A 72,089-nucleotide genomic window follows, 5' to 3' on the forward strand; every position below is an offset into this window, starting at 1 on the left:
TGCAGTGTCTCTGGAAAATCCCACTGTTTCACCAGTCTGGATGTGTATCTATCCTTAATGAATATGTATACACCACCTGCATTACCTTGCACATTGTCAGTTTGAGGTCTGAACATGTGGAAGGATGTGTAGTCTGAAATGGATGTGGTGCTGTCCACAGCCTTGAACCAGATGTCTTTGACTGCACAAATGTCTGCATATTCCAAGGTGGGGACACCTTCCACAGAGTGTGGTTTAGTGTTTCCATCCCCAGCATATAGCAGCATAACTGTGATGTTGTATGAAGATGGTGTTCTCATTGGAAAAGTTTTCCTTTGAGACAATGCCTATAAGATGCACTGTGGGGATGTCAGCAGTCTTGGCCAGTACTCAACATCCCAGAGGTGACAGATGAAGACCATATCTGGGAAAGCATTGAGGTCTGTTGAGCAAGTCATCCCTGGTGGACATGTAGTGGATCCCCTTACAATGACACCACATGCTAAGGTAATTATTGGCGTCCATCATTTTCCATGTGTATTGAGTCATCATCCTAGATGAGGGTCAAATGCAGCTGAAAGCTATGCATATACCTGCAAGAGACACTGACTGTCTAAGCTCAGTCATATGTCTACATACAGTCTGGTGACATGCGTCCCTAGTTGTATACACCTGCAGGAACTATTATGTCATCATTACATTACTTGATATTCATTGACTTGCGTCAATATGTGGTATGGTGTATTGTATCAACCCACAAACAGCTGTGACCTTTCCCATATGTAGCTTGGTGACATGGACATCAATGTGTCTCATGATGTAATCACGTATGAATAATAGGTTTGATTTTGTGGTTTGCCTCAGGTGTTTGACCGGTGAGACAGTGGTGCATGAGGTATTATGTGTACTGTAGTCTCTAGAGGTATGATTATGTGTACTGAGCTTGCATATGGTTTTCTGAGGTGTTTGTTGTTTTGGAATGACTCTGGTAAGGCTCCACACATGCAGGTGTGTGGGATGTTGGTGTGGGTGGAATGTGAACTGTGCATGTTGGCAAAATGCTCATTGTCATATGTATGACTGGTGTGTGAGACAGCATGGGATCAAGGTTTGCAATACAGTCACATCTCTCACACATTGTGTTTGTGTGGCATAGGAGTAGAGGGGTGGGAACACTTTCCACATCTCATAAGCAGTCATTGATAATGCCATTAGCAATACAGTCATGCTTGTGTGTACATCACAGCAGGCCATCATTAGACAGTGTCATGACATATACTGAAATCTAACATGTCGTCACCTTTATGTATGTTCCCTGAGGTAACATAGCACCTGACAGTGTGCCATAACATGGTTGTATGATTACAATAATTTGCCAGGCATTTGACCCTTGGATTAACCATAATCCTGTTATTAGGCTTGGTTGCAATACCGTACCTACAAATGTGACACTGTGTAAGTCCAGCAAAGTTAGGGTCATGCTGCTATACCCTTGGGGTTGACAACCTGAAACACAGTGTTTGCTGTCACTCCTTGCAGTGAACATGTGAATGCCTGTGCATGCACAGAGGACTTGTTCAACGTTGCAGACATTACTTTGGCCTTGCAAGTCTACAATGCCTGTCAAGCAACCAGACAGCAAACTGGATGTTGTGTGACATGATATTGGAACACAGACATGTGCTCCGGGTACATAAATGTACAGTGGGAGATACCTAGGAGATGTGGCAGGTGGGCACACTTTGGCCAAAGGTGGCCACTCCTCTGCAGTAGGCCTCAGAGCAATGTCATGCAGATATCCACCATTAAGCTGTTAAAGGGTGGGATGCATGAATTGTGGTGAAATTGTCACATAACATGGATAACCACTGCTGTGATGCTTGTTTGAGCAACCTTGGACATCCATGTCAGCAGACATTGCACATTATATTATGATGCTGCATCTGGTCAGTATCCTAGTAAAAAATCACCAACCCTGGAGCAGAAAACATAATACATGCAAAAGTCATCTGATTGCTCAGGTTGCTAATCAAGGCATCTACATGGAAAAGGGTATGTAAAGCCTACACAGCCTTGCATGATATGGGACAATTATATGGATGAACAAACAGGTTGTGTCCTGATTCTCATCATGAGCTTCACAGTAATGTTTTGTTTCTGCTGAGAGGAAAAAATATCAGAAGCTTCATAGTAATGTTTTGTTTCTGCTGAGAGGAAAAAATATCAGACCATGGCGTCCCAGGAAAGAGTGGTTGTGGTGAGACCAGCATTAGTAGTAGCCAGGCACCAGCAATTCAGGGAACTCCCCTGCTTTCTGCATTCTTCACAAGGTATTTGTGTCTTTTCAGTGCACCCTACTTAAGTAGTGTCCAACTGTAGAATGACTGTGTAAAATTTCCAGCCTTACCTTCATAAGGTGTACATATTAACTTCCCCCTCCATTGTTTGTTCTCTGAACAGACACAGACACCTTGGATGACTATTTTCTTGGAAAACATGATGGAAGTACCTGCAATACGTAGTTGCACATAGGACAACTAGCATGCAGTGCCTAGCATTGTCCTCAGATCTCTCAGTCATCTGATATTTAAAGCTATGAAATGAGTTATCATGGAAATAGTCAGTAACAATGTTGTACACCTGCAGACACTGGACCACAGTTTGTTTTGATCAAAGGCAGGTCATGCCTACCTTAACTGGTGGATCTCATTGAGTGTTAAACTATGCAATGAATGAGAGGAATATGACTCACTCCACCTATCATGGCCAGCAGGGCATCTGATGATATTAGGGTATCATGCATTGCTGAAAAACTGCATAAGCTATTTACAAAGTAGTATGTTAGCTGGTGGGTAGCCAAGTGTCTGATAGTTATTATCCAGGAAGATACCATTGGGTAGTCCACCTCTACAATGAGGCCAGTCACCAGTGGACTTCCCTCAGAAATCATTCATGGAGTACCCTTTCTAGCTATTCCTTTTTCTGTAGTCATGGCCACTGTCACTGACCGCTGACTGACAACATTTGCAAGATGATTGCAAATTAGGAGATGGCACTGAAAACCCCACAGAACCAACAGTTAGCCAGGGTGGGCTAATACACACATTTTGCTGTCAGGGCCACTGACAAATAGTAAATGCCAAGGAATGCACAATACTATCCTTTAGAAAGTCATCCACCCCTGAAAAATATAGTATTGTCCACTCACCACACACAGCTGAGCCATTACTCAAGGATGTATGGACACAGAGAGTGATCTAGCCTTTATCTTTCACTGTTTGTTAAGATGTAGGGATTCATTCAAATTTGTACAACCTATAGAGAAAGGAATGGCATGTGAATCCCAATCTGTCCTTGTTATACTGTATTTGGCACTCATCATTCCTATCATTGAGTGTAATGGCACATTTACTATGTCACTACATAGGCATATCTGACAACTGTAACAGCCACAGAGGTTCCATGGTAAAGCAATACATAGTGTTGATAACATGTCCTATGCAGACAGTGTCAAGGGTGTAAATGTGTAGACTGTCTCCTGCATGCTTTGGAGAGGAGGTGTATGGCTGCCATACAGCATGTGTCAGATCCCACTGTGTACCTCCTGCATATCCAAGACAGGACTAATACATGCCTTACCTGCTCTACACACCTGCACCTTCACTGTGGTATAAATAGTACATGCTGCAGAGACAGGTAAGTAACCCAGACACTACACCCTATATGTAACAGGCTCCCCATGCATGTGAAGCACACTTCCACTGTAATGCACATCATATGCAAGTTACATAATGGGATGCAGAACAAGACAATCACAACTGGTGTAGACAAATGTCTGTAATGGACACAGGAAAACTGTAGATGGTTCAACTCCACTGACACAACTTTAGATGGGTTAGCTCCCGAAACCATGCTGACACTTATCCAGGGTATAAGACCTTTTCAGAGATTAGGGATGCATGAGTAGGCTGAATGAAGCCATTGTCCTTGTTAGCCTGTTATACACATATGATCCTATGGAGCCAGGCATCAATAGTGCAGTACCTTTATGAAGACATTTTTCATCTGTGATGACATTTCATCCTGTGCTGTGATGTTTATGGGTTTATTGCCGCTGTTTAACCATAGGTGTTTCCCACAGAATCCTGAAACTGAAACATAAACAGGTTCATGAGGCACCTTTTATTGTGTAAGTATACAGCCATTACAACATCATACAATATAAGGTACATAAAATGATGTGGTTTACTCATTACAAATGTCAGCATACAGTATCAGTCAGGCAACAATGGATTACACAAATACATAGTAATTTATATAGTCACCCTGTGCATTAAACACATAGCTTCATTTCCCTGTATCGATGCTGAGGATGACAGTGATGTGGCACAAATATCATCACTTGCACAGGGTGTTGTTTGGAAGGCTAAGTTAATTGATACCATTTACAGTTGAAAATGTGTTGTAGGAAACTGAATCTTGCTTTGTTTTTTTCTGTTAATAATTTGAACTCTAATACCGGACAGTTGTCTAGACCTAGTTTGTTCATACCCCTGTTCTTCCAATGGTACAGATTTTTGAATCCCTTTATGAGTTAGAAATTATGAAAACTCTGACAACGGGTAAACAGTTGGCACCCTCTAATTTGTCCGAGGCTGAAACACTTCTGTTGAAGGATATTTTAGACAGAGGTGATATAACACTTATGAAACTGGACATAGGAGGGGGACCGGTTGTGATGGACAAGGAGGTGTATAATGGGAAAATTTTCACTATGCTCTTTAGCTCCATCTATACTGAAGTATCTAAGAATGAGTTAAACTTGGCTTACAGGAACATAGACTTGACCTAAGAAGAACTACTTTTAAATGGTCAGATTAGTTTGGATCTTTTTGATTTTTTGAGTTTTAAACATCCTAAAATTCCAACTATTTTTGGAATCCCAAAGGTCCACAAATCTATTGTGGACCCCCCCCCCCCCCCGTTGCACCCAATTGTTGATGCTAAAGCATCAAAGACTCTTTGCTTAGCAACATATACTGACAGCAAAGTTAAACATGCATTAGATGATAGGCAATGGGTGATAAAAGATTCTTGGGATTTTTGGGAAAAAAATCAAGCCTGAGATATATTCTGGCAATTTGATTATGGTCACAATTGACATCTGTGACCTTTTTTCTGTAATTCCACAGAAAGTTGGTATTGAGTGGTTCTATGACTATCTTTGTTTCAATTCTAGTATGGACCTTAATACTATTTTAACACTCTGTACCTGTATGGAACAATAATTTTGAAGGCCATATTTTTAAACAAACCCAAGGTGTGGCTATGGGGGCTTGTTGTGCCCTGGTTTTCACCAACATTGTTCTTGCTCATTGGGAAGACTTGTACATTCTAGACTCAGAATTTAAAAGTATGTGGGCACTGTATGGGCGGTATTTGGATGATGTGGTTCTTTTTTGGACAGGTAGTGAAGTTGATTTGGATAGTTTTTTTACATATATTAACAGTACTACACATTTCTTGAAATTTACTATGGTTAAAGATGTGTATCAGTTAAACTACTTGGACATTACCATTAAGAAAGACCTTGATAGGAATATTTTTACTTCCCATTTATTTAGGAAGCCCACATATTCAAACTCTGTTACATTTTCAGAGTTGGCATCCATCTCAACAAAGTCCCTTGTTAAAGGGCAATATGTAAGACTTGCAAGGATGATTTCTGAGGAATCTGATTTTTTGGCTGAATGTAATATACTGCAATATACATGTTGGAAAAAGGGGTTATCCTGCTGTCTTTGTTAATATTATTTATAGTGAAGTATTGGAAAAAAGATAGCAAGGTACTTACAAAGTTTTGCTTTTTTCTGGTCTTCCTGAAAAGGTAGAGAATGTTGGTGATAACAGATTTGGTAGGGCTTTGATTCTTACCTATACTTTGGATTTCTTTGATATAAAACAAATCATTGGAAAACTATGGTGCATTTTCAAATTAGACAATGACACTTTGTGTAAGGTTGGTACACAACCCCTTATTGTTTACAAAAGGGATATGTCCTTGAAGGGACTAATTGAGGGGAAGAAAATGGAAATTTTGGACACAGCTGGTAATATCAAATGTGGTAGATGCAATCAGTGTTCTCATATCATGGAAGGATCTAAACTAGTAGATAAAGGTTATGGGACCATTTGGCTTAAGAAAAAATATTATTGTTTTTTCTAAAGGTGTAGTGTATCTTGCAGTCTGTGATTCCTGTGAAAGTTTCTACATAGGAAAAACTATTAGAGCTCTAAAACAGAGAAACTACCAACATCTTTACAATATAAAACAGATAAATGAGGGCAATGCCCTTTATAAACATATTAAGAAGTTTCCCACTCATTCATTTAAATTTGGGGTCATTGACCATGTAGACCTGGGTTCTAGAGGGGGACCTTCAGATGTATATCTTGAGTTTCTTGAACTCAAATGGCAGGTCAGAACAAGCGCTTGTATTGCACCTGGCCTAAATGATAGATTGTCGCTTGGCTCTTTGTTAAGGTTACAATCAATATATTTTATTTAATAATATTAATCAGTGGGTGACCTATGTAAATGTCACTACTTTTATTTGAATTCATGGTCTTTTATTCATACAATATTTTTTCAGGGACATTGTATTTATGTACACTGGGTATTTTGAACTTGAAGTAGTGTCAACAGGTTTTTGTAAATGTTTATGTGTTAGGGGAAATGATGTCAAGTCATGTGGGATTTATTCAACCTATGAAATGCTGAATGTGTTTTTAAAAAAGGAAATTTTATTGAGTTATCTGTTATTCTGAAGAAGTCTTTTGACAAAAGCGTGCTCAATAAATTTCTTATTTATTTTATTAAGTACGTGGTGTGCGGTTCTGTTGTTGCCTTTCTTTGCATATTTTTCTCATCCTGTGCTATGATGTTTATGGGTTTATTGTCGCTGTTTAACCATAGGTGTCTCCCACAGAATCCTGAAACTTAAACATAAACAGGTTCATGAGGCACCTTTTATTGTGTAAGTATACAGCCATTACAACATCATACAACATAAGTTACACAAAATTATATGGTTTACTCATTACAAATGTCAGCATATAGTATCGGTCAGTGACCAGTACAAGTGACATGTCAAAGGCAACAATGGATTGCACAAATATATAGTTATTTATATAGTCACCCTGTGCATAAAACACATAGCTTCATTTCCCTGTATCAATGCTGAGGATGACAGTGATGTGGTACAGGTATCATCACTTGCATAGGGTGTTGTTCGGAGGTGCAGGAGTCCGAGGCTGATCCAATAGGTTGAAACCATGTATGTGAGTCAGGAAGACAAGCAGGCAAGATGGACCATGGAAATGTGCTGTGGTTGTCCGTAGGTGACCCGATTGTGAAAGTGGTGTGAGAGTGTACATGTGAACACAGTCAAGCACAGTGCTACCCCTACATATGTGTATGTTGGACAGCTTTGAACCATGCATGGTAAAGCTGGCAGTTCACTGTCTTAGCCCCTATACACATGAATTGGCTCTGCCAGGAGTTGCACTGACACCTCCATGTCCAAGGTCAGAAGTCATGCTAATACCTGATGATGACTGCTGTCTACTGGGACCATGTCTTCCATGGGAATGCCCAGGACCATCAGCCCATGGCCTGCCACATCTTGCTGTGGACAGCACACTCCCCTCTGGAGTGCTGAATGTACTGCCACTACGGGAGCATGATTGTGTATAGTCATGTGGACTGTCAGCAGATGTAGTTGCTGACCTACATCCATGAGTCTGATGCTCAACTCCAACCAGACATTCCATCACAGACAATGTGCATTCCAAGACAGTCTGCGATCTATCTCAGACCAATGTCTTTCCACTGTATCAGTGAACTGATCCAGGGTATCAGCAATGCAGTGGAGGCAGTCACTGATGTCAGACTGCTGCATCCATAACCCTGAGCATTCATCTGGAGTTCCTTTCAGAATGTGCCTGTGCCTCCATGGTGGGCCAAAACATACGCCGAGTGACCCGTGATGAGACAACTGCAACAGGTGGTGGAAGGACAGCAGGCCTCCGATGAACACTCCTATTAATCTGCCTGTGTGCAACCTTGCCAGCTCTTTGGCTATGCAAGTATCAACACTCACTGCAGTCATATTTGCCACTCTTTCCTGTTCAATGTCTGTGGTCTCCAGGGACTGGGTATGTGTAGGCATACTGACTCTGTACAGTGATAATGAGGGCAGTGGAGGGATGTAAACCTCTGAGACAGATTCATCCCCTGCAACCCCCACTTGTGCCTCACTTTGGCCACTATCATCATCAGAGTCTGAAGAGACACTGACATCAGGTTGTGAAGGGGACAGAGACCAACCCACTTAGTCACCTGTGTGAAAAAAGGGAAATGCAGTACATTAATACCTGCACTATTATGCTCTGCAGTACTATGTTGCAATATTTGTTAAGCTGTATGCACTGTTGTCAGTATTACAGACCTGTTTAAATCCCAACCTCATATAGTAGGACATGAGGACATTATTTTCTAACAAACATTTGAAGTTACTTGTAAATAAAAGCTCTTTAAATAACAATCTCATCAGCAACAATGAGGTACACTGTTGACATTTGTCAAAACTCTGTACAGTTGACACATATGGCAATCTGTAATTTCCTGACAATACTGTCACATCTATCAGGGTGGTCACAACTACAAGGCATGGGTATGACTCTACAGTGTGTACAGTCCGAGTATATCTGTGCAGTTGGCAATCATGCCTAAAGTACATCAATCCAGCGAGCAGGCCTGGGATGATGCTTTAGAGAATACATTGCAATAAATCTACATCTCTAACAAAACAGTGTTGTGCTTATCAGGAGCAGGAGCACAGCCTTGCCCAATTCCTGACAGTCCTGTTAAAATTTGAGAAAGAGGTAATGTAAACACCACTGAATATTGCACTATAACAGGGTAATACAGCCATATATCTCACATTTACAGTAGCTAGTATGCTAATTATGTTGGTCGAAATCTGAGTATGAGATTCAAACTGCAGTTACCCCCTCCCAAAAAACCCATGTAAAATTATGCACACCATGACACAGTAAATGCTACAGTGTTCCAATGCTGATCAAACTAAACTTATCCTGGACACTCCTCTGGCATGGAAACTGTGGCACCCACATCCATGACATTCAGTGTGGTGGATGCCTGGGAGCTGTCATGTGTTCCTAGGTTCATCAAGAATTACTCAGTGGTTGACAGTGGTTGTTCCAGTGTGGGCCCTCCACTGGTAACACTGTGATGCTAGGCTATGTCTGCTGCTCTTCTGTGTGTGGCATTTAGCATGTCAGATGCATGGTGTCGCACTTGCTCATATGTCCTGCTCTGGTGACCGACAGCATTAACATCACAGACCAGGTCAGCCCACAGTGCTGCCTGCTGTTCCCTGTTTTGCATCCCCCTGGACAACAGGAGTTCATGGTGTTGACGCAGGCCTTCCAGGATGATATCATTCTCAGCATCCATACAATGGCCCCGACATCTTGCATACATTTTTCCTGAAAGAGATCAAAATGGGAACACTTATCAGGATCACATACATGGCAGTACACTATGTAGAGACACAGCAAGAACAGAATGGCTGTCAGTATCCACTGCTTGATCACACATGCCATATTCCACTTTCTGTAAACATACTAAGGTGTAGATACAACTAGGATACTAGCAATAGTCAGCTATTCCTGTTTGTGCCATGACAGATACTGAATGTATGATCACACACCCAACACAGGAGTCCATTGTAGTATGCCCCCTATGAGTAACTCCCTTGATAATATGCAAAAACAACAGTGCCAAACAAAGAGCAGTTTGCTATTGCAACCACTATAAAGGGACATTCCCAGGAAAGCAGTGTGTCGCATTAACAAAAAACATTCCAACCTTGATGTACTGTATTTCCTCTGTAGATGTAACAAATCTGGAGATCAATGAAATGTCATCATTACAGATCTAAGAAAGTCTTAATGCTGTAAAGCCAGTTCTCCCTAAGTATAGTCACACATATGCATCCTGTTGTAGACAAAAGGGTTACATACCTGATGGAGTACAATACTCCTCTGTTGATATGTGCATATATATAAAGGTTGTGCCAATGAGTTTACACTCTGAAGAATCTCTCATACACAATGGTTCCCCTAGCTAGCTGTTTGCCTTTTTAACATGGTTCTCATTACCAGGTGATTGGTTCATAATCAGTCTGCGCTTCTAAAAATGCTAATTGTAGCCAACACAGCTGATTTGTAGTATAATCAGTCAATGCCATGCAACCACTGAACAAGATATAAGGCCTCCATGTAGATTAGAACCCCTTTCTCATATGTTGTGCTGGAAATTACTGGGGTAAAGATACTATGTTGTTGCAGAGAGTATCCCCTGTAGCAGCTACTTTTTACATACAGATGTGTGTGCTACAGGCTGAAACTGATGCTGCAGGCAATAGGCATAGGCAGGAAGTATGAACACTTTGGAGGACAACAATCTGTAAGAGAAAGCGTGGGACCTGTGGCAGCCCTGTTGTAGAGGCAGAGCCAGATTGAGGGTATACATCCCACTGGAAATTAAGGCATGTGTTTAAGGTAAGTATGTTAGCCAACAGTATCAGTACCACAATCAAAGGCAAAATGGTTGGTGTGTCCTAGAGAAAGGTAAGGAAGTAGATTAACCATTACGTCATGCAGTCTGACAGGTGCAGAGTCATGTGGGCTGCAGTGTCATATTACTGGGCCACAATTTCAGTACATACTTTAAAATGCTGTGGGAATTCAGGCTAATGCATGACCAGGTATTCTCTGCACTTTCTACTGTTATACTAGGAGTAATTAAGAGTGGCCCTAACTGTAGGCCTTTGTGTTCTATTACTTAGATTCAGACATTCCATTTGTGCTGCTTTGGGTGGATAAATAGGTGATAAGGCAGACATACACATCACAATTTATAATGTTGATGTCCACATACATGTATTTTCATTGGTAGAGGCAGCTGTAGTTCAACCCAGGACCATGTGTACCAAAAAGTATTACTTTCAATGCATTTTACAGACTGAGCTACAGTGTCACTGACAAAACATTTATTTTTACATGTTGTAGATATCATTCCACAGTTATCTGCTGCTACAGACTGCACTTAATACCTATCAACTGTACAGATTTTCACAGAATGTCCAGATGTTGCCCTCATATTTTCTGCCTGCTTGTCATAAAAGTATAGTTTTCTGGCAAATTGGTTTTAAACATTAAAGAGTGAAGTCATAAAATGACAGACATTTGAATTTCAGACTTCATATCCTTCAGAACATTCATGTTAAATCAATTCCTGTTAATCTATCAATTTTCTAAGTTTGTAACAGCAATATTTAAAAATCATCCCTGTTTTGGGGCCTTTGTCCCACTTGTATTTATGGATTTGTCCAGATTTTTTGCTCTAAGAGGTTGAGAGGTATGCTTATGTATTATTATGTGTATGTCTTTAGAGCACTATATTTCCCTAATAGAGCCCCAGTTAAAATCATATTTTTACATTAATGTTTTAGCAAGTATATTTTTACATGTTGTACATATAATTGCAGGGTTACCTGCTATCAGATACTTCACTTATGTTCATTGTTATGTGTATGGCTTTATAGTGATGTATTTCCCCTGTAGAGTACTACTTACAGTAATAATTTTCTATATTTCTTTCAGCTGGTTTTCGTGGTGTAGTGTGATGGGCAACATTGCTTAAACATGCTTAATGATAAAACCTTGAGCATTACTATGTTTTCATTAAAACACCTGTGTTAATTAGTAACTGTTTGGCTTGGTGGGTTGAGCCTCTATTCTGCAGGTGTGATGGTCCTGGGCTCAAAATAGGGCGCAGGTGTACTTTTGAACGTGATTAGTATTTTTACAAAAGTATCAGTGTAAATCCATTTAGCATAGTTAAGCAATGTGGTTCTCTGCACCAAGTCATGCAAAAGTCTTTAAAGAAAAGAAAAATGGGGGAGACAGGACAGTTGTGAAAAGGGGTGCAAGCAGGGGGGAAACAAAGTGAAAGGCAGATAGGGATGTGCAGAATGGGTGTAGGAAAGAACCATAGCTACCCATTTCTTCATCAGCAACAACTGTGCACTGTGACAGACTTTTTAGCTGAATTTGGACTGTCACCCTCAGAGAGGGGTGATGGCAAGCTAACTGCATTATCAAGTCAGTTGGAGAAAATTAAGTGTGTCCAGTGGACATGTGTGCGAAAGAGAGTGCTATGTATGGGATGATATTTTTTTTTTTAAGGACAGGATCCCATTTTTTTTTTTTAAGATGAGAGTGGAATGTTGGGGAACGGACATAGGTATGTGTGGGGGAGGTAAGTTGTGAAGGTGTAGAAGCTTTTGCAGACAAGACAGACAAGACAGCAGACAGGGTTGGTGTGTGACACACGTTGGGGTTGAACACCTTGGACAGGAGGGTATTGTGGAATCCCAGCCCCATAAGCATCCACATGGTAGCAGTGTGACTCATGTCCTCAGCCATGGGGCTGTCAGCACTGCTCCTTCACTGCCACTGTGGCAGCAGTGGTAGAGGCTGGTGTCTAGGGTGAGGCTGCCCCATCAGGATGGGTAGCAGGCTCTCCATCTGGCACAGGCATGCAACAAAACTTTGGTGAACCACCCTGTGCACCATATCTGGCAGATCTTGATGAATGACAAAATCAACCCCTCCACCTCTGCTCCCAGAAGGGGGCCCACCCCCAGCCTGTAAGCCAGAATTACCTGACACCGCAGGCAGTGCAGGGGGAGCAGGGGGTGCACCACCCGGCTGTGCCCCAGAAATGCTGGGCCCCGGTGCCATGGTCACTGGAGGCAAGGTAGGTGGTTTGCCTGGAACTGGCCTACCTTGTCATGCTGTAGTAAATGAGGTATAAACATAAGGTAGGATAAGTAATAACCAAACTAATGTGATTATTAATATAATGGAAGGTAATTCTGATTAACCAAAACACATATTAAGGAATATTATGAGGAATACAACAATACATAACATAACAGTAAGTATTTTAACAGCAAGCCGTTATGACATACCCCATAAGGCCAAAGTAAGAGTTAGTTTAAAAGAATATATTAATATCAAACCATAATAATAAATAACAGTAATGAATTAATTAATTTAATAATAATAATAAATTAGAGAAGATAATGGGTGGGGAGAGAGAGAGAAAAACGTACCATTAGTGACCTTGCAGGTGATATTACTACACAGACAGCTAATAAATACTTCTACAAGTGTGCAGTGTCACTTGTGTGTATAGTGTCTGTAATTCTTTTATAGATGATGTTGCACATACATACCTCTCAACCTGTTAGCATGGGACAGCATGGGCCAAGCACTAGCAAATGCAGATACACAACTACAGGGAACTGTTTTACATAACATGCTCATACATTACTACCAAGGTGTTCTGTAAAAGGATTTGCCAATACATTGAATTCCAAGTAATGTCATTTAACTGCTAATCAAGGACCAGACACATGTGGCATTGGTTATTACATTCAGAAAAATCATGACAGTTGAGAGGTATGTTCGTGTACACTAATTAGACTAAACAGCCAGTGATTTCTTAGTTGGCTGCCATGGGATTAAAACCCACAAGCTGTGACTCCAGGAAACATTTGCACTAAATTTTACAGTTGACTGATGTCAGATTAGAAAAGACGTGGCAGTGCATACAGGAATAATACACACTTAATGGAAAAGAGTATTTATCAAGGCACAATCCTACTTTATACTTTATTGATATTACTCCTGTAAATCTGGCACTTTTACAAATGGATATCTGCCCAGAACATGAGGTACCTTACCCATGTACCTTGTTCCTGGAGTGGGAGGAATAAATAGTATTATTTGACTAGAAATGGCCAAAATGCAAGTTTGAGTCTTACTGTGGGTATTGCACTACATTTGTCAGGCAATTCTTTTTTGCACTCTTTAGTCATTTCCATTTTACGTTTGACTGGTGTCAGATTAGAGCATATACACAGTGAATACAGCTGTACTGCACAGTTATTTGAACTAATTACATCTAAATGCACAATCCTGCTTTAAACGTTTACTGATAATGTACCTTAAATCTGGCATTTATACACATATATATCTGACCATAAACTCAGCTACCTTACCCAAACACCTTGTTATTCGATACAAACTGGCCAGAACACAGGCTTGAAACTTACTGTGGGTATTGAACTATATTTATCAGACAGTTTTTTTCAGCAGTCTTTATTCATGACTGGTGTTAGATTAGACTACACATGCAGTGACTACAAGACTAGTGTGCACTTCTTTGTTTGAAGCAGTAAATATAAGAGCAGCATCACCCTTTATAATCTATTCATTACTGTTGCTTCAAGTTTGGTGTGTACAGCACAGATAACCGTGTCAGACCTGTGAGTAATAACCCATTTACCCTTGTCATTATCTGATGCAATCTACATCGTATTTGTTACAATGAGCACAGCAGAACAGTGACTGTTAATCTGGGTAGACCCCATCCTCAACTGATGTTTGTAAGCTGTACTACACAATAGTGCATGGTTACTTGACTTAGCTTGGTTTACCATTTCAAGTAGGCATTGACACATTACTAAACATATTACCTTTCTCAGGCATGCTATACCTGACTGGTACTGCAAACTCTGTAAATACTTTTTTTTATCTTAATGGTTCATTATACATTAGATTATGGCTTTGCTTTTTCCCTACTCACCACATCATGCCTCATCCTTGGCAGACACACTGCATGGAACTGGACATTGCTAGTCCTGTCTTCTGCAGCTGTTGTAAGAGAAACAAAGCATTATGCATACCCACGTTGCACATATTCAGTTTGTATACTTATAAATCACTGGGAAACATACATATATATCTGTGGAGTCTGCCCAGCCCAAGCTTCTTGACCCAGGTGTCCAAAGTTCCCCTCTTCCTTCACTTCAAGTCCTCATAAGTGGTGACAACACTGCTCACCAGTGCTAGGGATACCAGTAGCACTGGCAAGGTCCCTAGCCAACCAATCCCGGGCCTCAGACTTACATTGTGAGTCCTGCTAATCACCCTGCAGCAGCCAGGGTTCATAATTCTTCACCAGGAGTCCAACAAACACTATAGACTCCTGCACACCCCACCTCTGCACCTAAAAGCTTGCTTCTTCACCAACATCACCAGGCATATGAACAGCCAAGTGAGATCTCCAAGGAATGGTGTGAAATTCCCACCTATTGGCCTTTATATTGGATGTATTCTCACTCTTACACATCATACTGCAACTTTCAAAAAAGTGGCACATCGCTTAGCATCGGGCAAACTCACATAAACCATATAAGCAAAGCTGGACAGTGGACAGATGGAGTGGACCATTGACCATGTTTCAGCACAGTGGAAAACCACGCAAACTAGCACAAACCATTTAAGTGAGGCTGAGCATCACACAAATTAGGTAGTCTGTTGCCCATGTTTAAGCTGGGCTTAGCAACACACAGCTTTGCTAAATATTGCAATCTTTTATTTTACATTACAGTGATATTTCAGTCAGCTTACTCATTCTCAAAACAAAAAATGTAAAGCATATCAGTACTCCAACCCAAGGCCTACTACACTATGCCTCATCACTCAACCTGTCTAGCCACTTGGATAGTGAAGGAAAGCAGTATAACTTCACATATACTGCTATGATCCCTGTTAGTGATGCACAGCAAAGCTGAGTGGGGTTGCGCATTGCTATACAACACAGAAATACAACAATTAAATACATCTGGTTCTTATTTTTAAATATATACCAAACTGTCAGGTGCATATGTATAAGCTCAGCTCAGCATCACTAAGCACTGCACCACACTGCACAAATGTACATTAAAATAAAAAAAAAATTGCTCTGCTGTGCTTACTATCTGTCAGACTATTTTCTGGGCAGTCCACAAGTACAGGACAGCCTTTAATCTGCTATTTGCACAAATTCAATATCCGTGTGCCTCTGATCTCCCTCAGCAGTGTGCCTTAATTAATATGTATGGTGAACTGCTGGGCCAGGACCATGGCTGTGTACATAGATAAAGTCCGTCTAGGCTCTACATAGTGCCTACAGCTATTTTATTGAATCTTGGGCAAGGTATAGCTTCATGGTAGTAGAAAACGTATCAAAGTCAGTAATGGCTTAAGCTGCATGTCACATTTCTTAACATTTGTCTAATTTTTTAGTTAAATTTGAATTAATGACAACACCTGGTTTAGACATGATACAAAATCACTTTCCATGAAGTGACAATGGTAGTTTTGATTTGTTTGGCACAGCAGAGTTTCTGCAGTGGTATAAACTGCATATAAACAGTTATAACATCAGGAGAAAAAAAATGACACAAAAGCTGGATTGCTAGTGTTTAAGGAAGCTCTGGCAACAGGAAAGAAAATGTGGCCATGAAGAAGGAAATCCATTCTGAAGAGCTAAAATATATGAGTACAAACTACAAAATAAACGTCTAAATGTTTTTTATTAAACACTTCATCCTAAATACTTTCATTAGTGTTTCAAGCAATTGTACCTCCTTTTGTTTATTGATTCATTGCTTTTTAATTCATTCATTCATTCATTCATTCATTCATTCATTTATTTACACATTGATTCATTCTTCATTTACCTGTTTAATCCAAGTCAGATCAGAAAAGAACTAGAACCTGTAATGACACTAATTCAGCACAATGCAGAGATATTCATCCTGGATAGTGTGTCAGTCTATCATAGGTTTAATGCATTCCTTTACACTTACGTTCACAACTATGTGCAATGTGTGCTATTGTCTCAGATCTCACAGGCTTGTCTTTGTGATAATAGATAAAGGAAATCAGATCACCTGGACATAGAGATGTATAGCAGATTACACACACATTCCAGCCAAGAATCAGAATGATAACCAAGCACTGTGAAGAAGCAATACTATCATCTGTGCTACTATGCTATCCTATGTCCTAGTGTCCCACCACATATTCTTATAGTATAGTCATTGCTACAGTTTTATGGCATCCCATCTGCATATAAATTTCTGTTCATGTTTTATCAGTTTAAGCAAGATGATCTGTGCTTTCCCTTGCTTGCAGCTAATTGTTGATTCTGCAGGGAAATGATGTCTTACATTTTCTGAAACATGGACTTCACCATCTCTTTCTTTGACATGCATGCTTGTCAATCTGTGTCAGGCTCATGAAGAATTGCTGTGTTTCCATCCTGCTAGCTGATAGTGTTTGCCATAACTGCTGTACAGATAATACTTATTTTAATACAGTTATAAATGCTTCCATCCATGTGCTTTATGCCCTTTCTCCCTTTTCTTTCCCATCCTTCAAATTACTTCTGATCTAAGAGTATTGTCTACTTCCTTTTTTTCCTGCAGTCTCCATGATTTAACTCCTTTGTCTTCTGCTTTAGAGTTAACCGCTGTGACCTGAAACCCTCTTTCTTCGTCATGCCTACTACACCAATATTTTAATTGACTTATTATCTGATTGATCCTTGAACTATATGCCATAGAGTCATAAGTTCTGAGTAACAGCCAGATAACAGTATACACCCCCATATGCACACACACACACACACACACACACACACACACACACACAATACAACAAAATGCCTCACTTTTGTCATTAAGTTGACAGAACAGCCCCGATGTTTCTCTTATTTTTTGTCCTTGCCCTCATAAATCATGGTTCCTTACTGTCAGTCAATAATGTCAGAGATTAGAGTTTCTTTGAAGCCTCACCCAACAAGGAGCCACCCCCATACCTATCAATTGCCTGTTCCAGATTTTACCAGATGCTCCTGCTGCTGCCTCTTACAGGTGCCCTGTATCTCTCAAATTAGCAACTTTTGCAGTCATTAAATAATGCCAAAGATTTAGAGTTTCATACTCAAGAAAATTATCTGATCTTCTTATGGGAGAAGACTGTACTTCTCCTACTGGTTTGCAACAGGACACCACTAGCTGATTTAAAATCTTTTTGATGAAAGTTTTAAAGTCATCACTCATGTGCTGGTTATACTTAACAGCAGGATCTGGTAGTCATGTTAATATATCTTGTCACCCTTCTAAGTGCATTGCCAGTAATCAAATGAACAAATAAATAAATAGGATATGCACAATGTCTTCTGTGCCTATACACTGAACCTTCTGGTAGTGAACCCCTATAGTCCTACCTATATAAATAAGCAGCAACGTGGGTAATACTACCATGCATGATAATTTTTCTAGATATAATCCACAGTCTTAACATCTTCTGCATACATATTATTCCTTTATTGAACAAGTAGTGCTCAATATGTGGGTGATCTTAAAGACTGTGTAACATCTGCTCCATGGGATCATACTACAACAACAAGTCCCACTATGTCATGACTCAGAATTTTGCCAAAAGGAAGTAAAACAGTGCAAAATACCAACATCACAAAATTTTGCAAAGAACAATATCAAACAAAATCAACAAACATCATTTTTGTATGGAGAACCCCTCTCCTTTACAACTGTCTCTGTTGGGCATCACACTCAACCGTCATTCACTTAATATGCTAGTTTATGAGGTCACACAACCACCAAACAGGAAAAGTAGTGAAAAGGACTACATATCTGGCCATCCTTAGAGACAAAATTAAACCCAACTATGTTAGTAAAATGGAAAGTGACAGATACAGTGTACACATTTTCCTAGCTTTAATTTCCTGACTACTACACATTCAGTATGTGCTCTTGGATTATTGCCTTTATTGTAATTTTCATGGCACTGTATATGGAAAATTGAAAAGTATATATTACTTGTTACTTACATGTATGACTTAACCCGTGGTAGTGGTGCTGCGGTAGCATTGTCACCTCACAGCAAGACGTTGTCGCGTTCGATTCTCAGTTAGAGCATCTTCTATGTGGAGGCATGCTTGAATGGGTGTGCCTTCGTTGAAGGTTGTGCATCAGGGCTGGTAACTCGGCACGTAAAAATCAACTACCAATCATTAGCGGACCAGAGTTCCATTGTGGCGACCCCTAACCAGGATAAGCCTAAAGACACAACAACAACAACAACTTACATGTATGACTTAGATCTGATAAAACTCTGACAAGGGCAAGAGCAAAAGCACTCATCTTTTGTTTTGTCTTAATCAATCATGGGTTAAACAAGCAACACCAACCTGAATCTTGTTTTCTTGTTTTTTTTTTAATTAGAATGCAAGATGATCTTTAACACAGATCTTACATTAGTCTATATGATAACAGTCTATATTAGTATGTTATATGCTGATATCATTCCTGTACAACTAGTTTTCCCTTGGTTTGTTTATCTTAAAGGAAAGAGTTTACTACCTTTAAGATGGGAAAACTACATTTCCTTGGTACTAGGTTTATTTTATTTGTTTATCCTATTTTTGACAAGGTTAGCCCCACTTATCTAGAGTCAGTTTTTCAGGGTAGACCCAAGGTGGTATTTATACTGCTTGGGGAAATTTGGAGAGGACATCAGGAAATTTCCCCTACTCTGTTCAGTAGGTGCCACAGATTTTTTTTATTCAATTAAGCTACTTCCAACTCAAGCAGATAGCATCTCAGTTGTAAGGTCTCATTAGAAGGATTACATTCTCAGGGGTGCAGGACCCCCTTCCCTTATACTGCAGTGCAGTCTACCTAGCATGGGAATAGAACCCATGTCCTTCTTCACCAAAGAAGAGTGTGCTATCTGTTGCACAGCTGACACAGCGGAATCAAAACTGAAATAAGATTATGCATAAGTGAAATACTGTGATTTGCTGTCATTCAGAACTATGACTGTATTTGATATTAATGCTTGTAGTACTGCTTTGTCCTACAGTGAGTATATGTAGTACTTTGTGGAATCCAATGCAAAGTTTGCACAATGCTGGGAAACTTCTCATTGCTGCCTGGTGTCTAACTACCACCACCATGGAGACATTTATACCTGTTTTGCAATAAATATGATAGTGATTCACATTTGTGTGTTTAATGTAAATATGCTCACTTTGTAGCATGGTACAACAGCATTCCACAGGGCAGCTCAGGAGACAGGTCAGAAATGTTTGCTGACCTAAATACAGAAGTTATTGAGCAAGAAAGTGATTTATTTTATGCCATATTACGTATATTTGTCATATTAATATTTCTAGTTAATAACTTGACCCAGTTAGAATATATATGATACTTCATGGTCTAAAATCAAAGCTTATATATATTGTAAAAGTTGTTGCTGTCTACCTAGTACCAGTTTTGAGATATTTATACTTGTTTAGTAATAAAATATGATTATTTACAAAATATTACATTTTTATAAATATTTTATGTTTCATTCACCTGGATGCCTTGCAGAACAGCCTTGTACATGCTCACTAACCATAGACATCATGGATGCCTCCTCAAGCAAGTTGGGTACTCTGTGCCAGAGAAAATCTGGGTTATTTACCACAAACATTATAAACCTATGGCATATATTAACAATTATCCCATACAGGGGTCCTCTTAATTTATCTGTGGTATGATCTCAGTTATTCTCACTAGGGGTGATATATAATTATTAACCATGGGATGGGTAAGGACAAGCTAACACTACGTGGGATAAGGTAATTCAAGCACCAAAAGTGAAATTAGCTAGGCTTAAAATGTCCTGCAAGAGCAACTAGCCTAGCACTTACCTAAGAAAATATTATATTAATAATGTGAAACAAATAGTGTTTATATGGTACTCCATCGAATCAAATGAAATCATACACAATGCTAAAAAATCTTTGCACTCATTGATGAACCATCTAGTAATACTGTGCAGATGTAAAAGATGAAACATTTGTTCGGTATTTGGGAACTTGGACAAGAAGTAAAAGCCACAAAAGTTCAACAGCTTACAAACCCTGGTCTGTTCAAAACAACAAGATGCAAATCTCCAGACAATGCTATGTAATAGGCAGGACCATTAAAAAAACTTTTTTAAAAAATTATTTAAAATAAGATAAACGCTTCCATTTTGTTTCACCACAAATCTTCATCAGATAAATTCAAGGAAGTAGGGCTAAAAATGTATGTAAGAGTTCACTCTTCAGCAGCCAAAGAGTCGACATTGAGCTAGTACCCTCTTAAAGGGAAACTTGTTCTATCTTCTTAAGGCCTTTAATTTTAACAGACTGGAAATGGAAATACATTAACTGATACCTGGCCAAACATCAGCTTGAAACACCAGCTACCAAAATGCTTCCCTTCTTTCTAGAAATATATGCCACAGGCCTTCTCTAGCCCCTTGATGGATCTACTCAACAACTACAAAGTAAAAGTAATGGTCATTAAATTCTGTTACATGTTTAGCCAGGGCATTCGTAATTTTGCTGTTTCATATATTGCAAATATGTTCATGCATCCTTTCTTTTAAGGCAAGTTCAGTCTTTCCAAAATATGGACATACCTGACAGAGAGCAGTAAATACCACACCTTTGCTGTTACAATCAATTTTTCCTCTAACCCAAACATGTTGTTTTTTATCCAAAAAGAATGTCCCACTTGGATCCACTTACAGCATGAACATTGCCCACATTTGTTCATTCTACATATGTTACTGGTTGCATTAATATTAAGCCTTGTACCTTCTAACATCTTCTTTATATTCTTCCCTCTTCTAAAAGTCACGAAAGGGCATTCTGGAAGTAATCGTAAAAGTTCTATGTTTTTTTTTAAATAAATTCAGATTCTTTTTCAGCGTCCATCTTATAGTCTGATGGTCTTGGTTAAAACTGGTAATGAAAGCACTCCCCAAATCATTGGTTCCATTGTCTCCTTTGCCAGTTTCAAATGTAACAGCACCATCATTATTGAGTATCAGGATGTAGTAATTTATTTTCCTTTTCATCATAACTCCCTCCTTGATGTCAGTTACAAACTCTTTTGTGTATCATCTTGCCAGAAATCAATGTACTACACTCTTCCCAGAAGTGCTGTTCCAGGATTACCATTCTTGTGGCTCTCACAAATTGTCTCTTTACTACTGATTCCTTTTGGGCAATGGGATGAGCACTCAAAAATGGAGGAAGGGAAGAAAGTATCGAAGATAGGAGAGATTCTTGAAGCATTTAGACATCATTATAAGGAACATTTTAAAAATGACAAATTACATATTAATGAATTAAATTTGGAAACAATCTATACCGATGTAAAAAAAATCCTGATAAATTAAAGTTAGATCTGCAAAAACCCATTTCACATAAAGAAATAATTGATAGGATAAAAGAAGGTAAAACTAACAAAGCTCCAGGAATAGAAGGCATAATTATAGGGATATATAAACTCTTTCCCACATCAGTAATCTCTCTCTTTCATAAAACACTATTAGAAATCAAATCATAAGCATTAATACCACCTTCTTGGAGATACTCTTTAATTACAGCAATTTTAAAAGAAAACAAAGATCCAGATCTTTGTAACTCATATAGATGTATATGACTATTAAATAATGATTATAAGATATTTATGTCAATCTTTGCAAACAGAATGATAATTCAATTATCTAAAATAATAGATAATGATCAAACTGGGTTTATTCACAATAGACAAGCACATGACAATATTACAAGGATACTTACTCTTAATGATTATTTAAATGAAGAGAATCAAGAAATATTGATAATTGGGCTAGACATACAGAAAGTCTTTGATTCTTTACATTGGGAATACCTATTTAAAGTTCTAGACTTTTTTGAATTTCCCCCTTCCTTTGTAAGTCTCATAAAGAATTTATATAAAATTAACTTAGCTTATGTCAAATTAGATCCTTTCACCTTGGAATCTATTTCTTTAACAAAAGACACTAAACAAAGTTGCCCCTTATCACCTATTCTACTTGCATTAGCTATTGAAATTCTTGCAGTTTCAATATGAAACAGTACAAAAATACGATGTGTGGATGTTTATGATCAATATAACTCTAAGGTAATGCTTTTTGCTGACAATATATTACTAACATTACCTAATTCCAAAGAAACTCTAGAAGAATTAGATATACTAATTGAGAAATTTAATATGATTTCAGGTCTTCACTTCAATAGATCAAAAATCTAAATTCTTATTTTTAAACAAAAAGAATGGAATACAAGTTAAAAGGAATCATATTATAGGAAAACACGTTGCCACTCTAAATTATCTAGGAATTGTTTTATGCAATGATTTGAATGAGTTAATATTAATAAACTATAATAACATCATTAACACAATCAACATGTTTGTGGAAAAATGGAATAAAATAATACTGATTTTTTGAAGATAGACTACAATTAATAAAAATGTTTTTACTTCCCAAGATCTTATATGTAATATTAGCAATGCAACTGCTTCCTGAGAAACATCTCCTTAAAGAAATAAACACATGTTTATTAAAAATGTTATGGTTTCCTAAAATAAATAGAGTAGCTTTAATTCATCACATCAGACCTTGGGAACATGGAGGACTACATTTTCTGGATATTGCACCATATTTAAGGGCATCCATATTTAAAACTGTTATTGAATGGATAAACCCTAATTATTCTGCCAACTGGAAGGTATCACATAATGTCATATTAGCAAATGAATCTACTTCATTAAAAAATTCTCAGTATCAGACAAAATTAATAAATCTTGGTATTTACTAAGTATTAATATACAATACAATATAACAAAACTCACCAAATCACATTTAATTAATCATTATATCAACTCATTTAGGAAATTTATTAATGCAAATATAAATCTAAAAGTTTGGTTTGATCTTTTAACCCCATTTATTATAACCAAAACTTATTCTCACAAAATTTATAGAGAAATATTTACTTCTTGGGAAAAAAACGTTATTTGTTGGCAACAATGCATTAAAGAACTAAATGTTCTAGACAAACAAATGATAAAGACAATTTACAAAATTCCATCTCAGGATTGGTTAGCTCTGCAAAGCATTTTAATCTTCTCCAATGATTTATGTAGAGAAATTAATAACTCTTCCTTTAAGGATAAACTGAAATTTATATATTACCTATATGAAATTATATTATTATTATTATTATTATTTTACATTTGTTAACCGGGGGTGTCTGACTGAGCCGAAAAGGCCCTTTTTCAGCAGAGGCCTGGGGAGAAAAGCTCCACAAAGAAAAATGACAGACACATTTAGTTATTTAGACATGATCAGTATACACACAAATTACAAGAGACATGTTTTTGCAGTGGTATGCAGCACATAAACATTTACAGTAGAGAGAACAAACAAAAAATATTAATTTTAAAAATAAAGGTAATTAATAGATTTGTGGTGTACAGCTGAAATTTGGCACATAGGTAGAATACATACATAGTACACAGGTACAGTGCATACATTGTAGATTAGCCAGTGTTTGTGAGTAAGATTGAAAACTATTATCAAGTGCTCTAGATTTTGTATGTATGTGTTATCCACTTTCACTAGCCTGGGAAACAATCATGGCACTGCCAACTTTCCTTGAGATGTTGCCTGATGAGGTCTTTAAAGGAGGCTTTGGATGATGTGTTTTGAATGCTTGTAGGGCCAGAGTTCCATGTTTTAGCCACTGAACTACTATATAGTGCATCTCCAAAGCTATTGTACCTGTTGGTGACTTCTAGTAGTAGTTTGCTTGATGATCTAAGAGGCCTTTTGGCTGAGTGATGTTGTACTAGGTTTTTGAGGGCAGGACACTTATTGGGGAGGTAATAGACAGGATGACAGAGGCAGAGTTGATTGTAGGTTAGGAGGTTGGGCAGTTCAAGCCAGTGGAACTGTCTCAAAGCAGTACAGCGATGAGTTCTATATGAGCAATTTGCAGCAAAGCGGGCAATTATGTTATAGCAGGTTTCTATTTTGCTTAGTTCAGTTTTGTTGAGATTAGTCAGAATGGGAGATGCATAGAGTAGGGTGGATAGAAGTTGGGAGCGAGCAATGGCTGATCTTGTGTTTTTGGTAAGAAATGGTTTGATACGGTAGAGCGACCCCAGTTTGGCATGTACTTTTTTAATAGTTAAGTTGAGATGACTATCAGATTTTTGGTGGGAGTCTATGGTTATTCCCAATAGCTTAGCCTGTACCACTGGAGCAATTGGAGTAGCATTAGTGGAGTAGATAGTGAATTGACTGTTAGTGTTTTTGTTAGAACTGGTTATAATCATAAGCTGAGTTTTCTTTGGATTGAGGATAAGTTGGGCTTTGGTAAGGTAGTTTTCAATGTCAGAGAATGCTAGTTGAGTTGTTTGCAGGAGGGTGGGGATGTTTTGTGAAGCACAGATTAAGGTAATGTCATCTGCATACTGAATTATAGATGCATGCTGTGTGGAGGTATGGAGGTCATTTGTGAAGACTGTGAATAGTAGTGGTCCTAAGATAGAACCCTGTGGGACTCCTATAGTTATGGGTAGCTGAGGAGAGAGAGAGAGAATATTCCCATTTCACAGCTTGGTACCTGTCAGTTAAGTAGCTTTGGAACCAGGTAAGAGTGGAATTTGATAGATGATATTGCTTTAGTTTGTTTAGCAGGATTTGGTGTGAGACTGTGTCAAATGCTTTGGACATATCCAAAATAAGAGTTGACACTTGTAGGCCTTCATTTTTGAGATGGTTTACTGTGTCTGTGAAGCAGAGGAAGGCTGTAGTGGTACTATGGGCAGGTTTGAAACCATGCTGAGTAGGTGACAGGATGTTGCTGTCTAGGAGATAGTTTAGCATCTGGGTATGGATGCATTTTTCTAGGATTTTGGCCAGGGGGGATAGTAAAGCAATGGGTCTGTAGTTATTAAGTTCAGTGGAGGTCCCGCCTTTATGTATGGGTGTAACATGGGATATTTTCCAGAGTTTGGGCACATAGTTTTCAACAATTGATCTGTTTATGAGAGTGGAGACTGTGATAGCAATAGCATCTGTTGTGAGTTTCAAGAAATGGCTGGGGAGTAGGTCGGCTGCTGTTGATGAGGTTTTTAGTTTGGAGAGCATGCTTTTGATTGAAGTGGTGGAAACCATTATATATAATGATCATAACACGAAGACTGATATTTCAAATTTATACAAAGTATTAAATTACAAAATGATACCTAAAGTATCATATTAGTAACATATTTCTAAAGGTCATTCATTACATCTAACTGAAGAAATCAAATCAAACATTTTGCTACCAGTAAAATATACATCTAATACACAGTACTGGAAAATCTTTAACTGGAAATATTTATATAGAGCATGTTTAACCCCAGATAAAACTTCTAAATTTAGCTCTTACAGAAATGGGAAATGTTGGAGATGTAATCAGGTAATTAGAGCTGACTGGAATCACATTTATTTTGATTGTATCATCAAACCATACTGGAATGGAATCAAAAACTTCTTACAGGCATTATTTAATGGATCCTTTGTTTTATCTAAAGCTCTGATTCTACTGAATGTAAATGACGGTCCTCATCTGAATAGATCAAATCTACATTTACTATGGACAATCGCTAGGAAATGCATAACTAGAAGATGGAATTCTAGTACAACACCAACTATGGAAGACATTTTTACTTTACTGAAGAGTTCAGTTCTGATGGAAATCAAAATTAAAAAACTAAGGATTTATCCCAGGCCATTAGTAAACAACCCATGGAAAAAAAGTCTTATCATTGATAGACACTTTGCAATAAATACCTGATATGCACTGATAGCTTTATATTGTTTCACCTGTACAATAACAGGAAACACTTGCTATTAATTTAGAGTCAGGCTGACTGTAAATATTGCATATAATTATTTAAAATGTTATACATAATATATTATAAAAGTTTTATAATATTATTTGAAAATAAAAACTATATGAGTAAAAAAAATGGAGCAGGGAGTTGGAGTACGTTGCCTTTCAATAAATCCTCGAAACATAACAACCAGCATTCAAGTCCTTGGACAAAAAAAAATCAAGATAAGAAATATTAAACTTATCATTATCAAATTTCAAAAATTCCATGCTTCAGTTGGTGTAGTTCATAAATTCTGCCGGCTTCTCCTCAGTATTCCATCAGATGATAAACAAATCATCCAGGTATCTGGTGTAAAATCTGACAGATGTATAAAAGGGGCCATTGAACAGAAAGGCTTGTTCCCATTTAGCCATTACAATATTGGTATAAACAGAACCACAGTTTGCTCCCATGGCCACATCTTCGTTTTGATGATATAATTGTCCTTTGTGGAAAACAGTTGTTGGTAAAGACAATTTCCAAACATTTTCTTCCAGTAGACTACTTTGATCATTGTTCAAGCCTTTGTTTTCAAGAAACTCATAGAACAATTTTAGTCCCACCTCATATATTATCACCATGTATAAATCAATCACATCAATAGTGACAAGTAGATCAGTCTCCATGTAATTGGTGTTACTGATGTTCTTTAGGAACTCCCATTAGTCATTGAAAACTTGTGGTTCAGTCTTATGTATGTCTTTTAATTTATAATCCATAAGATTAGTGCACACCTGAGTTATAGATCCCCAACTGTTCACAATGAGATGCAGAGGAGGGTTATTAAAGTCCTTGTGGATTTTGAAGTTCCCAAAAATTGTAGGCGTCACAGGAGAGATGTTGTCAAGGTAGTTGAATCCTTCAATGTTGATTCTTCCTTCTATAAACATATAATTTAAAAGGGAAGTGATCATCCTGTATGCTTGATTTAATTTGTTTCTGGATACCTCACTGTAAACACTGTTGTATAACATTTCCCCTAATTCTCCTGGAGTATTCTTTCTGTTCCATGATAACAAGACCCCTGCCTTTATCAGGTTCCATAAATCTTAGGCCAGTGTTTCTGATATTATGTAAAGCTTCTTCCTCCTCTCTAGACAGATTAGTTGTAATTCAACACTTTCTCTGTGCCATATGTCTTACATCCAGTTCACAGTTTTTTTTTGTTTTTTTAGGAACACATGCAGTAGTGGGTTCAGTGGAGACTTAAAAGTACTTGAAATGTAATAAATTGAGTATGTTATGTATCTTCTTGAAATAATAGTTTAAAATTTAATTTACAAACAAAACACTTCAAATCCAACAAGGTCTCAGGAATACTTCCTCTCTTGGAAAGGACAATAGTCATACCCTTGTCAGGGACTTCAATAAGTGCTGTTTCAATACAATGTGTGGCATAGTTATAAATTTTGAAGTCACCATCTTTGCTGGTACATATATGGCATTTTGTGCTGTCATTGAGAGCTTCAAGAACATTCATGGTAAGTATTAATGCAGACGGAATTTCCTCTATGTTCTTTGGCATGTCCACAATCATTCCTGGTATATTCTGGTTCCCTGATGTAGTTTTTTCCCTGCAATTCCTCCCCCATTGGTTCCGAGGGGTGGGTGTAGGCTGTTCCCTGTTCCTCTATTAGTTGTACCCCTGACTCTGTTGTTGTTGTTTCAACCTTTCTAATCACCTGGGTGGCAGAAAATCTGTGGGGTTAAAATGATCCCTGTTCAGTGGGATCATTGGTGATGTCAATCATTCCTTCATCATTGCCATTGGCTATGCCATTGAAATTGTTATGAGAGGAGGGATCTTTTCCTCCAAAATCCTTATTGCCCCAGGTTTGGGATGTAGGTGGATCAGGGAAGGCCATTCTGTTATTATATGCTTTATGGTCCCTTTCAACCTTCTTTATTTTTTTAACTTGTTCTATTTGATTGTTGATGCTAGAAAATATCTGTGAATGTTCATATTGATAGCAGATGTAGCCACTATCTTTTAAAATACTTTCTTCCAATAAGTTAGTTTTAACTGTGAGCTGCTCAATAGTCCTGCTGTTATATTTTACTAGTAGTTCCGTGTATTCTCACCCATGGCGATCAAACATAGATAATATGTCCAGATGTAAGGCTGAATCCTTGATTAACCTGGTAGAGTATCTCCAAATGCGATGCCCTTTTGGGACCTCATCTCTACATATAGCTTTCAAAAATTACGCATTTTCTATCTGTACTTTTCTCAGTTTAAAAAGCTTGTAATCTAATTCTTCCAGTTTGCTGCACAAATTGTCAGGTGCTTTGTTGACATTAGAAAAAAAGCCCTGTTTCTTTTGAAATCCATTCACTCAATTTAGGAACCTTTCTGTATAAATTGCTACTGTCATGTCTAAACTCTGTTGTAGTTTGTGTTAAATTAAGAGAAACATCATTGCTTACCAGGTTCTGTACTGAGCTGTGATTCATAGGATTTTCTGTGTTTACCTGGTTCCCTTCACCAACACAATCTGCTTGAGCAGAGATAATTGAGAGAAGAAAATCCACTTTTTATGTCAGCTGCTGTAGGAGTAATTTTAAGTTACCAACAGTCTGTGTTATTTCCTGAAATTCCATTTGTGAAAATAAAGGCTGTGAAGCTGCTTCTGCTTCTGAGACCATAACAAACAAAGTTCACAAGCTGAAAAATAAACAAAACTACAAACTGAAGTAAAAGCCACAAAAGTTCAACAGCTTACAAACCCCAATCTGCTCAGAATAACAAGATGCAAATATCTGGAAAAAGCTGTGTAATAAATAGAACGGTTAAAAAAACCTCTTTAATAAAAACTATTTAAAATAAGATAAGCACTTTCATTTTGTTTCACCACAAAATTTCATCAGATAAATCCAGGGAAGTAGGACTAAGAATTGATGTAAGAATTTACTCCTCAGCAGCCAATCAATGTGTCAAAACTGAGCCAGCACCTTCAGAAAAGGAACCTTGCTCTATCTTCTTAAAGCCTTTAAGCACTGGCTCAATTTTGATACTTTGGCTGCTGAGGAGTGATGTCTTACATAAATGTTTGGCCTTACTTCTTTAGATTTATCTGATGAAGTTTTGTGGTGAAACAAAACAAAAGAGCTTATCATATTTTAAATAATTTTTATTAGAGGATTTTTAATGGTCTTACCTATTACACAGCATTTTCTGAAGATTTGCATCTTGCTGTTCTGAACAGATCAGGGTTTGTAAGCTGTTGGACTTTTGTGGGTTTTACTTCAGTTTGTAGTTTTGTTGCTTTTTCACCTTGTGAACTTATGTGGGCAGTGACCTAACTTTTGACCGACATGTGTCCAATGTTGTAAAACATCAATTTATATTGCACAGGTTATAAAAAAAGGGATTGTGTCTAGATATAGGGATGTCATTGTCCCCTTTTGCTTAGCTCTCATTAGGACACTCATTTAATATAATGCCCCTTTTAGTATGTATCTGTCCAGACAAATGCAACAAATGTAATGCCCACAGAGATACCTTACTAAAAGGATACAGGACCTAAACAACATGTCTTATGTGGACCATCTTAAAGCCCTGTCACTATACTCGTATCCTACAGACTGATAAGAAGTGACCTGTGTCTGGCATACAAGGCATCTACCAACCCAATACAAATGAATTTACTGTACATCAGTAAGTCAAATGGCACCAGAAGTACTTTATCTAGGGATCTAAACTTCTTCTGCAATACTAACAGAATGTTTGGAGGGGTAGGTATATCTTGTAGAGGATACAACTGCTCTGTAACAGACTCCCCATCCACAGAAAACAAAGTTCATCCTTCCATATTCAAGCACAACTTGGATCTGTAGATGGTAAATGGAAAAGTTACCCCAGAACTACCCCTTATTAATGGACAGAGGCAGATATTAAATGTTTTATTCCATGAATGGGACCCCTCACTTATATGTGATATGATCCCAGTTATTCTCATTAAGAGTAATCTATAATTCTTGACCATGGAATAGGTAAGGCCAATTTCTAATCAAATGAAATAGGATAATTCAAGCACAAAAGGAGAAATTAGCTAGGCTTAAAATGTCCTGCATGTATAGCTAGCATAGTACTCATGTGTGAAGTACATTTATATTTTTTTCAATACATATGCAAATATGTACATCATTCACAATTGTAGGAATATCTCAAAAATGAAGTGATAGCTACAAAATTGCTTTGCAGCTAAATTCATTTCTGAACAAATAAAAGTCATACTTATAGTTGGGTCTATCTACTATAGTTACAGAAATACTAATATTTGCATAATCACAATAAATAATTTATATATTATCTAATTAGTCGTTCAATGTGAAGTTACCATTAGGTCTGGCTGAAGTAATATCAGCATTGTGAAAAGGAGTGTGCTGAATGACTTTTGTATTTTCTGTCTTTCTTTCTCTTTTTTCACTTTTATGGTTTTTGATATATATATATATATATATATATATATATATATATATATATATATATATATATATATGTTTATAGGATAGATGGAAAACTGCATTTTCAGAATATGAAAATGAGGTGAGATGAAAGATTTTCAGGCAAGAACACCACAGCTGGTGGAACATGTGAAATTCTACTCAGAGTAGGCGAGAAAGAGATAAACAGTTTTTTTCAGCTTACCCAGGTTAAAAATTTTACTTCATTTTTTTCATTTTCAGCTTACCTAAATTAAGAAATTTTATTTCTCTCCTTCCAGAAATTAGCTAGATTAAATTACTTTGGAAACATTGAACAGAAAATGCATTTTTTTTCTAAATTACTACAGCCAAGAACTTTTAAACTTTCAAGAAAAAAACAAAAACAAAGGTAAAACAAAATTCTTAAATAAAACAAACTGTAATAGAATAAGAGCAAAAGCCGCAAAATAATGGAAGCATCCAACCCTTAACTAAAGAAATCCAATGCAGGCACACACCAGCAACTTGTCTCAGAGCACTTACAACTCCCAGCAATTAAACACCTAAATTATATGTTCTCAAATATGTTAGGGAGGCCAATGCCTTATTGATTATGCCACTGGAAAAAAAATCCAAGTGACCCTCCTCTGAATAAAGTAAACCAAACATGGATTTGGTGAAATATCCTTCATTACAAATTGAAGTCTAATTAGTTATATGGTTCATGAGTCTGAACGCTATACACTTCTGTGATGGAATTATGACTTTATCGTTTGACTTAACAATGAATCTTCGCAATATACTTTGAACAATGACAGTCAGCCATACCTCTCAAACAAGTAATCAAAAAGAATGAGTGCAAGGAATGTAACGTGTGTCACACATGATACTTCCAGCCGTATTAAAATAAAAAAGAAAGAAAGACTGAGTGATTTCATCTCTCAATGGGGACTTCATCTGAATACACAACTGAAAATGTCATTTCCTTTTATACTTAAGATCTCTCTTGCAATTAAAGTACCATAAACCCCAAAGAAGATGCCAAGACATAATACACATTATACAACACAAAATAAATAATTGTGATAAAATTAATTATGATGCAATAAAATATTCAATGCCAATAGGGTAAAAATAGTTTTTAAAAGTTGTCCCTTGTAATATTTTTTTTTATTTGATAAATATAGTTTAGGAGCCGTTAGGCTAAGCATCGGTTGTATCAAAATATTTTCATTAAGCCCTGGGGATGTTGCAGAATTCAATCTCAACTGCCTAATAATTTTCCTGTGTTCCAGTAAGTTTTCCCATTAACCACCCAGAGACTTCTTCTCCACTTTATCCACACTCCCAAAACAAAATTTCTTATACTCCTTATACAAGTCTACATGCTTGTTCCAAGCATTTTTGAAGTTCTTTTTATGGAAGTTGTAGTTGTGTTTAGAGATTCTCTTTCTCAACTATCTATCTGTTCTACCAACATAAAAACACAAGCATCTTGAGCATTTGGCCAAATAAACCAAGACAGTGGAAGAACAGTTCCCTTCTTTTAATGTTACAATAGAATCTAATGCATTATTTAATTTAGCAGGCATTCCTTCCAAAATATATGGACACTGGTTACATGATCCACATTTAATAGTTCATTCATTGTGTCCTCCCTTCTTACATCCTTTCTTAGGCTTTTCTAATATCCTCTTAAGGTTGAATGATATCTTATAAATAAACAATTGCTCATTTCCTAGTATTTTAAAAATCACTTTGTCACCTCAAAATTATCCAGTTCTTCTTAATGATGTTCTTATATTGCACAACACATGCTCTCTTAAATTTCACAGTCGTTTTTGTATCTGTAATAGCATCATCAACTTTCCCTTTGAGACCAGTCCCAAGCAATGGTTTATAATGAATTCCCCATTTGCACCTAACATCAACCATAATTTCCCCCACCATTGATTTTGGGTACCCTCTTTCAATAAACAAATTTTTCAAATTAATAATTTCATTCTGAAAATTATCCTTCATCTTTGCCATTCTCACCTCTCTAATGCTCTGCCCCTTAACCAAATTTCTTTTAAAAGAGAAGGAATGAAAACTGTTGTAATTCATACTGGAATTGCTTAAGGTGAGCTTTTGTATATATTTTAGATTTAAATCCTTTTTCAGTGTGCTGTATAGTAACATCTAAGTAATTCATACTGTTATCATAATCAAATGTACATTAAAAAAACTAATAGAATTGTGCAAAAAAATTATAAATTCATCAACCTTTGTTTTGGATCCATCCCACAGAGTAGATATATCATCAAAAAAATCTAAGATATATTTTGCAAATTTTAAAATACTCAGAATTAAAAACAAGGGATTTTCCCCAACTCAACAAAACCCAAATTCACCTATGTAGAGGCACATGTGGCACCCATGGCAACTCCTTTTATGTGATTAAAAACTCCTCTTCAAAACATATACAATTGTTCTCCAGTACCAATATAATAAAATCCAAGAGCAGCCTGATGTTGTCAGTTGTTAAAAAGTCACAATCAGTTAATACATCCTGAAAAAAATAAAAGTCCCTCTTCCATTGGGATAGAATTAAAAAGCTCACCGACATCAGTTGCTAAAAATCCTAGACCATGTTCCCAAAGATTAGGTGTTAGCCAACACAAGATGTCTCAAGAGATTCAACAAATGGGATTCTCTGTCAAAAATCAGTTTTATCAATCTGTCTACAAAAATAGCTAAGGGATGTGTTTGGGGCCTTGGCCTGTGGCAATAGCTCTGTATAGGGATGTCACAATATTCTTGTGGACTTTTGAAATATCAAATATGGTGTGTATCACACAAATTCAGTTGTCTATCTTTATTTCAAATCAAAATTCCAATAAGCTATATTGACCTGATTCCTAGATACTTGGATATAAAAATTGGAATCTACAGAATTTTGAACATACTACTATTGTAATCAAAGGAGTTATATATAACAATTCCCCCACCTTTATCCAGTTTCTTAACATATATTGTCCTGGGCCAGATTCTGTAAAGTTCACTGATTTCAGTGCATCACACCACTATCAGAGCTAAACTTGCAGATGATGTTCTAATATGTAAATGTATCACAGGCACTTGATGCACTCCTCAGCATGGAGAACATCGACGTCTGTGCAGTAACTGAAACCTGGTTCAAGGCTTCTGAGAGCACCCCAGCTCTACCAGGCTATACCTCATATCATGCTTTCCGGCCCCAAAACCCAGGCTGAACCACAAAGGGAGGAGGAGTGTCCATATTCATAAAGGACACCCACACCTCCAGGTTAGTAGCAACACATGAAGCATCAGAGACCATACAGGTGCAACTAACCATAGGCAAAACTGCTATACAACTGGTAGCATGTTACAGACCACCCTCCCAATCTCAAGAACCCCACTCAGCCTTCCTGAAGACATTGGAGGATATGAATGTATCACAAAATACCATCATACTGGGAGACTTCAACTACCCAAACATAGATTGGGTACATTATTCTAGCCCTAATACCCTAGCCCAAAGGTTCCTGGAATTCATAAATTCAAATGCACTGGAACAACTAGTCACCTCTCCCACTAGGGAGATAATATACTAGACCTGATCATCACAAACATGGGGACAAAATGCTCCACACCAGAAGTATACCCCTCACTAGTGAGATCTGACCACAAACTAATCACCCTGGATATACATATCCCACCTCCACCCCAGCACAAAAGACCACAGTGAAAAACTTCTCAAAAGCAGACTTCACTCTTCTTAAGACTGAGATGGTATCCTTTAAGCCCACTGTGCCAGTGGATACCACATCCCACAATGCCGAATCCTTCACAAATGCTTTCTATGGACATCTCCAAGAATGCATGGATCATGCAATCCCAAACAAATCCAAGTCCCTCTCCACCAAATGTAAGCGTCCTGTCTGGTGGACCTCAGCCATAAACAAATTGTATAACAAAAGAAGGAAGCTACTGCACGTCAGAGTGAAATCCCATGAAGGGAAGACATCTCTGATCAACATTAGCAGAAAACTACGTTCTCTCATAAAAACATCCAAGGCAAACTTTGAGAGAAAAATCGCTAAGGACACTAATGATAACCACAAAGCCTTCTTCAGCTATGTTAGAAACCTGGGCGGAAACCCTCAGATATGCTCAGAGTTGGTTCACAACAACAAAAAATACACTGAACCCACAGATATTGCTAACATTCTGGCTGACAGGTTCAGTGCAAATTTCTCCCCTCCTTCACCCTCAAAAGAAGAAATACTTATCCAAGCTGAATGTAATCTCCCTGTCATCTCAGATGTCCAAGTGAGAACCACCCTAAACAAAGCAAAAAACACAGCATCAATGGGACCTGACGGTACCCCGGGGTGCGTGTTACGTGAACTCCAAGAGGAGCTAAACCCACACATAAAAATGCTATTTAACCTTAGCCTTACTTCGTGATATGTACCTGAACACTGGTGTACAGCAACAGTGGTCCCACTCCACAAGGGGGGTGCCTCTACAGACCCTGGAAACTACCACCCCATAAGCTTAACTAGCCTGGTCTGCAAAGCTATGGAAAGAATCATTATGGAACTCATAAACTGAGACATAGGGGACCTACAGACACTTGACCCCACCCAGTTCGGCTTTGTAAAGGGCAGATCCTGCCTTTTAAACCTGGTTGACTTTTTTGAAACAGTCACTAGAGCCATTGATGAGGGCAAAGCAGTCCATACAGCATACCTGGACTTGGCTAAGGCCTTCGACACAATACCCCACTCAGGCATCATAGATAAGCTAAACAGCTTAAAAGTAAACCCTTATGTCACTAGATGGGTTGCAAACTGGCTAAAGGACAGAACCCATAAAGTTAAAATCGCTGGAGCAATGTCAGACTCAAAGCCAGTCACAAGTGGTGTCCCACAGGGATCTGTCCTTGGACCCCTCTTGTTCGGCATTTATTTCTCAGATGTTAAAGCAAACATGGGAGGGCTGTGGCTGATAAAGTTCGCAGATGACTGCAAACTAGGCGCCATAGTCGATACACCAGCAGACACACACATCCTACAAAAAGGCCTCACTGAAACGGACAACTGGTGCCGTAGTCATGGCCTTAAACTAAATGCCAAAAAATGTATAGTCATCCCTTTTGGAAAAAACAAAATACCCACAAATTATCACATAGACAGCAACCCACTGAGTATGGAAAAAGTAATCAGAGACCTAGGGACCCAAGTAGACAGCGACCTCTCATTTGACACCCACGTTGCCAAAGTGGTTAGAAAAACATTCTACCTTGCACACCTCATCATGAAGGGATTCACATCCAGATCCAAGGATGTCATTGTACCCCTATAGTCCTCCCTCATCAGACCCATGATTGAGTACAATGCCCCATTTGGTATGTACCTCACCCGGCATTTGCAACAGCTGGAGAGATCACAAAAGTACCTCACCAAAAGGATCAAGGGTCTCCAACATATGTCTTATTCTGCCAGACTAAAGAAACTTCAGCTCTATTCAGTAGCATACCGCCTGCTCAGAGGTGATCTCTGCCTGACGTACAAGGCCATGTCCAATCAGGATATGATGGACATGCTCCACCTCAAAAAATCCAAATCCATCAGGACCACGAGAGCTAAAGACTTAAACCTCGGCACAAGTATGAATAGGACATGCTGAAGGGATAGATTCATAACCCAGAGGCTTCCCATGCTTTGGAACAGGATCCCAGTTCGTATTAGGCAGAGCCCCTCACTGACTCTCTTCAAGAGAAATCTTGATGAGTGGATGGTAGATCGTAAGTTTACCCCAGGGGTCACATCTGTGTCACTGCTAGACAGGGGCACAGTAAACTAATTCTATTATATAAGGGGACCCTCATTGTGTCACTACTAGACAGAGGCACAGTATTCTAGATTTATTCTGTACATTTTTGTACTATTTCATGGGGTGGCAAAAGCCACATCAATATGGCTAGGCTTACAAATGCCCCAAGGCAGATAGCCTAGTACTATACTATGAAACTATGAAACTATGAAACAAGAAACTCAGAATAGCTTAGAGCAAAAAGGAGTATTGGAATAGCAATGACACACTAAACAAATCGCTACTGTAAATAGTCTGTAAGTACTGAGAAATGGTTGTTTAGTTATGTTATACATTAACAAAGTTACAGAAAAATGATCACAAGTCAAGCATCATAATAGTTATACAGCCATATATATAACATAATCTGGCCAGTAAGGTTAAGGATAACTACAGAATATAACTGACTCCATGCCAACTATCCCAATGTAAACCACATGACAGAAACATTTCAGACAACTATAGATATTGCCGTAATCCATCCACTAACATTAAAAACATGCTTCAAAGCTGCAATTTCACTTTTAATATATATTGACAGCAAGCTTTCCAGTAAGCTCTGAGACATCTATCGATCCATAACACATATACTAATAAAATATGGTAAAATAAAATATGCTTACAGTTACAGATTCTGACAGAATCCATACATTTTCTAATAAAAAAATTAAAAACAAATGGCAGTCATGGTTACATTACCAGAGCTAACACTGGGTCTATATTACTTTGTCAAAAAACCTAATTGTCGAACACCTTTTTGTCAAACCATATCCATTGAAACCTTAATCCATTGAACATTTGTTTAAGTGAAATTTTTCCCAAGGTAAAAAAAAAGGCCAATCAATTGAGCATCACAAAAGTCACAAAATTTAAAAGCCATACAGGTTGGGGACTGCACCCCCCCACTCCCCCTAACTAAATATACCAACTCTGAGATCACACTACAGTGGTGAAAAGGGAAAATTCCGGATGATGGCCCACTACTTGTTTTCCCTGGAAAAAATGTTGCTTAACCGAACATTTGAAGGATTAAGATTTTGATGGATAGGGTTTGATAAAAAGGCATTTGGCAATTAGGCTTTTCAACAAAGTGACATAGGCCCACTAACATTTGCTATCAATGGGTTTGGTACTTGTGTGGGGAACACCAGTAATGCTCGCATCGAAGGAAAGAGGTAGATAGAAAAGAAGATCTAGGGTGTGGGTGAAGAAGAGGGATGCAAGAGTGATTTTGGAATAGGAGATTCTGAAGGAAAGTCAGACATGCATGTGTAATGCCCGTGCACTGGACCAGCAATCAAGGAGCCTCAGGTCTCCCCACTAACACCAGTGAGGGGCATCTATATAGAGAAAGGATAATAAATACACACACAGTAAAGTACAATTTCCCTTAAGAGCACGCAGAGATCTCAGTCAGTCTGGGGCTGGTTTCTCCCTTGCTGTCCAGGTCCCCAATAAGACTCCCCACTGGCACAGCTATAGGGTCTAGATCTCAGCCTAGTGGACAAGCTACAACCTCCAGCACCCTCTCTGTCCAGCCAGTGTTTTGTGCCCCTGCCCAAGTAGCTGACACACACACACACACTTTGAGATAAGAATTTATACAACCACACAGACACTCATGGGGAAGGCTGGCACAGGCTCTCCAGCTGTGCCCCTTTTACTCAGACTATACACTAAAAATCACTGCCACTACCCAGCTAATATTTATCAGCTACTCAAAGCTCCTTAAAATAGTGTCCAATTATTACTGTGCAATATTATTATCCAAATGGTGTGTGACTGAACAGTCAAGGCTTATTAGAGTGACTTAGTACAGTATCACTATATACATGCAATATACTCTAGAGCTTAAATTAACTCTACACAAAACAGCCATGTTGAAAGGTTTAAAAATATGTAATAATAAGTAATAAAATCACAAGACAATACTTCTTACTACACAGTGCTGGTCAAGAATTCAGAGATCACATTGAAACAGTTAAAATAATACTGTAAAAAAGTTCTGGCATCACAGAAAAACACTTAGTCTAATCTTTCTAATCCCTAGCTATTTCTAAGAGAAAATACCATTCTGAATAACTTGCATAAAGAGCAAAGCAGTGTTGGTGATGGATGTTGTCAAAACAAAATCCTCTGAGCTCTCTGATTCTCTCTCTTTAAATTGATAACACAGAGCTACTTCACATGACATCATTCTTCACACTTCTCTGGTGTTCCCTGGCTAACAGAAACTTCATTTGCATTCTTTACACCTGGTCAGAAACCAGAGCAATAAAGGACATTTATACATACAAATTCTAGCCATTAACTCTGGTCTTAAAACAATAGGCAGGATGGATGTCTCCCTCTAGACATATCGGTCCCGAATTTTAACCTCAAAGAATGTCATGAAATGCTTGACTTAGCTTTCTTACAGCAGAGTGCGCTGTTGTTACATTTTTGCAGTTCAATATCCAATGCAGTCTTTTCACATTTAAGAGAACAAACATGTGGCTTACATTAATATTTACAAATGACAGAATTATCTACAAAATTCTATCTGGCTAGGCTGGCAGCCTTCGCCTATCTTCACAGCATGAGCAATTTATTTTGTGAGAATAGGCCCCATCTATTTTTTAAGAATAGAAGGAAAGGTAAACATAGGGAAAGAATAGGAGAAGAACATCAGCAATGGAAAGTTGACAAACCGGGTGGGGATGCATACTTGCCATGGTGAAATGCAGAAAAAAATGTCTATGCACTATCATATCACAACATGTCAAAGACTGTGTGGCAGTCATACCTGAATGTGTATGACCAATGGTAGATGTATGGTCTAGGGGAATAAATTAGGATCACAATACGCATTGAGTAAATAAAATATATATTCAACTTGACCACCAGCAGTGGATGGGTAAACCAGGTAATATCAAAGATAATCAAGTGCAGGTCTATCAATGCTTGATAACTCTAGCAGAGGACAGGACCAAACCTACAGCAATACACATGAAAGACAAACAACCAAGCACAACGCCAAATAGAAGCACTGCAAAAAATGCAAGAAAATCTGCTACATACACAAGTAGGTGTACACAACCCCCAAAAAATGCGTAATGGAATGTGTATATGTTACTTACATATGCCAGGTCAATGGCAACACAGAGGTGTAGCTGTAGATATGTATGTATGTCTGTCAGTGGCCTTAATGGAATGTACATGAAAGCAAGGTTGATGTATATATACACACAACAATGCCATTTAATAATATTTTCAAAAATGTAACAGTACAGAATAATAAATATAGCAGGTTGTGCACACAGATGGGAAGAAAACTACGTTGGGTAACACAAAAGTATAAGGAGAACAAGGACATATTTCAAACATTAGCCAGCAACTTGTGTGCATATGTCTTGCATTGTTAAATGGGTACATGTTCACTGTGTCAAACTAATAAGTGGCAATGGTCAGTAGCTGCAACAAAGGCAAACATATCTGCATAAAATAATAGAGAAATATGAAGGTGGACGAGAAGTGGAAAACTTTGACTCCCATCAGGGTAAAGCAGAACAAGTTGTTGACACAAGGTAAATGCATGAGTACAGCACACAGGGTGCATTAGAAGCCAAACAGAAATACATTTAACCAAATAGAAAATGTATGTCAAATGTCAACATTGATTGCTGAAGTTCACAGAACTGAACATTTATAAAACAAACAAATACAGTAATGTGCAATGATGTAACATCAACATGCATAGATAACCAAGCTAAGAATGACAAGCATGTACTCATATACTGGCATGCAAATGTCAAATAAACAAATACAGGTGTATGTCAACCACCCTGCTCATTACTGAACAGAGAACACTCAGAGCATCATTATAGCATATTAGCACCAGGTCAGTGAATGCTTACATATCAAAGGTACAATTATGTGTCAGTATGTATCCGACTATGTACACATACATGCACAGTCAGTCAATGTGTGCAACTATTTGTGGAAGGTATTAACTGATGTCAGTAAGTAATGGATGGGGAAATGCTACATACATCAAATATGACACAATGTACTGTTAAAGAATGCATTATTTGTTACACTATGTGTACTTTAATGCTACATTGCTATTTGATGCAGTCAGAAAAGGAGGACTGCACATAGACAGGATAAACCTGTATATGATCCCATGTAGCATCAGTATTGTCAATGCATGGCAAACAACACCACATCCTGCCAGTGGGAGATCATGACAACTGTTATCCAAAACACATTTGGAATGACATGTTTGTCTGTTGCACATACCTGAAATGGCAAAGCACAATTCCAAGCCATAGAATGGTGTTAGTGATGGAGTATGAACAACATATGTTGTCTGGCATTTGCCCCAGTAAAACACATGTTTACAGGCTACCTCTTGCAACACTACATATGGGTTATCTGCCACAATGCACAGATAGTTGAATGTGGGAGGAAGTTGTAATGTGTTAATGTGTGGCATGCACATGTTGCAACAGAATTCAATGTCACACAACACTAATACATAAGAATGACAGCTACATGGTATACATGCACAAGAGTGTATATGTAGTTCAATCAATGAAATGGCAATCACCATGATGACAGCATAACACAAGTGGAGTACACAGACAATACTTACTGACTGGAGGGACCAGGCTGATGTGACTGAGACTCCCAAATCATCTCATGCACTTTCAACTTGAATGAATATCGCCTGTCTCATGCCTTATCCTCAGAGAAGGACCCCATCATGTCTGTCATCTGTGTTCGGAACACATTGTTCATGATCTCCCAGATCTCCTCCCAGTAATCGTCTTGATTTTGGTCGGGTTATAGTTTCCTCTGGGATGCAGGCATGATGGCCTGAGCAGGGGTGGATCCAGTTTTCTCATCATCATTGTCATCATCATCCTTGGAATGCCCTGGCAGTGGCCTGGCATGTGCTCACCATCATCGTCTGATAACAGAATGTCCACAGGTCCCATGCTTTCTCAAGATTAATTTCAAAACACAATAGCAAAGAAAAGAAAAGCAAATGTCTATCATACAAAATAGAAAAATACAAAATAGCCCAATGAATATCATAGCAGAACATAATATGAAGAAATTACACAGGGACTGAAACACTTCATTTGTGGGCAGAGTCACCTCATAATGTATGAACCCAAATTTCCTATTCATAAATAGGACATCAGTATTCTTTTATGAACAATTGTATAGGTTTTGAGTCACCCACCTGGGTCATTAGCTTTGTGAGAATGTATGAGTGCTTGTGAGATTGCACTGTCTGTAGCTAATGATTTATATGAACAGCCACCAAGTGTCACTGTTAAAATGAGGAGGAAGTGATACAGTATGGCAATATTGTTGACAATAGTCAAGCCATATGACAAGCATCTGAGACAGGCAGCATGATAATTTCCTGAACACACATTAATATAATGAATACTACAGTAAAAAACATATGTTCACTCACCACTGCCGCGACATATGTGAATCTAACATATGTGGTACTAACAGTATTGTATGTGTACAACTGTATGCATTTTCTACCAAAAATTATTAGTAATCAATAGCCTGAAAAATGAAAACATAGTGAAGACGCTTGACAGTTATGAACTGCTGCAAACAAATGTATATCTGCACAAGTGCCAGTAAATGTAAGCCAATGTGTTGAAAACAGATTTAATCCCAATGTTGACTTGAACAGTATACCACACAATCTGCAAATGGCAGGGCAAACAGTAACACAGCAGACATCCATTTCCCTCTGTGAATAAGCACATTATGCACAACAGATCAGTCCCTGGAAAAATAGCTATACATACAAAGGTGCCAGAAAACGGCCTTACAGAAACAGATGCTTGGTGCCAGAGCCATGGGCTCAAGCTTAATGCCAAGAAATGTATAGTTATCCTCTTTGGGAAAAAAACATGTTCCCATAAATTACCACATAGGTGGCAGTACACTAAACACCAAAAGTGTGATGAGAGACTTAGGGACACAGGTGGACAGTGGTCTCACATTCATTAACCACATCGCCACAACAGTCAGGAAATCCTTCTATGTTGCACACCTCATCACTAAGGGCTTTTCATCCAGAAAAAAGGAGGTCATTTTCCCACTGTACTCATCCCTCATTAGACCCATTATAGAGTACAATGCCCCGTTTGGTATGTACCTCACAAGACATCTACAACAGCTGAAAAGGCCGCAGAAGTACCTCACAAAAAGAATCACAGGCCTAAAGCAGATGCCCTATGCTGACCATCTAAAAAAATTTCAGCTATACTTTGTGGCATATCGTCTTCAGAGGCGATCTCTGATTAACATACAAGGCCATGTCAAACCCTGAGCTGCTGGACATGCTCCACATAAAGAAATCCCAATCCCTCAGAACCACACCCTCTAGGGATCTAAGCCTTGTCATCACAATGAACAAAACATGCTGGAGGGATAGGTTCCTGACCCAGAGACTCCCCATACTCTGGAATAGACTGCCCATACATGTCAAGCAGAATATCTCCATGGCCCTCTTCAAAAGGAACCTTGATGATTTGATGGGAGATTGGAAATTCACATCAGTCGCCCTGCTAGACAGGGGTCCAGGGAAGTAAATATTGTGGGAAGAAATATCCAGGGAATTGTTATGGCTAGGCTTGTATAGGCCCTAGGGCCGATAGCTTAGTATCAACCTATGAACCTATGCTTCATAAAGAGCAAGCAGACCACTTATATTTGTTTACAAAACTTCAGTTTTGAAATATGTGTGACAAATATACCAATCCAACTGTTGTTTATGTTGTGGAATACAATTCAAAAAACTGTGATACATCAATAGCTAAATGCTACATGAAAGTTCAACACTTTCGCTTACCTTACTGATGCATTATGGGCATTCTTGCATTCTAATCAATATACATGCTATTGTGAAAAAACACATTCCTGTAAACAGGAGAAAATATATTTCAATTCACAAAACAAAAAAAGTAATCAATATACCCTTTTGTCTCCTCTTGGTACACATGGCTTTGTTCCTGGTCCAATCCTCCTCACCTGAAAACAGAAAGTATGAATGATGTATTCATTAATTAACAGTGATATTCATTTCTCGCAACAGTTCCTAAACAATTTATTTCTGAAGAACATTAGATAATTGCAATACATGTTTTTAGGTTTACATACAGGTTTTAACATCTTTGAATGCAAGATTCAAACCTGAGAGTTACCTACATAGTTCACCCATCTTGACTGCAAATACATGCTTTGAATGCAGTGAAGAGACTTCTTTTTATGACATTGTCTGGATGAGGATGGTCTACTAATATGGATCCTGGCTTAGGATTTCAAAGTACAAACATGTGTTAGTCATGTAGCTAAACAGTGTGAAAATCTTCATTCATGCCAGCACTGTTTTTAGAAACGTTAACAGTAATGGAAATCATTTATTCCTCACACAGTGGGACAGTGTCATGTAACACAGAGCTTCTGCGAACAGAACCATACAAGTTGCAGTACATAAGGGATACAGTAAGGTATGTGTGAGGCCCGTGATATTCCTTGGCAAAGTGCACAGAACTAAGAAAATACATGCAGCCTGCTTGTTCTGCATTTCAGGTAGGTGGCCTAATGGTTAAGGTGTTTGCCTTACAAACTCAAGGTGCAGGGTTTGATTCTCACAAGGGATAATTAGCTAGGCTTCAAATGGCTTGCAAGGGCAGTTAGCCTAGTACAAACCTATGAACTGTTAAATATGAGAATAATGTTGTTATTGAACTGAATGTAGTATTTCATGATAAAACAGACCTTAATAGCACTTTAACAAAGTATTTAATATCAATCAAAAAATTGGTCAGACATATAACAATCTGTAGCCAGCTTTACTGATCCTGCTGTTAAATAGTTCATGTTATTGGAACATTTTAGATTACGGATATGTTCGTAGGAATTTGATGAATAACCAAGTTCTTTGCAACCCTGCTTAAAATATATGTTTATATCAATACATGAAACATACTTCTCTAAATAAGTGCCATGGGTTGATTAAAGCAATATAACAGTTTCAGATATGTGTCCACTCTCTGGATTTGAGCCCACAACATACCAAAATGTAGAGATGCTGGCCTGTTTCCTTAAGCCATGTTAACAGCCAGCACACCTTATTCCTAAACAAACAGGTATTGTTGTAAAAACCCTGTTGTTAGAAAGCTGATGATATCAGAGCATTTTGGATTGCAGTCATATTCATAAGAATTCAATGAATGACTCGGTTATTTGTAACCATGCGCAGCACAAACATTAATATCAGTTACAGGAATATGAGACATAAATTGATACCCTTTCATGTTAGTATTACAATTTTCTGGAGAACATGAAACATTCTAATTTTAGACTGCTATCTTCATATATCAAGCATAAATATGAAATTGCTGTACATATCTCCAGTCCATCATGAGGCATATGACTGAAATCATTATTGTACACTGTCAAATATTATTTATTTCAACATATTGAAGAGGTTCTATTAAAATGTCTTTACTGATTTGCTGGTTCATTTAGGTTTCTCAGCACATTGTTCATAAAACACAAAAAATATATTACTTCAATGACAGTACCTATGGATTACACTGTGCTCAATTCTGAACTTGTGCCTTACTTTATAAGGAAATACAGTTATTGTAGAGACTTCAACAATTTACATTTTCTATTCTATACCAGAGCTTCAACAAAATATATAAATATATAGAAATCTAATTTCTTCAAACTTTTAAACATTGCTCAAATACACATGCACACACATATACAAAAGCACATTGACACATTATTGCACATGGTCTAAGGCTAATTCTAGTAACATAGTAACAAAAAAAGAGTTTTTTTTTGTTATGCAGGGTAAGCACCCCCCAGCACCCTCACAGACTGCTAGATATACTAACTCTGAGATCACACAATCCCTGTGGAAGGGGCATTATCCTCCTTCCCCAGGGATCACTGTTTATCACACAACTGTCGATCATATACAGCACTGACCAAAGTAATTCAACCATAAGAAGGGTCATCATAGCTATAACTGACCAGTCTCATAGGAACCATCTATATCTATGTCTATATCTATATCTATATTTATATCTATATCTATATCTATATCTGTACCTATATCTATATCTATATCTACATCTGTATCTGTACCTATATCTATATCTATAGCTATATCTGTACCTATATCTATATCTATACCCAGTATATTCTTTTTGTAGAGCAGTATGAAAAGATGGTATTGAAAAATAAAATATGATATGCCTTGTTTCAAAAATGAAAAATTCACAGGAAACTCAAGGAACCAAGAACTAATTTATTAAGTGCTTTGTTTCCATAATATTTACAGAACTTTCTGATTTCACACCATCACTCTCATTGCACTGATGATGTGTACTTTGATCTGGGCTCTACTTCCTCCTGTTACTGCTTGGGTATGAGGAAAGCAGAAAAGGCCTCTTCTGTTTTTGCCAAGTGTTTTCATGATTTTTAAAGTCGCCCAAGCACTGGAAGAAAGCCACTGCTCTCCATCTAATATCTGTTGCTTTCACTAGAACTACTGTGGAAACATTTTATACTTCTGCAGTCTGTATGACTTGACATGTTTAACAATCAACCTATACTGCAAAACTAGGAGTGTTCCAGGGAGGTAGTCTGTGTCGTCGAAAGCAATACCTACCTCTGGATTAGAAATGAAAAATAAAGTGCAAAAAAAGTGGTTGGCAGGGAATTCATATAACTCCAATGAGTGACAGCAGTATTACGAGGTTACCTCAGGAGGAAAGATACAAAAGGGCGCAACTATTACAAATCATCAACAATGTTATATGAGGAACTGCTGTCATGTGCTCTCCCAGATGAAATAATGCAAGCACCTGACACTGACGTGATGTCAACACATCAGTGACAAAACTATATGTCCAACAGAGGACAGAGCATGGGCGGAGCACATTGTACCATCAAGGAACAGCAGGAAAGAAGTCAGAAAATTAAAAAGACAGCACTTTAGGAAGCTGTGTAACCCAAGTTAAAAACAACTTCAGGGAGCTATAATATGGTGCGACTGCAGGAGTAATTTTTGTAAGGTCATGCATGATCTTTAAGTGAAACAAATTCAGAACTACCACACAACAAACATACCATACAAATGCCTTACCAGGGGTAGTGAGTGAAACAGTTACGCTGCAAACTGCAGATAGCACATCAAACACACTCTTGCAGATATTCGCAGATAATTAGTAATGTATATCCCCTGAATGGACATCAAAATAGTGGCATAAGAATTCAGATAAATAAATTATGTTAAGACAGTGCTAACACAGATGAAATCATGACATGAGAGATAACATTGTGAGGAATGTAATACATGAGACCACTAAAAGAGATGGCAATGAATCCCTGCCAATGTCACTGACATGTTCCCAACCACTGACATGATAGGGCATGCACCAGAAGCAAAGGGAGCAAAGGTGAGTGGGGTAACTCATGTCTAGGTTGTGGAACATTTGCTATCAGGCAAACAAAATGCATATGCATGTGTTTGAATCTATGACTCTGTTAAATAATACATTCACAACAATAGGTTCATAGGTGTGTACTAGGCTAATGGCCCTGGAGACTTTACAAGCCTGGCCAATAGGATTACCCTGGCATCGTGCCACCCGACCTTAGTTTCCAGTGCCTCTGTCGAGTAGAGCCACTGGAGTGATCCCAGGGGTGAATTTTCTATTTCCCATTCACTCATCAAGATTTCTCTTGAAGAGGGCCAGTGAGGTGCTCTGCCTGACATGTATGGGAAGTCTATTCCATAGCATGGGCAGTCTCTGGGTTATGAACCTGTCCCTCCAGCATGTTCTGTTGATTGTGGTAATGAGGTTGAGGTCTCTGGAGCATGTGGTGCAGAGAGATTGGGATTTCTTTAGCTGTAGCACTTCTAACAGAACTGGGTCAGACATGGCTTTGTAAGTCAAGCAGAGATCGCCTCTAAGTAGGTGATATGAGACAGAGAATAGTTGGAGTTTTTTGAGCCTGTCCATATAGGACAAGTGTTTAAAGCCTAGGATCCTCTTCGTGAGGTACTTTTGCGGCCTCTCCAGTTTTGGCCGGTGTCTAGTGAGGTACATGCCAAATGGGGCATTGCACTTGATGATTAGCCTAATTGAGGGAAGAGTAGAGGGAGACAATGACCTCTTTCTTCCTGGATGCAAAACCCTTAGTAATGAGATGTGCCACATAGAAGGACTTTCTGACCACAGTAGCAACATGGTGGTCAAAAGAGAGGTTGCTGTTAACCTGTGTTCCCAGATCTCTTATAATGCCATCTGTGTTCAGTGGACTACCACGAATGTGGTAATTCAAGGGAACCAGGTTTTTCCCAAAGGGGATGAAGACACATTTTTTGGCATCGAGTTAAGGCAATGATTCTGACACCAGTCGGTGTCACTGAAGTCTTTCTGTAGGATGTCAACATCACTTGGGGAGTTAATAAAAGCTCCCAACTTGCAATCATCTGCAATCTTTGTCAGCCAGAGTCCCTTCGTGCTGGTCTGGACTTCAGAGAAGTAGATACCAAACAGGAGAGGATCCAGGACCGAACCCTGTGGCACTCCACTCGTGACTGGTTGGCAGTCTGACTTGGAGTCAGCTGCTTTCACACTGTGAGTTATATCTGTGAGCCAGTTTTGCAACCCATCTAGTGATATAGGGGTTGATGCCTAGCTTAGTAAGTTTTTCTATGATTCCTGAGTGGGGAATGGTGTCAAAGGCCTTGGCCAGATCAAGGTAGGTAGTATGAACCACCTTACCTTCATCCACAGCTCTGTTGACTGACTCAAAGAAGTCAACCAAGTTGAGCAGGCATGATCTACCCTTCACAAACCCAAACTGTGTAGGATCCAGAGTTTGGAAATTCCCTGTATCCTTGTTTATTAGGTCCATGATGATGCATTCCATAGCTTTGCATATCAGACTCGTCAGGCTAATGGGGCGATACTTCCCGGGGTCTGTAGTCATTCCTCCTTTGTGGAGTGGGATGACTGTAGCAGTGCGCCATTCGGTAGGGACAAAGCCTGAGGTGAGGCTGTGATTGAACAGGGCACATAGGTGAGGTGTCAGTTCACTCTGTAGTTCATGTAGAGCACAGCCAGGGATACTGTCAGGTCCCATAGAAGCTGTATTCTTGGCCTTGAACAGTGCTGTTTTAACCAGTGCAGCAGTAATACTGGGTGCTGGGCAATCTACTGGTTTTGTGATTGGTCCTTTTGGGGGTGAGAGAGGGGTAAAGTTAGCACTGAATCTGTCCACCAGTATATTTGCAATATCTGTTGGCTCAGTATACGAGGTATCATTCTGTAGAAGCTCAGAGAAAATCTGGGTATTGCCATGGAGATTCTTTACATAACTATAGAAAACCTTGTGGTTGTCTTTACTATGTGCTGCAATTCTGTTTTCATAGCTAGGTTATAAGCATGGTATGCCAACTACTCAACAAAGAGGTGCCTGCCAAATACCTTTCAGGGGAATAGTCTAGATGTCAGACAAGCAAAATACACGTAACTGGGCTTGAACTCCTGACTTTCTGAAAGGGTACATTCCTTAGAGAGAATATTAACAAGGCATGCTAACAGACTAATAAGGAAAGAGATGGCTGTGTAATATTTTTTCAGGGAATCGTCTAGGTGATATCAGGCAAATAAAATGCACATACCTGGGCTTGAATTCAGTTATAGAAAGTATTAGCAAGGCATGCTAATAGAGTGTGCAGGTTGAAAGTGGTTGCCAAAAGCTTTCAGGGGAATAATCTAGGTGATATCAGGCAAAGAAAATGTACATACTTTGTATCAAATCATTACCTTTGACACTGATAATGGAAGTTTAGGGACACTACTATAATACACCACTATAACGGTATTCAGAAGAGGTCTAAATACACATAGTACATATAGAAATAAATGGTTTGTAATGTGAAATGCATAGGAAAAATGCATATAAAACAAGTGGGGAATGAAAGCCAACAACCGATGTATGAATTGATGCATGATGTCAATGAGCATGGAATTTGTCAGAAGGATAAATCATGCCCAAACATTTTTATGCTTATATGCATTATTACCATATGATAATGACAGTGGTCAGTATTTCACAAGTGAGATCATTACATATTCAAACCCCTCCTAACTAGCTGACATTTCCTTGACTAGGGCACTAGCTAATGATCCCACAGAACAAGTTATGCAGCTCTTGTCCGATATCCCACCTATGAGGGAAGGTCATCAACCAGTTGTGTGTGAATGAATGTGGCCATGCTTAAAAGTAAGCAGAACACTTTGGGGAGCAAACATCACCCCCTGTGTAAGTGTCATTTCCAAGTATACTTCATCACAGCCCATCTGTGCAGTAAGTCATATTCGTATCTATCACCGTGTTATACACAGCTATAATGCATAGTAGCTGTGATGCACATCCCTGTCTGCCTAACGCACAGTTGCATCACATGTATATTAACTACCGATGTCACATTATTCTGTGGATCCCAAGCTTCCGCATGCCTTAGAGACAGTTTAAACATTAGTTCAGGGGTACGGTGAAGAGTGGAAGCTTTGAAATAGACATAACAGTTTCCTAGACAAGCCTGTATCATTACCATTCTTCTCCTCACCAAAGAGCACAGTCAGCTATGTGGCCAAAGGACATAACATGAAAATAATTATTTCCCAGTGTTCACTAGTGATGTTGCCTTATGCTAATAGTCATGCAATGGAAAATACAAAATGGATATTGTTAAACTAAGCATGCTTACAAGTGGTACTGCACTTAGGGGATCAAACTCCAGCACCCATCAAAAATAAATACAATCTCTTATATTACATTTGTTGGGTAAGCCATTCCCGCATATCACTGATTACTTTTTTTACCAACTCATATGAGGTTCATACTGTAGAACTCAAACCTCTATTTATGTATGTCACATTCTTTAGACCTGTGCACTAGCTAGTGATGCTCAGAAGAAATCATAGCACAGATGTCAAAAGACACACAGATGAAACAATAATATAAATAGTGGGTTTTAATGCATATGGCGTACCTTAAAAGGGAGCATATCACCTGGGGGACCCTCCACTTGAATAAATGTTAGGTACACACACAAAGCTAGCAACACCTGTCCATCTACTTCAATATTCTATAGCTATTGACATCACAAAACAAGTTGTAGTACAGTCGTCAGAAAGCAAACAGCTGAAGGGAGTGTAACACATTTATGGAAGAATAAGCAATATGCTTTGTGAAACACACAACAGCAATTTGTGAATCAGAATTAGCAACATAGGTTCATAGGTTCATAGGTTTATACTAGGCTATCTGCCCTAAGGCATTTATAAGCCTAGCCCAAATTTTTGTGGCTTACGCCACCCCTTATATGAAAAAATACTGTGCCCATTAGTTTGTTGTGCCTCTGTCCAGCAGTGACACAGATATGATTCCCGGGGTAAACCTACGATCTCCCATCCACAGGTCTAGATTTCTCTTGAACAGAGTCAGCGAGGTGCTCTGCCTCACATGGACCGGGATTTTATTCCACAGCATAGGGAGTCTCTGAGTGATAAATCTATCCCTCCAGCACGTCCTATTTATATCCGTGCTAAGGTTTAAGTCGCTTGCTCTAGTGGTTTTGGTGGATTTGGATTTTTGAGGTGGAGCATGTCCATTAATTCCGGGTTGGACATGGCCTTGTATGTCAGGCACATGTCACCTCTGAGCAGACGGTATGCGACTGAATAGAGCTGGAGTTTCTTCAATCTGGCAGCATATGACAGATTTTGGAGTCCCTTTATCCTTTTGGTGAGGAACTTTTGGGGTCTCTCCAATTGCTGCAGATGTCGGGTGAGATACATCCCGAATGGGGCATTGTACTCGATCATTGGTCTGATAAGTGAAGAGTACAGGGGAACAATGACCTCACTAGATCTGGATGTGAATCCCTTCATGATCAGGTGGGCAATGTAGAAGGTCTTTCTAACCACTTTAGCAATGTGAGTGTCAAAAGAAAGGCCACTGTCAACCTGGGTCCCCAGGTCCCTGATAACCTCTTCTGTGCTTAGTGGATTGCCACCTATATGGTAGCTTGGGGTTACCTTGTTTTTCCCGAAGGGTATGACTATACATTTTTGGCGTTTAACTTCAGGCCATGGCTCTGGCACCAGCTATCTGTTTCCGTGAGTCCCTTCTGAAGGATATCCGTGTCCGATGCACTTTCCACTATGGCGCCCAGTTTGCAGTCGTCTGCAAACTTTGTCAGCCAAAGTCCTCCCATGTTGGCCTGTACTTCTGAGAAGTAGATGCCAAACAATAGGGGCCAAGGACCGAGCCCTGTGGGACACCACTTGTGACCGGCTTGGAGTCTGACACAGCGCCAGCAACTCTAACCCTGTGGGTTCTGTCCTTAAGCCAGTTTGCAACCCATCTTGTGACATATGGGTTTACATTTAAGCTGGTAAGTTTTTCTACAATACCCGAGTGGGGTATTGTGTCGAAAGCCTTTGCAAGGTCAAGGTAGGCTGTATGGACTGCCTTTCCCTCATCAATGGCCTTGGTGACTGTTTCGAAGAAGTCGACCAAGTTCAAAAGGCATGATCTTCCCTTGACAAAGCCAAACTGGGTCGGGTCCAATGTCTGCAAGTCCCCTATATCTTTGTTTATGAGCTCCATTATGATCCTCTCCATAGCTTTGCAGACTAGACTTGTTAAGCTTATGGGGCGATAATTACCAGGGTCCGTAGAGGTGCCGCCTTTGTGGAGTGGGACCACAGTTGCCGAACGCCACTCCTTGGGCACGTATCCTGTGGTAAGGCTGAGATTAAACAGCTGCCTTATGTGCGGGTTTAATTCCTCATTTAGCTCGTGTAGCACACAGCCGGGGACACCATCCGGTCCCATTGATGCTGTGTTTTTAGCTTTAGAGAGAGCAGCTTTCACCTGCGCATTTGAGATGTCCGGGAGGCTACACTCGGCTGGGATAGTTATCTCTCCTTTAGGGGAGGGGGGGGAAGTTTGCACTGAACCTGTCTGTCAGTATGTTGGCAATGTCTGTGGGTTCAGTGATTTTTGTATCATTTTGGACTAATTCTGAGCATATCTGGGAGTTTCCACCCAGGTTCCTAACATAGCTGAAAAAGGCCTTATGATTGTCCTTTGAATCCATGGCAATTTTTCTCTCAAAATTGGCCTTAGTTGATTTTATGAGTGCTCGTATTTTTTTACTAATAATGATCAGGGGTGACTTCCCTTTTATGGATTTTGTTCTATCATGTAATAGCTTTCTCCTCTTATTGTAAAGTTTGTTAATGGCTGGGGTCTAGTTTCAACATCACATCAGGAATAGATTAAACCATCGAGCCTGTCATAATAACTGCCTCCTTATAGTGATATTACTAATACTTTCGGTTGTGCAGTGGGATTTAGCACATTAGCCCAAGGAGCAGCATATGAATGCAGCTGAATGCAAATTCTCATCAGTTTTTGACATTGGATGTGAAGTATCAGTTACCTAGGTATGGGTAGTGGTGCTGTGAAGTATTAGTTACCCAGGTACGGGTAGTGGTGCTGTGAAGTATTAGTTAACTAGGTACAGGGAGTGGTGCTGTGAAGTATAAGTTACCTAGGTACAAGTAGTGGTGGTATGAATTATCAGTTACCTAGGTAGGGGTAGTGTTGCTGTGAAGTATTAGGTACCTAGGTACAGTTAGTGGTGCTGTGAAGTATCAGTTACCTAGGTACGGGTAGTGATGCTGTGAAGTATCAGTTACCTAGATAGGGGTAGCGGTGCTGTGAAGTATCAGTTACCTAGGTACGGGTTGTGGTGCTGTGAAGTATTAGTTACCTAGGTATGGGTAGTGGTGCTGTGAAGTATCAGTTAACTAGGTAGGGGTAGTGGTGCTGTGAAGTATTAGTTACCTAGGTATGGGTAGTGGTACTGTGAAGTATCAGTTACTTAGGTATGGGTAGTGGTGCTTTGAAGTATCAGTTATTTAGGCAGGGGTAGTGGTGCTGTGAAGTATTAGATACCTAGGTACTGGTAGTGGTGCTGTGAAGTATCAGTTACCTAGGTACGGGTAGTGGTGCTGTGAAGTATCAGTTACCTAGGTAGGGGTAGTGGTGCTGTGAAGTATCAGTTACCTAGGTAGGGGTAGTGGTGCTGTGAAGTATCAGTTACCTAGGTACAGGTAGTGGTACTGTGAAGTATCAGTTACCTAGGTATGGGTAGTGGTGCTCTGAAGTATCAGTTACCTAAGTATGGGAAGTAGTGCTGTGTTGTGATGTATCAGTTACCTAAGTTTTATTAGTGGTGTTGTGAAGAATCAGTTAACTAGCTAAGAGCAGTGGTGTTGTGAAGTATAAGTTACCTAGGTATGGATAGTGATGCTGTGAAGTATCAGTTAAATAGGTACCGGTAGTGGTGCTGTGAAGTATCAGTTACCTAGGTACAGGTAGAGGTGCTGTGAAGTATCAGTTACTTAGATATGGGTAGTGGTGCTGTGAAGTATCAGTTACCTAGGTAGGGGTAGTGGTGCTGTGAAGTATCAGTTACCTAGGTACAGGTAGTGGTACTGTGAAGTATCAGTTACCTAGGTATGGGTAGTGGTGCTCTGAGGTATCAGCTACCTAAGTATGGGAAGTAGTGCTGTGTTGTGATGTATCAGTTACCTAAGTTTTATTAGTGGTGCTGTGAAGAATCAGTTAACTAGCTACGAGCAGTGGTGTTGTGAAGTATAAGTTACCTAGGTATGGATAGTGATGCTCTGAAGTATCATATACCTAGGTATGGGTAGTGGTGCTGCGAAGTATCAGTTACCTAGGTACAGACAGTGGTGCTGTGAAGTATAAGTTACCTAGATACAGGCAGTGGTGCTGTGAAGTATCAGTTACCTAGGTACGGGTAGTGGTGCTGTGAAGTATTAGTTACCTAGGTATGGGTAGTGGTACTGTGAAGTAACAGTTACTTAGGTATGGGTAGTGGTGCTTTAAAGAATCAGTTATCTAGGCAGGGGTAGTGGTGCTTGTGAAGTATTAGATACCTAGGTACTGGTAGTGGTGCTGTGAAGTATCAGTTCCCTAGGTACAGGCAGTGGTGCTGTGAAGTATCAGTTACCTAGGTATGGATAGTCATGCTGTGAAGTATCAGTTACCTAAGTAGAGGTAGTGGTACTGTGAAGTATCAGTTAAATAGGTACCGGTAGTGGTGCTGTGAAGTATCAGTTACCTAGGTACAGGTAGAGGTGCTGTGAAGTATCAGTTACTTAGGTATGGGTAGTGGTGCTGTGAAGTATCAGTTACCTAGGTAGGGGTAGTGGTGCTGTGAAGTATCAGTTACCTAGGTACGGGTAGTGGTACTGTGAAGTATCAGTTACCTAGGTATGGGTAGTGGTGCTCTGAAGTATCAGTTACCTAAGTATGGGTAATAGTGCTGTGTTGTGATGTATCAGTTACCTAAGTTTTATTAGTGGTGCTGTGAAGTATAAGTTACCTAGCTACGAGTAGTGGTGCTGTGAAGTATAAGTTACCTAGGTATGGGTAGTGATGCTGTGAAGTATCATATACTTATGTATGGGTAGCGGTGCTGTGAAGTATCAGTTACCTAGGTACAGACAGTGGTGCTGTGAAGTATCAGTTACCTAGATACAGGCAGTGGTGCTGTGAAGTATCAGTTACCTAGATATGGCTAGTGGTGCTGTGAAGTATTAGTTACCTAGGTATGGGTAGTAGTGTTGTGAAGTATTAGTTACCTAGGTATGGGTAGTAGTGTTGTGAAGTATCCGTTACCTAGGTATGGGTAGTGGTGCTGTGAAGTATCGGATACCTAGGTATGGGTAGTGGTGCTGTGAAGTATCAGTTACCTAGGTACAGGTAGTGGTGCCTTGAAGTATCAGTTACCTAGGTACGGGTAGTAATGCTGTGAATTATCAGTTACCTAAGTATGGGTAGTGGTGCTGTGAAGTATCAGTTAACTAGGTACAGGTAGTGGTGCCTTGAAGTATTAGTTACCTAGGTATGGGTAGTGGTGCTGTGAAGTATCAGTTACCTAGGTATGGATAGTGGTGCTGTGAAGTATCAGTTACCTAGGTACGGGTAGTAATGCTGTGAAGTATCAGTTGCCTAAGTACGGGTAGTTGTGCTGTAAATTATCAGTTACCTAGGTATGGGCAGTGGTGCTGTGATGTATCTGTTACCTAGGTATGGTAGTGGTACTGTAAAGTATCAGTTACCTGGGTATGGGTAGTGGTGCTGTGAAATATGAGTTGCCTAGGTACAGGTAGTGGTGTTGTGCAGTGTCAGTTACCTAGGTACGGGTAGTGGTTCTGTGAAGTATCAGTTACCTACGTAGGGGTAGTGGTGCTGTGAATTATCAGTTACCTAGGTATGGGTAGAGGTTATGTGAAGTATCATTCACCTAGGTACGGATAGTGGTGCTGTGAAGTTTCAGTTACCTAATTATGGGTAATGGTGCGGTGAAGTATCAGTTATCTTAGTGCAGGTTGTGGTGCTATGAAGTATTAGTTACCTAGGTATGGGTAGTGTTGCTGTGAAGTATCACTTACCTAAGTATGGGTATTGGCGCTTTGAAGTATCAGTTACCTAGTTATGGGTAGTGGTTCTATGAAGTATCAGTTACCTAGGTACAGGTAGTGGTGCTGTGAAGTATCAGTTACCTAGGTACAGGTAGTGGTGCTGTGAAGTATCAGTTACCTAGGTATAGATAGTGGTGCTGTAAAGTATCAGTTACCTAGGTATGGGGAGTGTTACTGCTTGGTGGCAAGCACTGTGCAATGGTGAAAGTACAAAGAGCTATTTGTTGTACTATTCAAGAGTTGAAAGTCCATGACGGTGAAGTGATACATGTGGTACGTCACGTGAATGCTGAGGCATGGAATGATACAGATGAGTGGAACAGTAATGCTAAGTATACATTAATGGAATGGAATTCATTATGCACTAACTGATATGTTCTACACAAATGCTGTAGCAGATGAAATCACAAATGGACTTGCATTGTCATGTGCCTGACAAGTCACAGGTGAAAGAAGTATGCAGAATGGAAATCACGAAAATGATGACAGAAGGACTGAACAAGAAAGTGTTGTGTGACAGCTGTTACACTGCAGATTTTCTCTCATGCATTCCTGATTGCTAACCTCAAGATCACTGCATTATGTACTGTCACCATTAAGTCTTGTGTTTTTATCTGTGTCTGTGACAATTTGTAGTTAGGAATATATAATCTGCATGATTATAACAAGGCATGCTTGGAAGTGGTACTTATATTGTGTCAATAGATATAAATCTACAAATAGTGTTGTAATTGTACAAGTTCAGTGGCACACACTGTGACACTGGGAAGAATAATGTGCGACAATCTTAACCTCAGTTGTATACAACAGTACACAAAGTGCATTGGAATGACAATACAGCATATAGGCCACTGACACTACATTTAATCAGAATTGTTTACTGATGTGTAATGCTGTCAAGCTAAGTTGCATGAACAATGGAAAAGAATTTGTGCATGCTTAATCATTTTTTTGAGTTTTTACTGTAGGATGATAAGTAGCTGTAGGATTTGCTGAGTGATGCCGTGTCACACAAATTCTGAGCATGAAAATAAAAATTTCTGTCTATCACACCTTTCTGACATGTGCATGATGTGTGCGTCTACTTCTTGATCAGATTACAGGTGGGAAATGGATGATAGGACAAAGATGAAAATGAAATGAAAATTGGTGAGTAATTCGGGAATGAGCAGGATGGCGGTGAGATAGCCACATATCTATCCACTTCTTCACAACATAAGAATATATATGCACAAAGAATTCTGGGAAATTTGGATACTCGTATTATAAATTATGTGTGAGAATAATGTAATAATGTTGTGTGACCAATTAGACCAAATCAGTTGTGTCATACATGCACCCACATCGGCAAAGTTGAAAGTTATGTTTTTGATGGATTTTTTTTTTGTTGTTGAAACAGGTGCCTTTTGGTAGAGAGAGTAACATTAGGGATAATTGAAATATCAGGAGTAGTAATGAAGGCTAGGTTAGATAGCAGGGACAGACATACAGAACTTACATGACAGAAAGGGATGATGATGGAAGCAAGAGGGAGGGGTATACCACAATTGGGTTATTTATATGGTATTGGAGGCACATCCCCATTCAGGGTGAATACAGTAGGAACTCACTCCTCACCTTTAGAACTGGCACCATTGTCTCCTGCTGCAGAAATTTCACACAGTGCAGGCATGGAGCAGTGATTTTGTAAACCACTGCAGGATGGTCTCCATATGGCAGATGCAGGTACCATGGTCCCTCTCCATAATCACCTCCAGCAGCCCTCTTACTCCTGTCAGGTGACATAATCAGCAACTCCACTGGCAGCACTGGAGACACCAGTTGGTAACATGGTTAAGGTCTTTGCCTCCCATGGACAAGCTACAAGGTTTGATCCTGACCTCCAACCAATACCTGCTTGGAGTTTGCAAGTTCTCCTTGGGTCTATGTGGGTTCCTTCCACCTCCAAAAAATGTTGAGTGCTTCCATCTCAAACTGACTAATGAATGGAGCTATGGGCAGGAGCACAGACTCTACATGGTATCCTATAGGTGGAAGAGTTGCATAGACCAACTACTTTGGCATCTACTGTGGTCAAGATATGAGAACATAGATCACAGACTACATGCCATGTAAAATAATTGCTCTAGGTGATTCTGTCTTGTTGACTAATGTCACCAAAAGGGCATGGCCTACTTTGACCTGCACTATGACCTATGCTAGGGACCAATGAGGCCATGAAGAAGGGGGTATGTGCCCCTAGTGGCCAGTGTGTGCCCACATAAAACCCAGGGTCAGTAAGGCTGGTGTTCAGTTGCCATGTGTGTATGTTCATTGGCTGAATATCCTATTTATCCAAGAGAGACAGACAGATGGAAGGGAAGTGCAGCAAACCATTTGGCTTGGGATCCATGGCATCAAAATGCTTCAGAAGGTAGTAAGGGATGTCATCAGAATTATTGACAGCAGTGAGGAAAAGAGTACATTCATACAGTTGCAGGACCACATAAACTGGTGAGACTCGAATGCACATATCGGGACAGACAGAACAGCATATGGGTCAACAAGAATAAAGAAAGAGAAGCCATTTTAGACTTCTGTCTGGCAAATGGCTTGAAAGTAGAAAGAGAGACAGTCATAAGATCACATGCAGGAGTACTCAGGTAGACTTCCTTCTAGTGAGGAAAGGGCACTTTGGGTAGTTGGGTAGAATTAATGATAGTGCAGTAATTCCCAGTGAAACAGTCAGCCCACAGTATAAACCACTGGGTGCCGCTAGGTCAACAGAGACCAAAGAAAGCATGTTCTAGTACCCCAAGAAGAGGAGGAAATAGATGGAGTGGAAGAAGAATAGCAACAAAACAGCATGTGTGAGGACATGGCTGAGCCATGTATAGAATTAAGATGCATAAGGAAATCTGGTGGTGGAATGTAGAAGTCCATCAAACGAGAGAAGAAGTGCAGAAAAAAAAAGTGGGAGATAGGAAGGAACACTGGTTGGCTAACAAAGAAGCTAAGAAAAGAGTTGCAATAGGAAAGAATTGGGCATCAGAAGCACTCTACCAGCTCTGGAAAGTGACTCAGTAGGTGGGATAAAGAAACTATCAGGCAAAGACAGATAAAGAAAATAGTCAGTCACCCTTCTTAAGGGATACCAGCAATGATCTGCTCATCATTCCACAGAACATCAAAGGCAGATGGAAGGAGTACTTCTAGCAGCTTCAAAATCAGGGGGTGGGCAATTCATTTTTACAAGGGGCTACACAAGAAACCGTGACTGTTTGGAGGGCTGGGCCAATAGGCTGAAATTAGGAAAAAAGAGCTATTTTAATAAGACAAAACTAAAGTACAATACAACTGTATTCACAGTAAAGCAGGAAACATCATAACAGCAAAGTTAGTATAAATGCACAAGCCAATACTTATGGCAGATATACTGTGAACAGTAACAGACATTTTATATTGAAAATTAAAACATACGTGAATGGCACACTACATGCTGCTACATAAGCATTTGGGAAGTAAGACTGCAGTCCACAAATGTTGATACCCCCTTGTTCTTGTTACTCAAAAATGTTTTTGGGCAGACAAAAAGTTTGAAGAGAAGGTAGAGACCTGCATCTGTTTAGGATAGAAATCTAGAGAACATGAGCATGAACTGAGAAGATTTTGCTGCAATTCTGAAAAAAGTGAAACATGCATTTAAAGATATCAGAAACAGGGTACAGAGGTCCATTAGGAGATGTGAAGGAAACAGCTTGAGTGAAAGAAACAGAACGAGCAAGTAAAGGTCATTAACAAAAAAAAAGCTTGTGTTAGACAGCGGAGTCAGAAGAGAAGGTTAGGTGATTCTGTATACTCTTAACTCCGTTCTACGCATTACTGCCAGTCCAGTGCAGGTGCAGATGTCTACGGAACTGCTAAGCTTGACTATGGTAATAAGCAACCCTTCTTTCGGCTCATGCCCCAGAGTCCTGCCCTGAAGCAAAAAGTGTACATTTGTGGCCTTGCCCCAGTTGGACCTTTAGAGCTTCTGCAGGAAGACCTGTACTAATTGCTCCTCCAGGCATGGCATAACCCCAGCCATTTACTCCCCATTCCTGCCCTCTTTTTCCATTCTTGATGTCTTTATTCTGCTGATTTATTATGCTTTTCTCTAAAAAAAAAAAGCATAGTAAATCCACCAACTTAACACACTCCGGTAGTCTGTTTCTTTTTTGAAACAGAATACTGGAGTTTAGACAGTGTTTTCCAGACTACAGGAGAATTTTTTTGATTTCCGGATAATCCTGAAAAAAAAAAAAAAAACAGTGTTAAGTTCTTGCAACTATCAAATGTTTTGTCTGACTTCTCACAGGCCAGTCAGGGACAGCCAAAGGGACGAATGTGGCCCGGGGCCGTACAGTCCTCAGCTCTGTTCTAAATGAAGAAAAACCCAGCCTACAATGAGAGAAGAAAATGAGCCCACCCTAGTAGAAGTACAAATAGCACTAAGGAAAAGTCAGGGAAAGCAGCAGGCTCAGAGGAAGTCACAGCAGATTTGATAAAATCCTAAGATGTCTAGCTATATACATGTTTATATAAAAATACTTATTTTCTGCTTAGCGATGGATTGTAATGTTGTTTTGTAATTTCCTTTTTACAGCTGTTTGCATTTTTGGATGCACATCTGCCAAAGTAAGATAGAGAAATGCCACTTGTAAAGGTCAAGAGACAGACTAAACTAGCCTGGGACCCTGAAACTTGAGAGCCAAAGAAAAAACTGAAAATTAATAGTGTATTATCCCTACCAGTTACCCCAGTGGTAGACAGTGATGCAGCTGTAGCAAAATACTCCGGAACACCATAACAAATTTCTTATTTCCAAATACTCATATGCAAAACATCGTCCACATAGCAACTATTCAACAAGCTGCCCCACAGCCATATATAAGTAACTACAAACTGCTCCAAAACTAGTAAAACTCTATGCACACATACCTACAATAAGACTCAAAACATAGCTATACTTAGCTAAATTTGCATACTCACTCCAAAACTACACAACCACTCTTATCAAACACACATGACATGCCAGCATTAATACACAACTATCTCTCACAATCCAAATCAATCTTGCCTTCTCTGTCATTTCACAGATGCATAGAACTGTATGTTACCACCAAAAAAAATTGCAATCGTCACTTTAACAAACAAACACATACTGCAGTGGTGGTGCGGCAGTAGCATTGTCGCCTTACAGTTAGACGTTGCCCGTTCGATTCTCAGAGCGTCTTCTGTGTAGCGACATGCGTGAATGGGCATTCCTTCTTTGAAGGTTGTGCATTAGGCCCGGCAAGCCAGCACGTAAAAATCTACTGCCAATCATTAGCAGACCGGAGTTCCGCTGTGGCGACCCCTAACCGGGAAAAGCTGAAAGACACAAACAAACTTTAACAAACAAACACAACATCCCACCAATTCAAACACAGTTATGTTCCTAATATTCTTCAGTGGGTTATCCACTCTATTCAACATACTGTTCTTATATAGCTACACAAAAGTCAATCCAAGATCACTCAAAACAACCACAAACACAGATAGAGAAAAGATCACATAACGACCACTGCATCTGTTTGGCCTTCATTTTCTCTGCCATGTCTTCATATTCATATTGATTTTTATTTTCGTTCCTGCTATACAAATAAGAATATTCCACTAATAAAATATTCAGACATTCTTATATAAATTGATTCACAGATGCACAGAAACATAACAAGGGATACTTTTTTCTTTTTCATCTTTTCATATGGGTTTCATAATTTGAAACAGTCATTTTCACCAGTGATTAAAATTACAAGTATAGAAAAATGCAGCGGCAGGTTTTTAGCTAAATGTTTTGAAATTATCTTGGGAGAGGTTGTTTACTCAGAAGATTATTGAAGGTGTGCTCAGTAAAAGAACATTTACAGAACTTGTTATCCCAGCATATAAAGACTGGGCATGATCCCAGAGATGTAGCAGTTAAACTATTAATGCACTGTATGCAGACAGGTCTCTACAGTCATGGAGTTTAGTCATAACCTTACAAAGGAAAACTGTTGTTTAACTACTGTGTCATCCAGTATGTTCCAGCAAAGCCTCACCCAATTAACATAGCTATTGTGAATCCACTTATTATTGTGCATGACTGAAACAATCTTTTCAAAGAAAGAGACTTCCAGTGCTACAAACCTCATATTGTACAACTCTGTCTTTGTTTGGTGGCTTTCTAACCTTAGACTGAAGTATGTGACTTCAACTGGAATTTGATTGTACACAGAGCATTGAACATCAATAGTCATTACTCCACAAAGTGCTGAAAAGCAAAACATAAAATGAAAAAGTGAAGTATATAAGGCTGCACCATATATTGTAGCAGCATGAAGGCTAAATCGTATAATGGCAGCAGGACTCCACCAGCTGCTCACAAGTATAGTGGTGTTAAACACAGCCTGGAAAAGCCAATATTCCTGGTCCACATCTGTGCACAGAGATTTTTTTTTTTTTACATGTGGCCTCTTCCACTTCAATATTATAATCACAAAATATTTATTTGTTTATTTATCAAGTGCAAGACTGTATAATTAATTAAGGTTTAGTTTGAGGTTTAAAACATTCAGTACAATTTTTCTCATCTTACTCCCACATTGAAAGAAAACCAAAGCAAGACTTCCCTCAGTCAATCGTGCCTTTCCTTGTCTGGTCATGCAGCCTTATATATTTCACTTTATATCTCAGTCATCTGCTTTTCTGTAGTATTGAAAGTCACTGATAGAGATGTTCTTCTGAACAATAAAATGCCCATGAAAGCAACACACTTTGATCTGAAGTTAAGAAGCCATTTTAACAATTGCATGCCAAAGTTAGATGGCACAGATAAAGATGTAAAAGCAAGCAGTATTATTTTAGAATGAAGGCTATACCTCAGTAGTCAAAAGACATTGAAAATATACTTCCTGTTGCTTTAGCTTGAATGAGACACACAAAATCATCATCATCATCGTCTCATGTTCCATTTCCAAATCATTTATATCATCCGTATCCTGTCCAGTCTCGACATCATTTCAACATTTTGGCTGTTTATCATATAGTATATTGCACAGATATAAACGCAGCTACTTTTTACTCTTCCCCGCGTGGAAAAATTAATACTTACACAGATGCCTAGATCCTGTAGTTGCTCCTTTAGAATCGATTCCTTTTCTGAAAATAATTTAGTTTTTGACACACTCATTTAGTGATGATATGGCATTTTGCCACATGTAAATAATTCAGCACACTCTTAAATGAATGCTGGTAAATATACCTCACAACTGTTATGAATTAGGCATATCACCTAGCCAGACATGCTCTAAGCTGCAGAACCATTGAGAAATTTGTATTCCACATACTTGCGAAAGTAACAATTGCCCAACTACAAAGCAACACAGGAGCTATAATTTAGAAAAAGGAAACAGAGTAGCAGATTCACCTAAAAGTTTACTGGTACCTAGAATTGAACACAAACTGATCCATCAAATCTGTACTTGAACATAAAAAACTGGACCATACCAACTTTTAATAACAGTTGTGTGCATTCTTCATATTTCTTCATTGCAACCATAATATATTTTAGCTTATATTGTATTTATGTAGAATGACTACTACAGGACAAGGAAGAAGTTAATAGGTAAGCTAACAGCACAGGTTTACAAACAGCCAGTCAGATAGGATCTCAGTTCAATGTCTCATTCGAAGGACAAAACAGTCAGCAATGCAGCATTCACCTTATGCTACATTGCAGTGTAAGGAATCCATCATATAGCTGTATTATTTTTCATTGAATGTGCACATTTCTGACGTTTGGTCAGCAGAAACAGATGGATTTCATGTGCATAAGATCAACAATCTCCACAAATGGGAATATTCCCTTTCCTTGGGGATTGTGCAGTCTCGGAGTTAGTATATATAATTTGCATGGGATGTGAATGCACAGCCTCCCACATGGGGGGTGCAGGGGGATTCTACCCCTACAAAAACACTTGCTGATGGATTACCCTACTCTGGGGTAATGTTATATCAATATTTTAGATGTTGGCTTTGTTAGCGGTCTACAAATAATTACAGAGCTATATCTATATCTATATCTATATCTATACCTATATCTATATCTATATCTTTATCTATATCTATATCTATATCATTATCTATATCTATATCTATATCTATATCTATATATATATATATCTATATCAATATCTATATCTATATCTATATATATATCTATATATATATATCTTTATCTATATCTATATATCTATATCTATATCTTTATCTATATATATATCTATATCTATATCTATATCTATATCTATATCTATATCTATATCTATATCTATACCTAAATCTATATCTTTATCTATATCTATATCTATATGTATATCTATATCTTTATCTATATCTATATCTATATCTTTATCTATATCTATATCTATATCTATATCTATATCAATATCTATATCTATATCTATATATATATCTATATATATATCTTTATCTATATCTATATATCTATATCTATATCTATATATATATATATATATATATATATATATATATATATCTATATCTATATCTATATCTTTATCTATATCTATATCTATATATTTATCTATATCTATATCTATATCTATATCTATATCTATATCTTTATCTATATCTATATCTTATCTATATCTATATCTATATATGGGTCACCTTCATTTGACTGACAACTCACTTGACTGAAACTCATTTGACTGACAACTAGTACTTGCAGTACACTCTGAGGCAAATAACAGAGATATGTCCTCTTTCCCAATGTAGTGTGACCCTGGAGTTAGCATATATAGTTAGGAGGGGTGTGGAGGGGGGCAAAGCCCCCCACCTGTTTTGGTTTTAAAGAACAATATAACACAAAAAGTACAGAATTGAAACCAAACTAGGTGGGGGGCACAGCTCCCCCACCTAACTATATATACTAACACCAGGGTCACACTACATTGGGGAAGAGGACATATCCCTATGATTTGCCTTACAGTGCACTGCATGTATTACTTGTCAGTCAAATGAGTTGTCAGTCAAATGAAGGTAAGCCCTATATCTATATCTATTTCTATATCTATATCTATATCTATATCTATATCTATATCTATATATATCTATATCTATATCAATGTTATTCATTACTGCATATTTCTCCTATTTTGCTTTTTTACAAAATGCTGTATAATATTTAGGCAAATAAACATATAGTTCTTTAGAAATTACTACCCCCGTGTCCCTACAGTTTTTAAAAATGATGTGAAAATAGTGAATGTTTCCAGTCCATAACCATCCATGCACAATGGGATTAAAATGTGTTGCATATTTAAAGGTCTAGTAACCAGAGATTAGTATTTATTTATCTGTTTATCTATCTATTTATTTATTTATCTTTATATTTATTTATTTATTTATACTGAGAGCAGATGTGGGTGCTGATGCTTTGTTTGCATGGCTGCATTACAAACATTGTGGCACAGTATGACAGCTACATTATATTTGTATATGTAATGTTAACGGGTGAGTTTAGGCAGTTGTCATCTTCAGTGCTTTTTTCTAAGGCTTCATGCTTTCATCCTAACTCTTCTGGTTCGTTATTTACAAATTGTCTTTAATACTATACAGTCAAAGGCTAGTAGACCTGTATCTTGTCCACTGAGTTAGTGATCTAACCGTTTATTGAGATATTTGATTACTCTAACATGGTTGGTCTCACATTCTTGGCATAATGTGTGAGGTGGGTTCACCTAGGCCATCAACAGCTTCTTGTATAATAAAAAAATGATATCACTTTATTTTTATTTTTAAAGAGAAAATTCCTTATGACAGTTTATTGTTATGTGGTTTGGCTGCTGGTTACTCTGTTTATTTGAATGATTATTTGCTTATTTGTTGACTGGGTAGACTATTTTCAGCCACATTCAGGGCACAATTACAGTTGCATCAATGCAGAGGTGTTTAGAATATTATAACATAGTGTAATAATTGCAGAACATAACATATAATATGATACAGAGTTTTGAAAAAAAATTCTTAGCCAGTCTTCAACACCCACCTCAACACCTGAACACATACATGACAATACTTTGTTTACTGCAGTAATTCAAAGGCAGCAAAGGGAGTATCTCTAGCCCTTTTCTATGAAACAAGTGCAGTGGTATGCCTTTTTAGACGCATGATAAACTTTTAAATACATTTAAAGTAATACTTTATTTTCCTAGACTTCTGTGTGAGGTAATTCCAGGTAGCTGCACAATTTTACTAAACCCCTTTCACAAAAATGAAGGAATAAAGTAAGTCTTTGAAAAGACAGACTGCTGTTGTGGTGACCCCTAACTGGGAAAAGGCAAAGGAAGTGTTGCATGGATAATATTAGTATCCATCCATCCACAGATCCTTTTTCCTCATTTTTTGCACATGGTTCAGGATATCACTTCAACAGTGACAATCATCTAAGCTAAAGTTTACACCAGTGGATGGCTAGCCCTTCCATAGTAGTTCATTCACACCACACACTTGCATGCCTGCTCACACCTATGGCCAATTTAGTGCGCCGAATCCACCTACTGCATGTCTTTGGAATGTGGGAGGAAACCACAGCACCTGGAGGAAACCCACATGAACACAAGGAGGATATGTTGACTCAACACAGATAGCACCACAGCCAAGAATCAAACTGGGGAGCCTCTTGATGTGAGGTGACAACGCTATCTGTTGCACCACTATGCTGCCCTATATACATTTATAGATAGATTATATAAAGAGAGACAGAGATATATAAACACAAATATGTACACAAACATCACTTTTTTTAATTTTGTTTCTGTACATTTAAGTACATATAGCTGTTTGTTCTATATATATTGTATACGTGTGTGTGTGTGTGTGTGTGTGTGTGTGTGTGTGTGTGTGTGTGTGTGTGTGTGTGTGTGTGTGTGTGTGTGTGTGTGTGTCGGTCTGTATTTTATTCTGTTCTACTAAACAACGCCCTATATCAGTAAACCACAGCTACAAAACTAAGATCAAGTGTCCTGTTAGTAATGTAATGTATATAGTTGTAGTTAGGGGCAGGAGTAGGGTTAGGGGTACTATAAATGAGTAAAGTGGGTAGGGATTATGGTTGGAAGTGGGTGTTTGAGACAAACAATGTTTGTAAGACAAAAACAAGAATATGTAATGACTGATTCCACCTGGTTCTCACCAAGTAACATATCCTTAAGGTTCATATCCTGTTCTCACAGCATAGGCACAGACTAGAGACTGTTATCTATTTAAATATTTAGGGAGAAAGTCTAGGAGTTGAAGAGTGCCTTAAAGACTCAGGAATGATTGTAATCTTTGTTTTGAAACAGACTGTCTGAAAAGACTATCCAGTAAAAGAAGGTGAAGTATGACTGTGTATAAATGGCATAGGAAAGCTATGTCAAAACTCTTTTTTGAATTAATTAATCTATTGAAAGCATATACACTGTGAACAACAATGATTCCAACATGGAATCATCTTGTACCCCACAGTGTAAACAGTGTTTAGTGAATACTTACCCCTTGAGACAGCACTCTTTATGCTTATTTAGAGGAAAGAGGCAAACCAATACTGGCATTTGAACTACATGTCAGTATTCATATTGCCTAACACTACTGAGGCATCACATAAAACCAAGATGGAATGGAATTCTTGATCTCTTATTATGAGTTGACTAAATCTCATAGTAAGGACTTGCCAGCTCTATTGGCATAGAGGAATAAATCCTTGACTATAACCCAGGTTACCTGAGTTTAGCCCACAACTTGGGTACATGCAGGGGCTGAGGAGGGGGTGATGAGGCATAACACGTGATTATTTCTGGTAGAGGATGTGGGGATATGTGGGTCACAGTGGTTACAAGTCCACATTGAAACCAAGGACCATAGCTACACATGCAATGACTGATTAGGCAAATGAGGAATTTGCCATCATGTAGATGAGGGCAAAAGCCCCTTGTGGCATCATTGAACACCCAGTTGGATGATATCACTCTGAAGACCAATGTGGAGTTACAGCTTAAGGGGAAAAACCTGGTACAAGCATCATATAGGACACTGCATATAGACTGCTTCTACTTTGCCTTCCACATAACATTCCAACTCCCCTTCTCACTTTTCTTGGCATTCTCATTCAGAGGGTAATACCCACCTGGGAGGTGGGTATGGGTGGCAGAAATGCTTAAAAATTATCTGATAGAAAATTCACCCCGGGGATCACGTCTGTGGTACTGCTTTACAGGGGCACAGGAAAATAATTTTCTTGGGTGGCGAAAGCCAGGGAACCTTTTTGTCTAGGCTTATATAGGCCCCAGGGCTGATAGCCTAGTACCTACCTATGAACCTATGAACCTATGGTGTATTCCTCTATAATGAAGTAACATGGAAAGGTTTTTACTCTTGACTTATTTTTTAGTGTGGGACAGTACTTTTTGCTTAATTAATTGAAGGTGAACATAAGAAAGCAACTAGGTATATTGAGCTGTAACTGGTAACCAATTTACTTGTTTTGAGTGACATGCAATAGTAGCTGCTTTTCGGAGATATATGAACGAACCAACATATAATGTTTATTTTGATTAAACTGTGTAAATACTTTGGCAAGTCTTTAGTGCAGTAAACTAAAATACATATTCCAGATGAGGAGCAAATACACTGATTGTAATAGCGCACCATGCATGAGGAAGTCAGGTACCAGACTACTGAGTCAAAAGCTCACTGTTGTGGCAGTTTATGCTCTATCCACATTGACATGAAAGCTGATTGCAGTTGTGTACTGCCATCTTAGATTTCCAAGTTATAATCCTTGATTCCCCATGGTTTTGGATATCATAGCCCCCAGAAGACACATAGTCACCTAGCTAAAATGTCTTTTCTCCTCTAATTAATACCAAACTATAGAGCATCTGTTGTTTCCCTCAAACCTTTCAACACAGTTGTCACCCAATAATTTCCTTTATTTTTGTTTCACTTATATACATTACTAGCATAGTAAATTCATTATGACAGAATCTTAAATTTCAGGTTGGTGGAACACATTATATTTCACTGCAAATATGGAAAAGTAAGTCTCAATATCAACCTATGTTGACATTTATGTTTCCCTACTACTGACAACTGAGAAAACAAAGCCTTTCACAAACAACCAGAAAAGATGTCTTATTTTATTTTTATTTCACTTTGTTAGGTGAGGTAGAGTACTTATCTCAAATGCCCACTTTCAGTCTGGCCGAACAGGAAGTATTCATGAACAACAGAAAGATCCATAAAAGTATCATTCCGTAATGTGGGATAATGGATGTGGATCAACAGCTTTATTTGAAGCATTCAACCTTGTTGCTTGCACAAGAAACACACAGAGCAGAAACAGTGGTTTTGCAATCTGTACTATAACACAAATCACTGTAATTGACAGTAATCTGATGGCTCATAAAAAGAAGATGCAAAAAGTATGATGAGACATGTATGGAACATTAAGTGCCCCTATGTAAATCTTTTTTTCACATGAACTTTTACAGCAACATTTACTTTAGTTGGGGATCAAAAATCTTGTAGTACAAGGGTTGGGGAAAAAGAAGAAAAGAAAACCTTAGACTTTCTTGGAAAGGGTTTGGGATGTATCAGATCAGAATGTTTCATAAAAGAGAATATTCTCTTCTGCACATAATGTTAAGCAAGTTATTCTCATATTTTCTAGTCACCTATTTACTCTCACTTTCTGATACTGATTATGCATTTAGGAAATGTTGTTTCTAGGATCATTACCTGTAAATTAAACAATAGTAAATATCTCTGCTCCAAGAACTGCTTAATGGAATAAAGTATACCTTTCTAAAGAAAATTACCACATTATAAAATGCAGCTTGACACATGCCTTGCCATTTGGGGACAAGGTCATAGTAAAGGAATTGGACGCTTTTAATACTACCAGATAAAAAAAGACAAGAGAACTTTTGCATTATATAAAATTGTTCAGCTTTAAAATGCCTGGTTAGCAAGCAATCAATCAAACAAATAAAGTATTAAATAGTTTAGAAGGCATAAACAGAATTAAAGCTTAAGTGGAAGATAAGACAATATCCTATAGTTACAGATGAAGACAGTGAAACACAAAATCAGAATACATAGAAAAAATGACCTTGCAGTAAATTATAATGGCAATTCTTTTAAACTTGTATTCAAACCACTCTTCCTGTGTTATTAGAAACATAAACCACAGAAAGCATTTAATGTTCAGTGCTGCTGAGAAGAATAAGTAATATGGGCATTCAGGAATGCTCAGCAATATCTTAAAAAAAAACTGCTCTATTAGATGACATCAGAAGGAGGCATAATAAACTTTAAAAGTATAATTATAATGCCGGTTTGGAATCAGCAACAGAAAATTAAACCTCTAAAAGATATAGTGGCACAGGGTTTGCTATCATAATGTCTACAATCAGTTCTAATTTGAACTAAAACGTCAACTTGTTTTCTCGAAATTTGACATTTACAAGAGTGTAAATGTCAAACAAAACCCAGTAATGTTGATTCGGCATAAATTGACATATAGATTCCCCTGCACCTATCACAACAGGAACAACAGTTCTTCTTGTCAGCAGCACAAACGTACTGCACAACACTAAACTTTATGTTTTTGCAGGGGGCAAACCACCATGCCCCGCACACCCCCTGCAAATTATATATTCCAACTCCGAGATAGCACTAAAGTGAGGAAAATGGATGAATTTCCCAAAATGCACTATACCACAATCTGTGACAGTACTTCATGTTCATATTAGTGAATGCACAGTGCATTTGCTGATATGAACTTTTGATATGGAGATGTTCAGCAAGATGGAAATTCGAAAATCCAAATTTCGAGTGTTCCATCTGTGAAGCATCTCTGCAATTGTTATAGTAAACCATGGCACACATATCTGATGCTAATAAAATAATTATTACTTAACTCAGAAATAAACCTAACTACCTAAAACTCTCTTTGATATGTGATTTATGCAGCTGCTACAACCTTATGAAGTAAATGGTAAGCATGAATCCAAACTAACAAGAAAAGTAGCTTACTGGATCTATTGACGTTATGTTTGTTTGGTTTATGAAATTTCTTCTTCTTCTGTAGGATATCGGAACTTGGTTTTTGACTCATAACTTCACCATTTAGAACACTTTCTCCTTAATCCTGCAGTACAAACATTTCAAA

Source organism: Protopterus annectens, chromosome 1.part0 (assembly GCF_019279795.1).
Source record: "Protopterus annectens isolate FY-2018-M chromosome 1.part0, PAN1.0, whole genome shotgun sequence".
NCBI lineage: Eukaryota > Metazoa > Chordata > Ceratodontiformes > Protopteridae > Protopterus > Protopterus annectens.